General features: G+C 41.9%; 3 protein-coding genes across 4 annotated transcripts; all 3 read right to left on the bottom strand.

Annotated features, from left to right (window-relative positions):
* Window positions 1–2,523: 2,523 nt before the first annotated feature.
* On the bottom strand, window positions 2,524–6,234 carry LOC132892783 (H-2 class II histocompatibility antigen, A-U alpha chain-like). The gene is made up of 5 exons (XM_060931164.1): window positions 5,971–6,234; window positions 5,468–5,713; window positions 2,898–3,179; window positions 2,688–2,815; window positions 2,524–2,609 (listed from the first exon to the last, which is right to left on the bottom strand). The coding sequence occupies exons 1-4, from the start codon at window positions 6,026–6,028 to the stop codon at window positions 2,700–2,702; spliced, it is 702 nt and encodes a 233-aa protein (XP_060787147.1). The 5' UTR covers window positions 6,029–6,234; the 3' UTR covers window positions 2,524–2,609; window positions 2,688–2,699.
* Window positions 2,527–49,682, bottom strand: LOC132892777 (H-2 class II histocompatibility antigen, A-U alpha chain-like). Of its 2 annotated transcripts, none has more exons than XM_060931151.1 (5): window positions 49,438–49,680; window positions 48,946–49,191; window positions 47,247–47,528; window positions 47,045–47,174; window positions 2,527–2,609 (listed from the first exon to the last, which is right to left on the bottom strand). In XM_060931151.1, exons 1-4 carry the CDS (start codon window positions 49,493–49,495, stop codon window positions 47,053–47,055), a joined length of 708 nt encoding a protein of 235 aa, XP_060787134.1. In that variant the 5' UTR covers window positions 49,496–49,680; the 3' UTR covers window positions 2,527–2,609; window positions 47,045–47,052. The 2 variants fall into 2 exon arrangements, with proteins under 2 accessions (XP_060787134.1, XP_060787135.1); XM_060931152.1 differs by lacking the exon at window positions 2,527–2,609 and adding an exon at window positions 46,795–46,966 and having other exon boundaries at window positions 49,438–49,682.
* On the bottom strand, window positions 16,296–19,184 carry LOC132892770 (DLA class II histocompatibility antigen, DR-1 beta chain-like). The gene is made up of 3 exons (XM_060931143.1): window positions 19,047–19,184; window positions 18,454–18,726; window positions 16,296–16,628 (listed from the first exon to the last, which is right to left on the bottom strand). The coding sequence occupies exons 1-3, from the start codon at window positions 19,102–19,104 to the stop codon at window positions 16,318–16,320; spliced, it is 642 nt and encodes a 213-aa protein (XP_060787126.1). The 5' UTR covers window positions 19,105–19,184; the 3' UTR covers window positions 16,296–16,317.
* Window positions 49,683–60,948: the final 11,266 nt, after the last annotated feature.

Below are 60,948 nucleotides of genomic sequence, written 5' to 3'. Positions count from 1 at the left end.
GAACATACATTTAACACAGTGAGGTGCATATATTATTACTCAGACATATTCTGAATGAGATGAGATAATGATCTGAGAACTTCAGACTGTGGAAGTGTGACTGACTATATTTTCTACGTTTAACCCAAATGTTAGTATTAAATCAAGGGTGTGACCACCATTATGGGTCGGTCCTTTGATGTTCTGATTAATCCCTACTGAATCTAAAATGGACACAAATGCTGTTATCAGAAGGTCTTCTGGGTTATCGAAGTGAATGTTAAAATCTCCGACAACTAAAGCTTTGTCTAAGGAAATAACCAGAGCGGAGATAAAATCAGCAAATTCAGAAAGAAACAGAATATGACCCCGGGGACCTGTAAATAATAAGTAATAGAATTAACTGGATCGAGTTATTTTTTTTGTGGCTACTTATATTAGGTTCTTTTGAAGAATTTCAGATGTATTGAATTCATAACCAGGTTTGTGTGTTACACCTACGTAGATAATCATTATAAATAACCGCGACGCCTCCTCCTATGCCAGTTAGACGTGGCTGGTGTATATAACTGTATCCAGGAGGACTCGCTTCATTTAATGCTATATATTCATTTGGCTTAACCCCATGTTTCTGTTAAAGACAGTACATTAAACTCCTGATCAGTAATGAATTCATTAACAATTAGCGCTTTAGATGTAAGAGATCTAATATTTAATAGCCCCACCTTTAGATCAAATGTGCTGGCAGCGGCTGTACAGTCAGTATGATCTAATTTTATATTGATTAGATTAGAAACTCTCTGACCAGAGCCAGAAAAGTGAGCTCCTCTGACGCTACGGCCGCAGACGTGATCCCTGCTGTGTCTGTGCTGTAGAGATGTTTATCCAAAGAAACAGATGAAGACCATGGTATCAAAACCATGAAGGAAGCCTTAGCTGCAGCTGTCAAGAGGCATTTTTTTTTATGTGGAGAAAAACAAACTCTGCAACATTGCAACTCTCCCTTGATCCCAGTTGTTGTTGTGTTGTTGTTGTTTTTTTGTGTGTGTGTGTGTTTGTGTGTGAGAGAGAGAGAGAGAGAGACAGAGAGAGAGAAAGAAATTAAACATGATGTCATTCTGGCCTGGTAATTTTTTAGAAATTCACTTTAATATAATCCATATAATGGACAATTTGATCATTTTAGTTTCGTAAGTCGCAACATATTCAGGCAAACATGCCCGTGAGTTAAAATGTTCTTTTCTCCTGTTGTATGTATAAAATTTTGTTTTTTCCCTCCAACACCAATGCTGCTACAGAGGCCAAAGAGATGGTGATGCTTGAGCTGCTGAAGCTGCCTGGAGAAAAGGCAGACAAGCAGGGAAATCAGGATGAACCACCTGCCAGAAAACCATGCAGGGCCCAGGCCAGCAGCCGTCTAGACAGTGTGTTTGATGAAATAGCAGATGAGCAAGCATCAACACTGAACAGAGCTCCAGTAGGTACTGTCACAGTCAAACAGTGAGAGATATACCTCGGAGAGAGCACAAATTCTTGAGAAAGCAACCCACTGCAGTGCTGGGTGATTAACAAAGTGTGGTTCTCCATTCTGGCCCAGATATCAGGCAGAAACCGTAACTCTCCACACCATGCAGTAGTGTTGACCGCGAAAGGCTGTTCAGTTCAGTGTCACATATTGTGAATGAAAACAGAAATAGGCCCACAGCTGATCATACACAGATGATTCTGTTCATCAAAAAGAACCTGCCTCTCACTTTTCCATAAAATGTTTAGTTCTTATAGACAACACCATTTTATGCTGACTGAAATAGTTTGTGAAAAGTGGTATCGGTGCATCCCTAATATAAATATATTGTCTAATTCTTCAAATGTGTCTGCTAACACAAACAGCTTTGCTACACAGTTGAAAACAAACCAGTTGAAATGTGAGAATGTAGAATAATCTAATGGAGTCTTGCACGTAGCCTCCAATACAACTGGCCCTGTAATCATATTTACAGTAAAATAACTGGACTGGTTTCAGCATGCAGTGATGATACATTTGAACACGTGCTCATACTTTTTTTTAACCTTTTTCACATGTACAATTTCAGGGCATAACAAGGTTAAATGTACCTTTTTATATGCTTTTCACATCTGATTGCACATTATTCTCATGATCCCATCTGTAATATATTACATGTGATGTGTGTGTGATTTTTCTGTCACAACTGTGGCAATATATTTTCAAACTAGACGAATACAGAGATTATGTTCTACTGGTGCAACGAGTTACTGAAAGATACAACTGTCTGAAAACAGAAGTCACATGATCGTTCACGTTCATGGAAATAAAGTTTATTTCTTTAATTATTTGGAGGCACACATTCCTTTACATTTGTATTTTCTCTTCTAATATTAGACATTACATAGATTGGAAAAGAATGACGTATTCACAGATTTCTGCACAGAGTTAAGAAATAAAACAACAAGTGTACAATGGAACAAGCAACAACTTTATGTTAATAATAAAACCTTACATAGTTTAACGGATGAATTAAACTCTAGTGGATGAACAGTTTCCTCAGTGAAAAATCAAAATGAGAATTCATGGTCAGAATCTAAACCTTCTCTGAACACTTTACTTCTGGCTGAAAACAGAAACAGGTGTATCAGGGAGAAACAGTGTATTAAATATTATAAATATAATGTTTTATTCGAGTTGTTACCTGAAGTGTCAGTTACATGTTTCCTTTGACGAGGAAGAAAGTTCCAGTAGCGACTCCGAGCAGTCCGACAGCCAGACCCACTCCACAGAACACAGAGGGACCCACACTGGGAAGCTCAACATTCACCTCTACACACACACACACACACACACACACGGTTATTTCTACTCTAAGGAAAGACTGAATCAGTAGTTAAACTCTCCGTCTCACCCCATGTCTTGGTGTCGGGCGTCTCCAGGGCCTCGTGCTCCACCGTGCAGGTGTAAACGTCTCCTTCCTGTGGAGTGAAGGGCAGGTGGGAGAACTGGTTGTAGGTTTTGTCCTCATTCGGGTAATAGCGGCTGAGTGTGGATTGTTCCGTCACATCCACACTGTTTTTGGTCCAGCGTACAGTAACAGGTGGAGGGAAAAATTGTGCGGAATGACAGATGAGCATGTTCTCTGAACCCAGCTGCATCTTTTCTTTGGGATAGATGGAGCTTTGTGGGGCATCTGAAGAAAAATATAAAGCACATGTGCACCATTGTTATGACTCTGAGACTGTGATGCATTCATTATTTCTTCTGGCTGTCGATATATAGAGGATGTTACACGGTGGTGTGAAGATATGAAGTTTATCTTTGAGTAGTGAATGGATACATCATGAGGGAGCGAAGTGAACGAGTGAAATATTTTTCAACATGAGAAAATAAACTTCATATCTTCAAGCCAATGTGTAATATAATTTGTATTATATGAACACATCCTAGAAAAACCAAAAACCACAAGTTAATCAAAAGTATTTTAATTTTAAAATGGTTCACCATTTTGACAACACACATCTAGTCAGCAGGAAAACACTGGGAGTGACATCATCAGAGTGAAATATCAGGAATTATGTCACTCAGATCCACGATGTATTTCATATGAAAAATGCGAGTTTTTATTGTGTGATTTTTTTTTTATTCTATCGACACATTCACAAACAGAAAGTCCCCGAATTTATCAAAACAATTCATCAAATTCCTCACGAGTGAAGATATTGGAGACATAGAGGTCTGCGCGGGACAAAATTTTCAGTCCCGCTCCCGCCCGCTCCCGCATTGTGCAGTCCCGCTCCCGCCCACTCCCGCAAAGAATTATGATTTTCAGTCCCGCTCCCGCCCATGCCTGCCATATTTTGTCCCGCTCCCGCCTGCAAATCCCGCATGATGCAGACGTTTGCGTTATTTCTCATGAAAGTTCTTGTCGTTGGCTTGGGGAATTAAACATGCTGAGCTTAGCTGAGCTCTCCACTGATCGATCCTTCACCTAGCGCACGTAGCGAGGGTGCGTGTTGCCAGGCGGCATGCGCAGCTGAGGCTTTACAGGGATACCCAACACACCTACAGTACCAAAATCGACAGTGGATATTAAGAATATTGTACATTGCACATAGCTTATATGTCACTCCTCACATTTACATTCTAGGAAATACAAGTAGGCCTATAAGAAATTAATATAATTTAAAGACACAGCATGATGGTGCCCCGCCCCCTACTTTGAGTGGATTTGAGCATAAATATCTACAGCTCACGTTCAGGGGTGCGTTTCCCAAACAACCAACCAAGTTAGCATTAAACCAATATGGTATGATGCAAGTTTGAACTAACTAAACAAGGAAGATCGGAAAGGAATCAGAAACGTACGCGAGATTAGACCACATCCGCAAATTTAGGCATCTTAAAATGTTTTTATTAATGCCAAATAAAATATCCAGCACAAATTATATATGATAGACATAAATTAATAATTTATAAATTTTATTTTAAACACATTATTAGTTAGCTGGACTGCAGCTTATCACCTCTCCCGCCCGCTCCCGCATTGTGCACTCCCCCTCCCGCCTGCAATGAGCTTTCAAAATTTGTCCCGCGCCGCACTGCTTTGCGTCGGGTCCCGCGGGACTCCCGCGGGAGTGCAGGGCTCTACTGTGTTACTCAGGTCCCGGATGTAGCTCCTATGAAAAATAAGAGTGATGTATTTCCCAGTAAAACACTCGTGTCCATATAATAATAACCAACAGGAATCTGGAATCTATAAGTTGTGATTTTACATGTGAATTGTGAGGACAGTAGCTTAATTATAAGTTTAGTAAACATAAAATGCAATGGATTGCACTTCATTCAGCATTTACAGATGATAAACAGATGCCAGAGAAAGAACATGGAACATGACTATTTACAAATAAACCCTCTGCTTGTGTTCACGACTGAGTAATGTGCCATCCTACTGCCTCAGATCATCTTCACATTTTCTCGCAAGTCAATTATAAAATCTATCTTTAGCTCCGTAATCCATAATTGGTGTGTGTGTGTGTGTGTGTGTGTGTGTGTGTGTGTGTGTGTGTAGATTTATTTAGCTTTACAAACCCCACACTTCAACAGTTACTCTGTTCAGAGAGAACTTCTTCATTTCTATAAATTTAACTGATAAATAGTTTGTGTTCAGGGCGAAGCAAACAGCTGCTGTGATGATGTGGTGCATTCTGGGATGTTTTAGTCGAATAAAAAGCTTTTATGAAATGAAAATAGTGTGAGACAGCAGTGCTGTAGTGTCGGCTGTGAGATTAGAGTATTGTACAGTAAATGAGAGCTTTACAGGCTGGAGACTGTGATTGTTCCTGTAGTTTACTGACAGTGTAACGGTCAGTGATTTACAGTCAAATCTACAACAAATCTCACATCTTCATGCTGGAAAATCATTTTAGACTCAATATCATCAAGGTCAATTTGTGCTCCTATAAACACTGAGTTTCTCACCCTGTGGCACCGGCTGGTCTTTAAATTCCTCTGTCGACACCTTTAAGTTGTACTGGCAGATGGGCATGCTAGCCTCGGCCCACTCGTAGAATCTGGGGAACTCCGGTGGATCAGTGAAGGGAGGAACCATCATCACTAGTTTCTTCTTCTCAAAATCTGCATAAAACGCCTCATCTCCATCGGCCCCTGCCGTATACTCCTTATTCTTCTCTGAACATTCGACTGTTAGCAGTTCATGATGTTTAACTGGAGAAACACACACACACACACACACACACACACACGTTCAAAATGCAGCAGCCTGTTACTACAGTGAGATAAAAACATCATCACTGACAAAATCACATCATTTTTGTGATGATCTGAAACAATCTGTCTCATTTAAATCAAGCTCTACAGCTTAATAACCAAAACACCACCATTAACACTTTATATACACTCTTCTAATTACCACTGGGGAAAATATTACAGCAAATTTACACATAAATAAATATCTCACTTACACTGTGATTCAGTGTCCCTCACACACATTAGTGTGAAAAAGATGAGAAATAATTTCATCCTGAAGTTTGTCAGTAAACCAGCAGCTCAGATGAATTCACTTGTCACTGACTTCCACACACTGAATAGAGACAGAAATACAGCCGAGTGCAGAGTCAGTGATAAATAAATCATCCAATCAGATCAGTTCTCTCCTCACAGTCAGCTGGGTTCAGGCAGACACTCAAGTGAGTTTCACAATTCCTGATCCTTTACTCTTTCCATACTGAGGTGCGCTGATCATTACAAACACAAAGAATTAAAACACTGGGAGCACAAAAAGGAAGAAATTAAATTCCTGAATAGTCTTTAGGTTTCAAAAGTCAAACAAACAAGAAAACAATAATAATAATAATAATAATAATAATAATAATTCCTGAATTGCCCTGTGATGACCTGGCGACTTGTCCAGGGTGTACCCCGCCTTTCGCCTGTAGTCAGCTGGGATAGGCTCCAGCTTGCCTGCGACCCTGTAGAACAGGATAAAGCGGCTACAGATTATGAGATGAGATTAGAGATTCCTGAATTTTTGAGGTTTTGTGCCTGAAATAGTAAAAAAAAAAAAAAAAGGATCTGAAATAATAATACAAAATAAAAGTTTAGGTTTCAAAGGTTAAACAAACAAACAAACAAACAACAATGACATTAATTTTTACAGCTCCTGAAATTTTGAGCTTTTGTTCTTGACATAGAAAAAGGGGTTTAGAATTAAAAAAGAAAGAAAGAAATGAAAAGCTGTGTATCCTGTTCTATTTTATGTTTGGCATCGTACACATTTTATAACAATAAAAACAAAATAAACAAAGTGTCTGTGCTAGAAGTGATATCTGTACCGTAAGTAGTTTTGTCAGTAAACACGTACTGGCGTCTCTTTTCTTGTGAATAAATCTGCTGTGGTGTTCTGTACAGTTCACTACAGACGGTCTTAAATAGCATTGTGTAAACACTGTATACACTCTGTAGTGCACATTATATGTGTGGCGGCCTGCGTAGTCAAATTCCCACATCTTTTACTTTAGTATTTCTAAAAAACCCACAAGGGTTCCTGAACTGAACCATGTTTGACTTTTTGCACAGACACATCTCAACCAGTCGTCCAGTAGAAAACCACAATTAAATGTTTAATTCCAAGTGCACTGAAGGACTGGTGCGTTCCAGTCGGAAGACGGCATCCTGTGTAGGCAGCATTCTTGGGGCAGCATCTGTGCGCTCCTGAGAAAAGGACTGTCCCAGTCAGAAGACAATCCCATAATTCAGTGTGCCAGACTGGAGTTCTGGAAATTTTGGCAAACGTGGCAGAACCAGTTGTCACTCCAACAGATATAATATGGAAATTGGTCTGTTGCGAAGGTAACCTCCATTTATGTAGCTAACTTTTGCTGCTAATTAACAGCTCATGAGCTAGCAGATATTTACTGAACAGTGGATGGATTTTATTTTAATTGTACCGAGGTATAGTGTTAAGCTTCAATGGTTTTCAGACAGATCGTACACTTATCACTGACTTCTGACTCGGGCTCAATCAGATAATTTAACATGATTTTTATCAAGAAATATGAAAGTTATCATGATACTGAGTAGTGAATAATCAAATCTATGATCTAATAAGTCTGAAAAAATAAATAATCAAGAACAGTAAGATTCATTTGTTTGTTCATGACACCTCATCTGGCCGTGTCTCTTTCTGATGATTGTCCTGAGGAGGAGATGAGCAAAGAAGAAAGAAGACCGAAAGCTGCAGAATCAAGAGTCCTCTGATTTTTAGGAGAAAAAAAACTGCCTTTGTTTTTATGGCTCCTGAAATCATACTTTTCTGAATTTAATGAAATTTGTTGCTTTAGTTTGAGTCTATAAAAGCATCTAACATGGACATAGTTTTGAATCAGTTTGGTTTTTTATTTATAATGCCAGGAAAATAGTGGCCACTCGTTTGAGATCCATTCAAGCGGGCGATAATGAAGCATTAACGAACTCACAGGAGCGTGGTGATACTAAATATCCACATGGCTGTGATTCAGCTGTAGACACAAAACTGCAGGCCGAGTGCTGTAGCTAATGCCAACTGCCAAATTTCCTTTTTACAACAAGACTGTAAAGAAGAAATTAATATCGTATCTGACAAAGTAACTGTATAGTGTCGTAGTAACTCACACTTCAGACACAATGTGAACAAATGTTCTGTTCAGTTTTGCTCCTGTAGTGGAAATCACTCCTGAAGAAGCTTCACTCATTTTATAGCGTGTTGGCTAACTGGCTAGCGCACTCACTTTGATTTGTATATTTCTGCTGCTTCTGGTAAAATTGTCTTATCTTTTTCCTTTTCATCCTCAATAGTGATTGAGGTTTTATTAGGTCAAACAGGCTAATCATCATCACCACAACATAAAATATAATAACATGGATAATTGTGGGTTGTGATTTACCCCATTGCAATAACATGAAAAAAAGATAAAAGAAATCCTGGGGGAATCTCTGGAACTCAGGGAGAACATGCAAAATTCCACACAAACAATAAACCAAGCTTAGGTTCAAACCAGAGGTCTGATAGTCTGAGTGTATATTATACCATCAAATAATTTTAATAAAATGCTGAGGGCCTTTACTGATTTAATGCAATGCTTCTCAAAATGTTATCTGAGGACACCCTGGGGGTCTGTGATGCATAATCAATAATAATTAAACTATCCATCCATTATGTATATTGTTTATCTATCAGGGTTGAGGGGGTTCCTGAAGCCAATCCCAGATGATTTCAGGTGAGAGTCGGAGTTCACCTTGGGCAGCTCACCAGACTATTGCAGGACTAACACAGAGATGAACAGCCATCACACTCACATTCACACCAATGGGAAATTTAGAGGAGCCAGTTGCCCTAATCTGCATGTCTTTGGACTGTGGGAGGAAATCAGAAAACCTGGAGGAAACGCCACACAGAAAGACCCCAGCTGGCCACAAGGTCGAACCCAGAACCTTCTTGCTGTGAGGCAACAATGCTAACCACTGCACAACCAGGGTTTATGATACTGAAAAAAATAAATATCCAAAATAATATTGTTCACATTCCAATAATGATATGTTTGGTGGGGATCTGTGAAGTTTATTCTACAGTTAAAGTTGTTCCTGACTGCAAAAAGTTTGGGAGTGCTTGGTTCAGTGATATGTAGCTCTTTATTTACGAACTTTGTCAGATAAGGAAGAGATATTTTATGCAATAATTTCCTGTATATAAAGACTGTCGAACCTGGTATGTGTGCAGGTGGATGGGAAGGAGGACTCAGGAGATCAGCAGATTTTGACTTAGCTTTGGGTCTTGCTTTATTTCTCCAACAGGCACTTTACAGAATGCTCACAACAACTCAACCGGTAAAACAAAATAATACACAATATTTCAGGACTTTCCCCACAATCAAATCCACCAACACTTTCAAAGGTCACACTTTGTCAGCTCTGTTCCTTTCTCTTATGTTCACGGCCTCTCTAAAAGATAAATAAAGAACATATCTGTAACCTTGAATTGGACTGAAAGGCTGTTTTTCAAACTGTATGAACTCTGTACTGTACTATTATGTATTTGAAATGAACACTGATGCCTCAGTATCTCCACTAGACGTCACTGTGTTTGTGCTGTATGTGTTCATATGTATGCATGAGGTCAGATGAAGAAAGAGGGAATCACAAAACATGGTGGAACTGAACCTCTGACTCATTTAGCTCATGTAAAGGTTGCATTAAGTTGATAGATGGCTGATTGGTTTGCTATTTTCTCCATAAATATTAAGGAGAGAGGAATCACATAGTACAATATTTATTGTACCCCTTAACATAATCCTATTCAGACTATTGAAATATTAGACTTGTCATTTAAATGTGTACAATGACACTGTGGCTATTTGTTGGTGTATGTAGGTTGTTGTTTTTTTTTTATTAATATTTAAAATGTCCAGCAATTGTACACATTAAATCCAATTCAACATTATTTATATGCACTGAAAGGTGCAAATGTTGGCTTTTACAGCTTTAAAGATAATTCCAGTCTAATTATGTACCTTCCATTAAAGTATGCTATTTCTCCATTTCCATTTGAAAGATACATAATAAAGGTACAAAAGGTACCCCTCCAGCAATAAAGAATGGTACAGTTAAGTCCTCTTTTTTTTCTGAGAGAGACAGCAAACTTTATGCTAAAAAAAAAAAAAAAAAAGCCCCACAGTCACTAAACACGCATCTTGGAGAAGTTCACTGAAACCATTTCCAAATGTGAGCCAATCACAGGGCAGGGATATTATTACATCATCAGTTTCTCAGAAAAAAATATGTTGAAAAGCCTGCCATGAAAGTCTAAAGAATAAAGAAACACTTATTCTTTAAATGTATTATAGTGATGTTCTGTTGAATAAGAGGCGTAATATAATGTTGGTTTGAAGAAGATGGAACAGGGCAGGAAACTCTGATTAAATCCCAGTGGAGCATGAAAATGATGATGCTGTAAAATGATGCGCTTTAGACAGCTGAAAAGCTGAACTCAGTCCCATTGGTTTTAAATGAGCTGTCCATCATTTTAGCATGATGTTAAGATATAATAACATGATGATCTGACTAGGTGATCTTCTTCCATTGTCCCAAGGTTGATATTTGCATGCCCATTGTAGGTGCTTTTGATGGTACAAAAGGTTTAGCATGGGCACTCTGACCAGTCTCCAGCTATGCAGCCCCATACACAAAAGGGTGTGATGTGCTGTGTTTTGTTACACATTCCTCCTGTAACCATCATTAATATCGTCTGTGCTTTTCTGTGCCACAGTAGCCCTCCTGTTGGTTTAGATCAGGCTTGTAGTACTCGAGTCCAGGACTCAGACCGGAGTCCGACTCATGTCCTGATTTTAAGGACTTGTTACTTGACTTGGATTTGAGCACTGATGACTCAGACAGGCATTAACTGCATTCGGACTCATAAATTGGAGACAAGGACTCTGATTTTTTCTTTATTTTTTGTCACATAGGATAATAATTTGGCATAAGATATTTATAGCTACATTAATTTTTGTACTAATTTCATGCAAGAGTGTCACACCTGCGTGCCTTGGCGCGTGCATCAGATAGACTCTCGGGCGCTCTGGACATCGCACGCGACAAGCGGACTCTCACACACGCCATAAACGACTTGCACCTGCACAGGATTAAGGTGCAATCAGCGTGCCTGCATTAAACTGATACATTACCGAGCCTAATTTCCTTGTTTGGTTTCCTGATCCCTGATTCCCTGTTTCTCGTCTTTGATCCTGCCGAGTCTACGATAGCCTGTTTGTGCCTCGCTCGACATATCACCTGTTTCACCGTTTTGCGATTTTGCCTGCCGTTCTGGATTGTTTACCATCTTCACTTGTATTAATAAACACACCTTCTGCACTTACATCCGTCTCCCAACCATCTCTGACAGAATACTTCACACTCCCTGATAAAGAGAAGCACATTCACCTGTTCATACGGCATGTTCAGGAACAAACTAATGTTAATGGCACTGAAACAGACACCGTCAAATTGTGCGGTTGGAGTCTTGTTCTCAGATTTGACTCAGACCAATTGTGGACTTGACTTGAAATTTTATTTAATGACTTGGACTTGACTCAGACTTGAACACTGGGGACTCGAGACTGGACTCGGACTTGAGGTTTAGTGACTCGACTACAACCCTGGTTTAGATCAGATGGGATGGGCTTCATTGCTCTCTCTGTCAATCAGCCTCAGGCACACAACCCCCCGGTGCTGGTTCATGGTTTGTTCCTCCGCAGACCACATTCAGTCAGAACTCACAAATGCTGAGTGGGAGCAGCCCATAAGCCTTACCAGCGATGCTCCAAACCCAGTCATCTGGCAATAAGGTTCTGGCTCTTATAAAAGTCACTCAGGATTTCACGCCTGCCCATTTCTCCCACAGCCAATATATTGACGATCAGAACTGAGTGTTTGCTTACTGTATAACAATGTGTATATATAAATATGCAATCCTGGATGTATAAATGACATTTTGATGAGCAAAAATTTAAACTACACTTACTGGAAGTGAGCTGTAACTGTATCAGATGAGTGCTTGATCAGCTTTAACAATGGGAATGTTTTCCATAATGTGGAGCATAAAATAATCCAGAACACTGAATACACACAGTATTTTATTACATCAGTGTATTATATCATGGCCACATCACACGTGATGTTTGTCAGGTGCACAGTGTGGTATGCTGGCAACAAAAATATAATTAAAAAATGTGGACAATAATTGTGGGTAAACACATACTGTATTGTTAAATTAAGAAAAAAAAACCTCAATGATTGAAAATCGATAAGATCTTTTACATATGACTATTCAGCCTTAATATAATGGATAAAATTATAAAACAATATTTAAAATGGTTCTTTTATGCTTATGCATTTCCATTTGTACATCAAATTGGGTTAAATTTATTTTTTTATGTCTTGCTTTTATGCTATGTATTGCAATCACAAATGAAATCTCATTATTTGGGAGTTCATTATACACTGCAATATCTTTGGCTATTCCAAAGAGCAATATAGCTTTTTTATGCTAAAATTTCCATGGACATAACATATTAGGTCCAAGATTACATTTATTTATAGATTATTTCTTCATGAGTTATTGAGGCATGGCATAATGTCTGACTCTACCTCATTTTTACATTACAGCCTGGAATAACTGATTTCATTCATACAGTATTCCCAATATCAGTCAGGGAATGGGAGGCAGATGCAAGTGGGAATGCAAGCAGTCTTTTTAAAAGCAATACAATGGTTATAGATCTACACAAATGTATAAAATGTGAATAACGGTGAACCAGCGACACCTTTATAGACCTGACACCTTTCTGTTTTAGCCAGCATTAACTTTTTCAGCATTTTGTGCTACAGTAGGTCTTCTGTTCTTCTGGATGGTACCATATGTGCTATGTGAATCTATGAGCCTTCGGCACCCATGACCCTGTCACCAGTTCACCGGTTGTCTTTCCTTGGACCACTTTTGTTCAGTACTAACCACTGCATACCGGGAACACCCCGCAAGATGTATCATATTGGAGATGCTCAGACCCAGTCATCTCACCATCACAGTTTTGGCAAAGTTGCTCAGATTCATACACTTAGCCATTTTTCCTGCTTCCAACACATCAACTTCAAGAACTGACTGTTCTCTTTCTTGCTGCCTAATATATCCCACCGCTTGATTGGTGCCACTGTAATGAGATGATCAATAATATTCACTTCACTGATCAGTAGTTTTAATGTTATGGCTGATCAGTGTAAATATTTCCTCAAACACATCCCGCTGGTTTCAGATTTCCTTATGTTTTACATCTTCATGTTAGCCAAATGCTAACATACAGCATAATCACCTACACATAAGCAGTGAGAGCAAGAGACTGAAAGATGATGATTTCTGACTCGTGGGTTTATTACACTGCAGCCAAAATCACTTTTAATATCAGTGAGTGTGATGCTATTATTGTGAAACTTCCATCCATCCATTATCCGTAATTGCTTATCCTGTGCACAGTCGCAGGCAAGCTGGATCCTATCCCAACTGACTATGGGTGAGAGGCGGGGTTCACCCTGGACAAGTCACCACGTCATCACAGGTCTGACACAGAGAGACACACAACCATTCACACTCACACCTACGGTCAATTTAGAGCCACCAATTATCCTAACCTGCTTGTCTTTGGATTGTGGGGGAAACCGGAGCACCCGGAGGAAACCCACACAGACACGGGGAGAACATGCACACTCCACACAGAAAGGCCCCCATCAGCCGCTGGGCTTGAACCCAGAACCTTCTTGCTGTGAGGCGACAGTGCTAACCACTACACCACTGTGCCACCTATTGTGAAACTTGTTTCTTTTATTTCACTCAAGCAAGTCAGGCTATTACTGTAATAAGAAATTGAAATCGTCCACAACCTGTACATCCATACATCCTGAACCCTAACCTGCTCGAACCCTCACCTGTTCAATTATAACCTATCTGAATTGTAAGCCACTTTGAATGAAATAGGACATTGGATCTATACCAGGGTGGAATCCTGTTCCAGATTTGATAGCTGTAATACGGTTTATACCTTTCACTCACAGCTGAAACTCCACATGTTAAAGTATTTCTCAATCTCAGTCTGCAAGATTTGATCTTACTGATCCAAAGGTTGTGAGGTCAAATCCCATGACTGAAAGGAAGTCACAGTTAGGCCTGTAAATATTACACTTAACTCTCAGCTGGTCACCTCTGTGCTTTATTTATGTTGGGAAGCCATGGCCTAATGGTTAGAGAAGCAGCTTTGGGAACAAAAGGTTGCTGGTTCCGTTCCCTGGACCAATAAACCTAATCTCCAACTGCTCCCCAGGCTGCTCATGGTACATTGTATGCTGCTCTGGTTAAGAGTGTCTGAAAAATGCCTGTAATGTAACATTATGCTTCGCTTACATGATTAAAATTTTCTGACAGAATAATAAATGTACTGTTATAGAAAGTAGACAGTAAATCAAATCATTGTGTATATTTTCTGGTGTTGCAAATTAAAAATAATGACCAGATTTCAGCTGAGTGTTTTCCAAGCTAAAGAACACATTTTAGAATCAGCTCAATGACTCTTCTGATTAAAAGCATCATCTTATAAACTCAGAATGATCCATCACACTGAAAACAATTTCATTTTTAAATTCATTTCATTATTATTATTAGTATTATTTATGCATTGTTTTTTTCCCCCAGAGGAAGTGAAGCTCCCGACCCCAAACAGGACCTGATTCTCCACTTCAGCTTGAATTAAGTTCAGAATGCATAATCCAGTCGTAATGACGCCACAGAAATACAGCAGGATTAAAAGTTTACTCATAAGAACTGTGTTAATTTCATCAGCTATATAATGCAACATATATAAATCTGTCAAATGATATTTATGAATAGAATTTGTCATTTACTGTTTTAAAGAAAATTTTACAGCAATTTCTTTTACAACCAAAAGTTTATTAAGAGTCAGCATCCATACAGAATCAAAAATCAATCCAGTTCTTACCATTAAAATGAAATTTAAGTGACTGATGATACAAAACCAGAAATTTACAGATAACTGTTAGTATTGAATCGTAATAAACAGCATCACTAAAACTAAGGAAGTGAGCCAGGTTAAAATAGACTGTAGGGGGCGCTAATGATTTAATAATGAAAATTTTACAAGGCTACATTTACTTCTGTAATAGTAATTAATTACTTCATAACTTTCAGATGCATTATAAGGAATTAATTTATACATTTTTAAGCTGAATGTAGTATCTAAGCTCAGTTTGTCAAATTTCTACTCAAGAACTCTTATAAAGCCTATAATCAAGATATTTAACATCAGTTTCAGCAAAATCTGACAGAAAGCTGGTCTTACATTAAGGAAAGTGATAATACAGATGCAGATGTACATATTATGAAATGCTCATTTCTCAGCAGGTACTAATTGTTCGGAATAAAGCAGATGTTTAACAGATAAAGCGATTTCAGCAAACACTCCAGTGTTTCTCTGCTCACAGACCTGTAAAAATTAACATCACATGTGTGAGCTTAAAAATCATCACATTTCAGCTTAACTGTAGCTAAACAGTGAGCATTATGGGTAAATTAACTCCATCCAGTATGGGGAATGAAGCTGAAACCAACATGTCAACTTCAAATGATGCCTGTGTTTATGTCGGCACCAGGATCCGTCCTGTGAACACAAATCAGAAATAAAGCAGAAGGATGAATATCAGGTAGCAAGGTTAAATATTAATTATTAATAGCACTTCAATTTTAATAACAAATACACAGATGTCCTAATACATGTTTCTGTTTGTAGATTTCCTGCAATCTTCCACTGACCTGAGCATTTCTTCCTGTAGTAGATGAATCCAGCAGCTGAAAGCACGATCCCCAACACCAGCCCTGAAGCCCCGATAGCAATCTTACTCTTATCAGGTTCAGACATCGAGGGATCTGAGACAGAAAGGGGTTTATATAGATAGATTACAAAAATAATTCATATAATAGCAGTTAATAGCAGCACTAGGCGCTATGGAATAGCATTTTTATACAACAGTGTTAAGAACTACTTTTACTTTCAGCTATGAAAAAAACCCGAATAAATTTTATTTGACGATTGTCTATTTTTTTCACTCATTGTTTATTGTTGTTGACTGAACACCAGGTTTTGAAAGATGAGTTATGATGTGAGTGAAACAGGATCTCTGTTTTTTTAAGCTCAGTTCATGACAGTGGACTCAGATATTTAGATCTGACTGTGATGATCAGACTCACCCCACTTATAGACCATGGGCTTTTGGAAGCTGGCGTGTTGCACCACGCAGGAGATCTCCTCTCCAGATTCAGGCATGTACTCCAGATGTGAGTGGATCTGATAGTACCAGTCTCCATCAGCCATCTCCTCAGTGGACGTCACATCACCCTCAATCTTTTGACCGTTTCTCAGCCAGGTCACCTCAATGTCTGGTGGGTAAAAGCTGTAAGCGCTGCACATCAGCCTGGCTGGGTGAGTGCCATCTGACTTCTTTACCAAAGTGACCTCAACCTGAGGCTCAACTGCACAATTAAACCACAACAACATCAGCTTACAGCTGAGAGTCATTCATTATAAACTAATAATAATAATAATAATAATAATAATAATAATAATAATATGTAGGTATCTAAAAGGTAATCAGTTTAATTAGGTAACTAGTAAGCACGGGCGCAGATAGAGGGGGGGACGGGGGGGATTCGTCCCACCCAGATTTAAATTCACCTCGTTCGGTCCCCCCCACTTATAGGGAGGAAAAAACGTCTATGCTGTCTTTCTTTGCATAAGGCAAACCTCACGGAAAAATCAAAAGACTAATTACCATTCGGTTTATTGAGGTGCACAGCAGTGTATACATAGTTGCAACTGCGCAGACTGCACAGGTTGTGAGCTCGAGCTTGGTTGCTATGGTTACCCACAAGTTTGACAGGTATATCGGGGACAGCGCCTCCTAGTTCAGGACCCCAACACGGCATGATGAAGGGTGCCAAAAGGCAGAAAACGATTGCATCGTTTTTTCAAAAAAAAAAAAAAAAAAAAAGACTGTAAGTAAACTGTGCCTTACTTTATCATATCACCTTGCAATTTTTTGATAGTCTGTTCAAAGTAATGTCGTAGTGAAAGTAAAATCGTACGGAGTAGAGATGCCTTTCTGGTAGCCTCCTTCTTTCGGTGGTAGCCTGTAGATACAGTGCTCAGAAGGCAGTTTTAATGTTTAATCTGGCGTTCCCTGCCATAATTTCAGCGAGCATATTGTTTCATAAGGAAACTTTGCGAAGAGTTGTTGACTGACTGCCGCTCACGCAACACACAGGCATAGTTAGAAAGTCAGGATGCACTGGTTTACACTTTACACACACACACGTAGCCCAGCCTCTCGCTATGTTTAACAGTTGGAACTTAGCGGTTTTAAAACTAGTTTTGCAGTTTTGCAGTTTCTGTGCGTGATGATAATGTGTAAACTTTGGATTTCCATAGGCTATGTTAAAATGTTATCATTGTCCTGGCCTGCAGGTAGTTCCTGGTGATGGCAGTGACGGAGGTGAAATAATATGTATACACACGTAGTACTACCGTTCAAAAGTTTGGGGTCACCCAGACAATTTTGTGTTTTCCATGAAAAGTCACACTTTTATTTCCCACCATAAGTTGTAAAATGAATAGAAAATATAGTCAAGACATTTTTCTGGCCATTTTGAGCATTTAATCGACCCCACAAATGTGATGCTCCAGAAACTCAATCTGCTCAAAGGAAGGTCAGTTTTATCTTCTCTAAAGAGCTCAACTGTTTTCAGCTGTGCTAACATGATTGTACAAGGGTTTTCTAATCATCCATTAGCCTTCTGAGGCAATGAGCAAACACATTGTACCATTAGAACACTGGAGTGAGAGTTGCTGGAAATGGGCCTCTATACACCTATGGAGATATTGCACCAAAAACCAGACATTTGCAGCTAGAATAGTCATTTACCACATTAGCAATGTATAGAGTGGATTTCTGATTAGTTTAAAGTGATCTTCATTGAAAAGAACAGTGCTTTTCTTTCAAAAATAAGGACATTTCAAAGTGACCCAAAACTTTTGAACGGTAGTGTGTGTATATATATATATATACACAAAATGGAATCATTTGCTGACAGCTCAGTCCCCCCCAGTTCAAAAATCCTATCTGCGCCCCTGCTAGTAAGCTACAGAAGAGCAGCTCGGTGTGTATTTTACATGCATTTAAATGCAACTAAAATATTAAACTGAACTAAAAATAATGTAAAATCTGTTACAGGCATACATCATGAGGAAATACTGGGAATATTACTGAATTAAAGTTTTGAGGTTCGCAAATAATCTCACCTGCTTTACTGAGGACGGCGCTGTAGTAAAGCTGAGCATTGTTCTTACAGAAACTTTCCACAGCGGCTTTCCGTGCTTGCAGCTCTGCAGTGTTATTGTTCCAAATCTCTGCGTTATAGATGCCTATTTCAGTGTATCCCACATACTTCCCCAGAGTGCTGTTATACTCCATGTAGTTGATCTTATTGAAGGTGTAAGACCTTATGTACTCCATGTCACTGAGACCATCAGAGCTCCAGAAGCACCAAGATTCCGTTGCCAGTGAATGCCCATCTGAGAGAAAAATAACACCAAAGCTTTATTTCACTGCTAAAACTGAGAGTAATACAGCGTCTATTTTGAATCGATTTTAATGTTTATTTTAAAAACTAATTCTGTGCTTAAACCTGCCTTTAAACACTAAATAAATAAATAAATAAATCTGCAGTTCTGTAATATTCCTCTGATAAATTTAATGAACAAACTGCATCCTTCTAAACACGAGCTTTTGTCATTGTTATTGTTGTTGTATATGTTTGTTTTCTTTAAAACACAACACAGCATTAAAAAAAAAATCCCCACAGCCTAACCTCAGCAGCTGATCTAATACTCACTTGCTGTGTGCAGGATGGCAGGCAGTAAGAGGAGCAGTATTCTCAGCAGCTCCGACATTGTTCCTCTCTGAGTGTGTTCTCTTACTGAGGAAAGTGTGGGTGAAGCAGCTCTACTCTACACACACACACACACACACACACACACACACACACACACACACACACACACCAATCCTGCACCACACACACACCAATCCTGCACCACACACACACCAATCCTGCACCACACACACACACACACACACACACACCAATCCTGCACCACACACACACACACACAGTCACATGTTTCCAGGCAGAATTCAAACCAATACTGTTCACCTGTTAAAGCTGTCAGGTTTAAATCCATCAGTTCACTATTTAAAACTTCTGAATTCATCAGTTAAGACAAGTTTAGGATTATTTCTCTCTCAAACTGCAAAGATAATAATAATAATAATAATAATAATAATAATAAAATTCTCATTTTCAGTTCACAAAATATAGAAGAATGTGGGCTGTTTTTCTTGAACCTTCATGTCCTTAATAATTAAACTTTAGTTTCAATAAAAAATAGTTACATGTAGTATCAGACATCTTGGGATTTTTTTTTTATTGTTTTCCTAAATTATATTATTTTCTGCATAACAGTCAAACATTATGCTATCATAGCAATTATTGTCCACTCAGCCATCTGCTTACACACACACACACACACACACACACACACACACACACACACACACACTATAGAAACAAAACTGATCAAAACAAACCAAATACACCAAATAATTGTGATAATAATACAATCCCAAATCAGGAAAAGTTGGGATGGTGTGGAAAATGCAAATAAAACAATAATAATAATAAAGTAGGATTTTTAAGTGTACTTTGACTTGTATTTCATTGCAGACAGAATGAACCCAAGATATTTCATGTTTTGTTGGTCAACTTCATTTCATTTGTTAATATACATCCATTCCTGTGTTTCAGACACAGGACCATTTTTTGGAATGTAACACAGTCCAAAAAAAATTGGGACAAGGCAAGTTAGGGTGAGTAATGAGGTACAACAATTAAATCATGATGTGATGTGAAACAGGTGAAAACAACAGGTGACTGTAATCATGATTTGGGACAAAATCAGTATCCAGGAAAGGCCGAGTCTTTGAGGGGTAAAGACGGGCCGAGGATCTCCAGTTTATCAACAAATGAGTGAGAAAATTATTGAAATGTTTTAAAACAATGTTCCTCAAAGAAAGAGAGGAAGGGATTTGGAAATTTCACCATCTACGGTGCATAATATCATTAAACCATTCAATGAAATCTGGAGGAATTTCAGTGCATAAAGAGCAAAGGGCCCAAGTACGCTGGCCGGAAAGTGCAAAACAAAATTACAAACCATGAAACACTTTTATATTTTATAAACACTTACATTTTATAAAACTAAATTACATTAGCAAAACACTTTTTTTGTGTTTCGCTTCTTGTCAATTTTTTTCTAAGATGTAAATTTGTTTTGTCCTTGGTAAAAGTGTTTTGCTCATGTAATTTTGTTTTTATAAAATATAAAATTGTTTCACAGTTTGTAATTTTGTTTTGCACTTCCCAGCCACTGTACCCAAGCCTAATCTGAACCCCCAAGATCTCCGATCCCTCAGATGGCACTGCATCAAGAACCGTCATTCATCTACAGCTGATAGAACCACATGGGCTCGGGATTACTCTGGAAAACCTTTAACAAGCTGCAATGCAGAGTTACATCTTTACATTCATAAACAACAGTTAAAACTTTACTGTGCAAAAAGGAAGCCTTATATTAACTGTGTCCAGAAGCGCCATCGGCTTCTCTGGGCTCGTAGGAGTCTGGGATGGACCATCACACAGTGGGAACGGGTATTGTGGTCAGATAATTCAGTATTCCAGGTCTTTTTTGGAAGAAATTGACACGATGTGCTCAGGACCAAAGATGAAAAGGAACATGCAGACTGTTAGCAGGAACAAGTCCAAAAGCCAGGGTGTGTCATGGTATGGGGTTGGGTCAATGCCCTCGGCGAAGGTAACGTACACTTCTGTGATGGAGCATTAATGCAGAAAAGTACACTGAGATTTTGGAGCAACATCTGCTGCCTTCAAGGCGACGTCTTTTCCAGGGAGATTTCAACAAGACAATGCAAAACCACATTCTGCACACATTACAAAGGCATGGCTGTGGAAGAAGAGGGCGTGTCCCCTCTGTCCCCAATAGAGAATGTGTGGAGAATTAAGAAAGAAAGAAAAAAAGAAAGAAAGAAAGAAAGAAAGAAAGAAAGAAAGAAAGAAAGAAAGAACAACTTTATTCATCACACCCTTGTGAAATTCCTCTCTGCATTTAACCCATCTGAAGCAGTGAACACACACATGCACACACACGTGAGCAACGAGCACACACACACACACACACACACACACACAGAGCAGAAATGAAAAAAAAAAATGACAGTGACGACCCAATTCTGTTACACACCTTAAGACCTGTTTACAGGAAGAACAGAACAAAAAATAACACCTGAAACACTTCATCACTTGGAGTCTTCAGTACATAAACAGCATACGTGTTGGGAGAAGGAACAGCAACATTATAAACATTATAAAGTGGGAAATGCTTTACTATCCCAACTGTTTTGAAATGTGTCGAGGCCGTGCAGCGTCGGAAAGGTAGGAGGCTGCGTAGAAGATTGTGTTCCGGGGCCAAATTATGTGTGGCACATGGATTCATACGACAAGCTCACCCCCTTTGGCATCGGGGTGAACGGGTGCATCGATGGATTTTCAAGGCATATCATTTGGATGGAAGCAAACTGCACCAACAGCAACCCGTGCGTGATTGCAGCCTATTTTGCTCAAACTGTCACTAAACTCGGAGGCTGCCCAAAAATCCTGAGATCAGATCATGGAACAGAGAATGTCCATGCCAACAGACTACAGACTTTTTTCAGGGAAGATGACACTGGAGAGGTCCATGGTCCTCCTTGTGTTATTCAAGGAAGGAGCACGGCAAACCAGAGAATCGAATGTTGGTGGGGGACGTATAGGAGACAGAATGTGGACTACTGGCGAGATGTCTTCAGAGAGTTCTAAGCTACGGGTGATTTCAGTGGTGATTTTATCGACAAGGGTCTTATTCAATTCTGTTTCCTAAAGATTATACAGGTAATCAATCAACACATGATAGGCTATTTAGTTTGAGAGTAAAAACGGTTGGAATAAAGTGGTGGGTGTGTGCGTAATTGTGTGCATAACAGTTTGGCCAGTGCGCATGCAGCCAGGCCAATTTGCAATCTATTAAACCCATGCGTATATTGAATCATACTTGTATATCATGCTTCTCACTCTCAGTGCCTGCCTTACAGGACGAGCTGGACACAGTGGTGCAAATGTGGGACAACCATCGCATTCGTCCAGGGAGGAATGGGCTTGATCTCTACCATGGCAAGCCAGTGATGATGTACAACGTACCTGAGCTGTATCATGCACAGAATTATCTGCATCCAGTTGAAATGGACAAAGTTAACGCAATCCTAGGTGAAGACATCTGCCAGTGGAAAATAGATATTCCATGTGACATTGACCTACATGACTTATGCTTACTGGTGATGGAACAACACAACTTGACTCACTGCCCTGACACTGAAGGAGCCATTAAACTCTACAAAGACCTGAGGCCATTGATAAAGGCACTCCTGGAAGAAGCTGATGACTGATCTAACAGCTGATGACCGATCTAACAGTCATTGTTTCTGTTGTATATGTTCTTGCTAAGGTCATGATTTCAGTAAACTTACACTTGACATGTCAGCTGATTGTCTTTTTTGCTAATGTATATATCTTTTATTTTGCATGTATATTGTGGATTTGAAAGACAGTATTTCCTCAGCACACTGTAGTGAGATTAAACTCAAATGACAATAAGTGACTAACTTATGCAGACAATCAAATGATTCCAAGGGGTTCAAAAAACTTTCAACTTTGAATGTATTTAAGAAGTGCAAGGAAGGGAAGCATACAGTATCATCAAAACTGAAGTCAGCAATATTACACAATCCACAGTAATGTGTGTAACAGTGAGTTCAGAAAATACTGCAGCAGGAAGATTTTAAGATGACATACAATAGTCACACGGTCACTGCCGGTCAGACATTTAAAATGTTATGTCAGCAACAAAAGGCAGAACAAGTAATAATTCAGAAAAATACTGCATCAGGAAGAACATTTGAGTTCTTATAAGTTGAGTGTGAGGGAAGCATATCATTCAACAACTATCATGACTATTGCAAAACTGAAGTCAGCAATATCACACAATCCACAGTAATGTGTGTAACGACGAGTTCAGAAAATACTGCAGCAGAAATATCATATTACAGTAATTTTAGGATGAAATTCAATAGTCAATGTCATTGCAGGTTTTACAACACATTAAAACATTTAAAACGTTATGTCAGCAATAAAAGGCAGAACAAGTTGTAATTCCATCAGGAAGAACATTTGCGTTCTTATAAGTTGAGTAATGCAACATTCAGAAAATACTGAATCAGGAAGAACATTCAGGAGTTATTACATAATGATTTAAAATCATAGCATCCTGTCAAACAATCCTGTAAACAAGTACACTGTCATTGCAATTCAAACATTTTAAAAATAATGACAGCAACATGACAAAAGGCAGAAAAAAAGAATCATGAATGAAAAGTGGAATATTTCTCATAGATATTTTGATCACTGTATCTCTGTCGGTAGAGACGAAGCCGGGCCAGTCTTCTGCGGAGGTGCCGCGGACTAATTTTGAAATTATCCCTTATTAAAAGACTTAATGCAATCTCTCCCTGTGTCAACTCCTGATCAAAATATTGCCTTATTAGGTGATCGATTATTCCAGACATTCTAATGACCAAAGTTGCGTCTATACAGAATGAGAAATAGCCCCAAAGTCAGCATATCACAAGTCTCTTGGCGCACCTGAATGAACCATTTCTCAGCTGTTTACTCGAGATCACGGAATAATTGTTTTGTTTTCTCGAGATCTCGAAATAACGGTTTTGTTTTCTCGAGATCTCGAATTAGTTGTGTTGTTTTCTCGAGATCCTGAATTAATTATGTCGTTATCTCGGGATAACGGTTTTGTTTTCTCGAGATGTCAAATTAGTTGTGTTGTTTTCTCGAGATCCTGAATTAATTATGCTGTTATCTCGGGATAACAAGGTGAATAAAAAAAGATTATATGAAGGGCCTCTCGCGGCTTCCGTAAGCCGGAGTAAATGTGTACAGTATTTTTCATAAACAACCTTTCTATTTATATTTTATGGTATATGTGTAGCCTGTGGGCCATGCTTAGGGTTTGGTAGTGACTCCCACTGTATTTCTCTTTCTCTCTCTTGCCTCCTCTTCCTCTGGTTTGGGTCACTAACAGAGGGTTTAGGATAGGCATTGATCAGGCCACCTAAGGGGACCATAAAAGCACTTGGGGTCCTCACGTTAGTATAGGACCTGGCTAGCACACTCGGTGGTGTTTGTTTGAGGAGCTTGCTTTTGCTTCAGGTATGCTTTCACTATTTCCATTTTTGGTTTATTTTCACTGACAAGCAGTGGGTTAAGCATGTGTTTGTCTGTGTGGTTTAGTGTATGGGGAAGCGGGCGTGGCTGACTCATAAACTCCTCTGAATCAGTGTGGACATGGATAGCTGCCTCAGTGTTGAAACTGATGTATCTTCAGGTCTAACTTCTGGCATATGTGGCAGATCACAGAATCCAGGGACACATGTCGGCCCGGGGGCATTTTGAGTTATTGACAGATTCAGAAAGTACAGTTTCTAAGCTTTCCAATGATGCCTTCCATGTGGAGATCTGACAATATTTGAAGAATGTGTGGCCTTTTGAAAGTGTATATTTCTTAAAACAGAAAAGGGAGAAAATCGCCCTCAAAGTTTTCCATCTCAGCTACTCTGGGTGTAGGGCGGGCACATAATGGTGCTTATTTGCATGACATTAAGGAAAGCCCTACCCCTTACGAGCTAGCACGATACTACTTTTGTGTAAACAAAGATCACCACGTCAATTTTCCTTCCATGCAAAGTATGCCCAACACAATTATGAAGTACAAAAATAAGTCCTAAAGTATACTTTAACGTTTTGTGGTTGAAAAATTACTCACACCGTAAGAAAGAAAGATAGCACAATGATGACACAACTAACACAACACTAGTTTCATGTAAAGCCTCGGTCACAACCGGCCGTACAGTACGCTCTCCTACAGCCGGTCTACATGCAAAAAACGCAAGAAACGCACGAGAGCGCGCGCATGAAACGCACGAGAGCGCGCGCATGAAACGCACGAGAGCGCGCGCATGAAACGCACGAGAGCGCGCGTGTGATGTGCTGATTTTCGAGCCGCAGACCGGCCGCAGAGGTTCTTTGTCATGTCAAACAAACTCTACGGGCGCTTACGTTTTTTTCAGGTTGCAAGACAAACTTACAGCCAACGCGCGTCTTTCTCCGTGAACAAAAAAAAAAACGCAGCGATTTGGGAAACGCCAAAAATCACATGGCCCAAAAATCGTACGTCCGGTTGTGACCTAGGCTTAACCAAACCACAACACTCTCCGTTACATGCAAAAATAACCACACAGCCTTAGATTAATAAACTTACCCCATCAGAAAGAGAAATGGCGCCTTGCACACACCAATGCCTCCGATGGAATGTAATCCTAGAACGGTCCGTGTATCATCCAATCATTCAAGTATTCCATTCAATCTGGAAAACGAGGTTGCGGTTTTTTTTGCTAGAAATGGTGATCTCCGATGTAAATACCGTGTGTCTGTTTGCTTCGCGGGGCTCCTCTGCGCTCTGTTTAGTAACTCATTCCATAGTGAAATCACACGCCTGTATGCAATTAAGTAGCCATGCGCTCAACTCGGATCATACAGCTGATTCGCGGAAAAAAAACAAAACAAATGACTTAAATCATCATGTGAATGGCCCATATGGTAATTTACCCACACCCCCCAGCAGGCTACAGTCCTGACAAAAATGAGACAATTTGCAACAAAAAATGTATGCTTTTCCAACAAAACAATCTATTATCTGAAATACTGATTGCATTCTTCAAGATCTCAACTTGCACATGATGGAAAAAACAAATCACAAATTTCGAAAAAAAAAAGCTTCTTTTGCGATTATCTCGGATTCGTTTCGGCCGACATGTGTCCCTGGATTCGGTGAGGGGTCACATATGCTGTTAAGACTAGGCCAGGTATGTGATATTAGTCCTGAAAATGTTTCTATTGTTATGACTGTGCCTGTGTGGATGTGTACACACATGAAGTTGGTTTGTTTTAGAATATTTGTAGTCATTTGTGTGTTTTGATTTTATAGGTCTATGCAGCTATGGCACATTGCTAGCTGCTGTTCTTTTTAGCATGTGAATGTATGTGTGAATGTGGTGCTGCTCGTGGGTCGTGGACTCTTTTTTTTAATTTTTTTTGTTTGTTTTTCCTCTAGCCTGCGAGCTGGTTTCAGTGTAGTGTAGTGCTGTTAAGCTTTGAGTATCGTATGCTGCAGGCTAGAGTGGTTTTGTATTTTTCTTTCTGTTATCTGTCTTGTCCTCTCCCTTTACCTGTTACCATCTGTCGCTGGTGCATAGGGTTGCCTAACGTGAGAAGCTCCATTGACGGGTTGGGGTTTCCTATCTTGATGTGCACCGTGTGATGATGATTGAAGGGTTTGCAGTGTCATTGTGTGAAGCTCTCTGTCCTTAGCACTTAATGTGTAAAGGTTCACCAAGTGCATAACCAAGTTTGTAGTATTAAGTGTGAACCCAAGTGTGTAACAAACAAGTGTCACCAAGTGTGAGTTCAAGTGTGTAACAAACTAGGTCTAGCATTAAGTGTGTGGTAAAGCAAGTGTGTAGCATTAACTGTGAATTCTAGTGTGTGACAAACAAGTGTCATTTAAAGGTGAATTCAAGTGTGTAACAGACCAGTGTGTAGCACTAAGTGTGACTTGAAATATGTTCGCACCATAATTGTGGTATTAGGACCCTGGCGTCTTACTGGTGCTTCTTCTCCTTATGCTCAGCGGCCTTCCAGGTCTGGGGGTCCCTTTTTTTTTCTCTCCTTTTGTTGATGTATCATTTTTTTTTCTTTTTGCCCATTTAATATACAGACTATGTTTAACTGCACTTAGTGGACTTTTAAATCTATTTATTAATAAAGATTGTATGTTGATACTTTTTTTCTAAACTTGAGTCTGTGTATTTTATTAGGAACTTGGTCCCCTTGTTTTGGTATCTTCAGCCGGTGTTGAGATAACAAGGGGTGGCGTGGTCAGCTACATTCTTGAGGCTTAACAATTTGGCGTAGCCAGCAGGACAAACCAAGTTTTTTCTCCCTTGTGTTTTTATTCCCAAATAACTTTTGTGGGTTGGTTACGTTAAGCAGCACCGTGTGTGTGGAAGAGAACAGCGGCTGGCAGCACAATGAACGCGGAGGACGGCGCGGTGGAACCTACTGTGGAAATGCAATGGCTACAGGAACGTGTGGCTCAGCTTGAAGCCGAGAATGAAAGACTCTCAAATGGACAGAGGCCTGCCACTGGGGAAGGTAGTTCCCAACCAGCAAGAAGGGAGCAGGCATTGTACCTACCCCGGGAGAGGCGGTGCCCTAAGTTCTCGGGCTCCATTACAGCAGGGTCCCTCTCTGTCGAAGAGTGGCTGGAAGAAGCAGAAAGTTGTATACGGTTGAGGTACATGTCTGATTTAGACAAAGCATTGTTTTTGTATGACCATCTAGAGGGCGAGGCCCGTAATGAGATCAAATATCGACCTCTTACTGTCAGAGAAAGCCATGTGCAAATTATGACTGTGTTAAGAGAGGTATATGGATGTTCTAAGTCCTATGTATACTGGCAGCAACGTTTCTTTGACTGTAAACAGAGAGTGAGTCCTTATTTGAGTTTTCTCATGCCCTTATGGAACTGATGGATAAAATAAAGCAATCCAAAGAAGGTTCTATTGCAAATGTTGCTATTGTACTGAGGGACCAATTCTGTGAAAATGTACAAGATGTTGCGTAGAGAGCTTAAACATTTGGTCAGGGCAGATGAGACTCTGACCTTGCTTGATGTAAGGAGGGAGGTTACAAGGTGGGTGGAGGAGGGGCAACCTAGCCGTGATGGAGGCTCTCGTGCTCCAGGGCGCACAAACGAGGCCTCTTGTATATCTCAGTGTGAGTCTACTTTTGCTCAGACACCAGAAATGGCAGAGTTAAAGGAGATGGTTTTAAAACAGCAAGCCCAACTAGATATACTGGTTAAACACCTGGGGCAGTCTGCTAATAAACCACAGTCTTCCCAACCATATAGGACAAGGTGTTTTAAACGTACATCCGATGGCCAGCCCGTATGTATTAAGTGTGATCAACCAGGCCATATAGCACGGTATTGTAAGTCTGTTCCTGCACCTAGAAATAGTAGGCCTGCCCTTCATTTGCTAATGGAGGATTCCAACAGTTGTTTAGTTCCCTCTACCAGTAGCTCCACTAGTCAGTTGGGAAACTAGAGCCCCCTAGTGTGCAGAGCCACACACTGGGAGGGGAGCACACTGGCTCTGTATGCTCATCCTCATTGGGTCGGTTAGTGGGAAAATGTCCAGTTTTGAGTGGGATGATGGGTGATGTTGAAGTCTTGTGTTTAATTGATACTGGATCAATGGTAACAATTGTAACAGAGTTTTTTTTTAAGAAGCACTTTAGTCACATGCAGAAGAAAGACTGTAGGTGGCTTGGACTTAAGGCAGCCAATGGACTTGACATCCCGTACACAGGGTACATGGAGGTAGATGTAGTCATTCTGGGGCAATGTATCTCTGGGAGGGGGGTATTGGTCGTCAAAGACCCAGTTAACATGACCCTTCAGAATCGTAAAGCATCTATGCCTGGCATACTGGGTATGAATGTTCTTGGTGAATGCTACAGGGTTCTTTTTGAACAGCATGGCTCATGGCTCTTCCAGTCCCCTTCAGTTGAATTGGCAGGTCCGGCGGCTCAACGAGCTCTTCGGCATTGTGAGAGGATTCAAGCTGTCCTTCATTCTTCCAAGCCCTTTAAGGTGAAGGTTCAGGGGAAGTCCCCAGTCTGTCTTGGGCCTGGTACACTCACTATGGTTCCAGTTACCTGCCCTCAGTTGGAAGCTGCTGAATTTCTTCTTGAACCACTGTGCATCAAGGATGGAGAACTGCCAGAGGGTGTCCTGGTGTCTCCAACCCTTGTGGCAGCGAAGAAGGGTCTCCTGTATGCCCCAGTGGTCAATGTGGGCTGCTCTGAAGTGTGGCTTTCCCCGCACCGTGCCATTGGTACTGTGCAAGTCGTTGAAGCCACCTCTTTGGGGTCCAAGTCCTTTGTTCTTAAGCCAGAATGGGAGGAGTGTTGTGCAGTCATCTCTGCTCAAGAGGTCACTTCGGACCGTGACCCCCTCCACCTTTGCTCCCTGCCTTTGAAGGATTAACCCCACAGCAAGTGTCCCAGGCCAAGGCCCTCTTTGCCAAGTATGACTGCATCTTTTCTAAGGGTGATGGGGATTTAGGTTGTACCTCATTGATGGCTCACGAGGTCCCCTTGGTCGACGATGTCCCAGTCCGTCAGCCCTATCGAAGAATTCCCCCTTCCCAGTATGAGACTGTTAGGGATAATATCCAACAGTTACTGGACAGTCAAATCATAAGGGAAAGCTGCAGTCCATACTCTACTCTTCACCCATCGCCCTCGTAACAAAGAAGGACGGATGTCTTCACCTGTGTGTGGACTATCGTCAGTTGAACTCAAACTCGTCGTGATGCCTATCCCCTTCCAAGGATAGAGGAGTCTCTAGATGCACTTTCTGGGGTGAGGTGGTTTTCCACCCTCGATCTTGCCAGCGGCTATAACCAAGTCCCCGTTGTGGAAGCTGACAAGTCAAAGACTGCCTTTTGTACCCCATTTGGCCTTTTTGAGTTTAACCGAATGCCGTTTGGGTTATGCAATGCACCTGGCACGTTCCAGCGCCTTATGGAGTGCATTTTCAGGGACCAGCACTACCAGTCCGTCCTTCTGTACCTGGACGATGTAATTGTCTTTTCGGCAACTGTCGAGGAACATCTGAAACGACTGGAGGGAGTGTTTGCCCAACTGCAGAAGCAGAACTTGAAGGTCAAATTGTCCAAGTGTCAATTCTTTCAGCCTCAAGTCCATTACCTTGGACACGTAGTTTCTGCTGAGGGGGTTTCTACCGACCCGACGAAGATAGAGGTAGTGAAGGAGTGGAGGCGCCCAGGCCACCTGGCAGAGTTGAGGTCGTTCCTTGGCTTTGCCAGTTATTACCAAAGATTTGTAGAAGGCTTCTCCAAGATCTCAACCCTTCTGCATTGCCTTGTGGGCAGACTCAGTGGGCCATGGCAGAAAGGAAAGACCCCCCCCATCCCCCTTTTGACTGCTTGGGACGAGGCATGTGAAAATGCTTTTCAGGTCTTGAAAAAGAAGTTGACTTCAGCACCAGTGTTGGCTTATGCTGATTTTTAAAAAGCCTTTTATCCTTGAAATTGTTGCGAGCCATGGAGGCCTTGGAGCAGTCCTCTCTCAAGAGCATGAAGGAAAGGTGCAGCCAATTGCATTTGCCAGCAGAGGGCTAAAACCCACCGAAAGAAATATGGAGAACTACAGTTCAATGAAGCTTGAACTTCTTGCTTTGAAGTGGGCAGTCACTGAAAAATTCAGAGAGTACTTACTTGGAAGTCATTTTACCATCTTGACCGATAATCCTCTTAGTCATCTCCAGACTGCCAAGCTCGGAGCGATTGAACAGCGGTGGGCTGCCCAACTGGCCTCTTTCAGCTTCTCGATCAAGTACCGCCCAGGAAGAAGCAATGGCAATGCAGATGCATTATCTCGGCAGTACCTGGAGCAGTTCACAGGTGGGACAGAAGTCCCATTGCTGGGGGCATTGGTGGACACCTCCCTACCATCTATTTCTGATGCTCAGTGTGAGGAAGTGGTAGCACTACCAGGTCGCACAATGCAAGATCTGAGCCAGCTGCAGGAGGTGGACCCTGTGATCGGCCCAGTTCGTAAATTCTTTAAGGAAGGGAGACATCCACGGGCTAAGGAACGGGAGTTGCTGTCAGGCCCCAGTAAGACACTGCTGCGCCAATGGGACCGCCTAACTCAGCAGGAAGAAGTCCTGTATCAACTGGTCTATGCCTGGGGGGGGGGGGGGAGCAGAAACTCTTCAACTGCTACTCCCCCAGTGTTTGCAAGAGGAAGTGCTGTGTAGCATCCATGACAACCAAGGGCATCAGGGCACAGAAAGGACTGTCCAACTCCTCTGTGGTCGATGCTTTTTGGCCAAACATGGTGAGAGATGCTGAGAGGTGGTGTCAGCAGTGTGTCCTGGGCAAGGCTGTCCAGCCAAAGGTTCGGGCCTACTGGGGAATGTTACAAGCAACCCGGCCTAACGAGATCCTTGCTATTGACTTTACCCTGTTGGAACCTGCTAGTGATGGCCGGGAGAATGTGTTGATTTTAACAGATGTCTTCACTAAGTATACCCAGGCAATCCCCACCCGGGACCAAAGGGCCTCTACTGTTGCCCGGATGTTGGTTCAGGAGTGGTTTCATCACTTCGGTCCCCCAGCCCGCATCCATTCAGACCAGGGACGAAGCTTTGAAAGTATGCTGATCCAACAGCTGTGCCAGCTCTACGGCATCCAGAAAAGCAGGACCCCGCCTTACCATCCACAGGGCAACGGGCAGTGTGAAAGATTCAACCGCACCTTACATGACCTCTTGCAGACCCTTCCTCCAGCTGAGAAACAACACTGGCCCCAACATTTGCCACAGTTGACCTTTGCATATAACACCACACCACATCAGACCATTGGTCATACCCCGTATTACCTGATGTTTGGGCATCATCCAAGGTTGCCTGTGGATTTCCTGCTCGGGACGGGGGGTGATGTGGATGGCGTTGGCACTGTGGAAGAGTGGGTACAACATGAACGGAGTGTGAGAGTGACCCAAAAACATGTCCGTCAAAGATCAGCAGAGCTGACCAACCACTGCAATCAGAAGCATAACGACACTGTGAATGATCCTGGTCTGGATGCTGGTCAGTTGGTGTACTTGCGTAATCATACACTGGGGCACAACAAGATCCAGGACCACTGGAACCCTGCTGTGTTCCAGGTAGTGCAGAGGCCTGTGGACAATGGAGCAGTATATATCGTGGTCCCTGTAAACAGAGATGGGCCAGCTCGTCAGATGCATCGTTCTGAGCTACGGGCAGTAGCTCACAACCGGGGGCAGTGGCGGGTCCTCCCCCCATGAGGCAAACAGATGGGTCTACCAACCCTGTCGCCCCAGAGGAGGATGATGCCATCGGAGTGGTCGGCCTGTATCCGGATCAGTCCCAGGACATCTTTGACCCGTCTCTGCCCCAGACCCCGGTTGATGATGCCCCACCAGAGGAGGCAAGCCAGGCTTTGCGACGGTCATCTAGGACAACAGCAGGCCAGCACTCTTACCATCTTCCCAGAATGGTCGCCATCCAGGTTGAAGAGCAGGGAAGCCAAGATGTCGAAGGGTAATTGAGTCCTGTCCAGCTGCCATCATCGGGCCGCCGATTCATTTGGGGGGGGGGGGGGTGGATTGTAGCCTGTGGGCCATGCTTAGGGTTTGGTAGTGACTACCACTGTATTTCTTTCTCTCTCTTGCCTCCTCTTCCTCTGGTGTGGGTCACTAACAGAGGGTTTAGGATGGGCATTGATCAGGCCACCTAAGGGGACCATAAAAGCACTTGGGGTCCTCACGTTAGCATAGGACCTGGCTAGCACACTCGGTGTTTGTTTGAGGAGGTTGCTTTTGCTTCAGGTATGCTTTCACTATTTCCATTTTTGGTTTATTTTCACTGACAAGCAGTGGGTTAAGCATGTGTTTGTCTGTGTGGTTTAGTGTATGGGGAAGCGGGCGTGGCTGGCTCAAACTCCTCTGAATCTTTGTGGACATGGATAGCTGCCTCAGTGTTGAAACTGATGTATCTTCAGGTCTAACTTCTGGCATATGCTGTTAAGACTAGGCCAGGTATGTGATATTAGTCCTGAAAATGTTTCTATTGTTATGACTCTGCCTGTGTAGATGTGTACACACATGAAGTTGGTTTGTTTTAGAATATTTGTAGTCATTTGTGTGTTTTGATTTTATAGGTCTATGCAGCTATGGCACATTGCTAGCTGCTGTTCTTTTTAGCGTGTGAATGTATGTGTGAATGTGGTGCTGCTCATGGGTCGTGGATTCTTTATTTTTTTTGTTTGTTTTTCCTCTAGCCTGCGAGCTGGTTTCAGTGTAGTGTAGTGCTGTTAAGCTTTGAGTATCGTATGCTGCAGGCTAGAGTGGTTTTGTATTTTTCTTTCTGTTATCTGTCTTGTCCTCTCCCTTTACCTGTTACCATCTGTCGCTGGTGCATAGGGTTGCCTAACGTGAGAAGCTCCATTGACGGATTGGGGTTTCCTATCTTGATGTGCACCGTGTGATGATGATTGAAGGGTTTGCAGTGTCATTGTGTGAAGCTCTCTGTCCTTAGCACTTAATGTGTAAAGGTTCACCAAGTGCATAACCAAGTTTGTAGTATTAAGTGTGAACCCAAGTGTGTCACCAAGTGTGAGTTCAAGTGTGTAACAAACTAGGTCTAGCATTAAGTGTGTGGTAAAGCAAGTGTGTAGCACTAACTGTGAATTCTAGTGTGGGACAAACAAGTGTCATTTAAAGGTGAATTCAAGTGTGTAACAGACCAGTGTGTAGCACTAAGTGTGACTTGAAATATGTTCACACCATAATTGTGGTATTAGGACCCTGGCATCTCACTGGTGCTTCTTCTCCTTATGCTCAGCGGCCTTCCAGGTCTGGGGGTCCCTTTTTTTTTCTCTCCTTTTGTTGATGTATCGTTTTTTGTTTTTTCTTTTTGCCCATTTAATATACAGATTATGTTTAACTGCACTTAGTGGACTTTTAAATCTATTTATTAATAAAGATTGTATGTTGATACTTTTTTCTAAACTTGAGTCCGTGTATTTTATTAGGAACTTGGTCCCCTTGTTTTGGTATCTTCAGCCGGTGTTGAGATAATAAAGGGTGGCGTAGTCGGCTACATTCTTGAGGCTTAACATATGTTATATACTTTATTTTACTACATGCGAATGTGAACAGCAGCAATGCTAATAATGTTTATGTTGCTTTTTTTCTCTCCACTTCCGGTGTTAAAGCATGGCGAAGTGTTTAATACAGTTATAATGAATAATTTTACCTCACCCCGGGACGGAGTTCACTGGGGGAGAGGGATTCTTTTTGGTGGGGTTTCTTTCTTTGCTTTCTTTCTGGGTCATTCCACGACAATTCAACCAGGGCCCGCACACTTGGGTCTCAAAAAATTCTGAAAAAATCACCAGATGTACCCATGTTACCTAGGAGAAACACTGTAAACTTATTTGAATGTAAGATGTATACTTTCCATGTTACAGCCAGTTTTACTGGGGGAGGAGGGTGTCAATTTTGTTCAGACTTTTTTTTTTTTTCTTTTGTCTCAAAGTTCACAAGCCCATAGCTCAAGAACTAAACCATGTAGGAGGCTCAAATTTTGCACGCTGGTACATAAATAGGAATAGTATGTAGCAAAACTGTCATTTTGGGTCTGGATGATCCTGCATGGTCATAGCACTCCCTCAAAGATGATCAAAATTTTATTGGAGTTTTTGGCTGTGCTCTGTTTAGGCCTTCAGAAGACACATTTTTACCCAACATAGGCTCTTGATTTTTTTTCCCCTTATTGAGATGTAGAAACACACTCAAAAAAAGCAATAAACAGAAAGGAAACTCTATCAGTGTTTGAACAGAAGACCTCACAAGTCTGACAAATCATTTTGGATGTCATTTTCAGAGCACCATAACACCTTGTGGGAATGTGCGCAGATTTTTTAATTTTTTTTTCTTTATTCTCCATGATCCCTTCTTTTGAAACACCAATTTGGCTTGTCTTACTCGAATCTTTCGTTTTTATTTTCCACCCTGAACATGGGCAAAATGCACCATTTGAGAGCAATATGTTTTCTATAACATTAATGTAAAGAGTAAATAACCAAAGGACAATTTTGCCCTGACATGATCACCTGAGCGTGCCTGTGCAGGGGTGGAGGGATCCTTTTCAATTTCAATGATTCTGATATTGAGAGTAACCACAGGTGCCCCTAAAATCACTGAATCATTGAAAAGGATCCCTCCACCCCTGCACAGGCACTCTCAGGTGATCATGTCAGGGCAAAATTGGCCTTTGGTTATTTACTCTTTACATTAATGTTATAGAAAACGTATTGCTCTCAATGGTGCATTTTGCCCATGTTCAGGGTGGAAAATAAAGAGAGATTTGAGTAAGACAAGCCAAATTGGTGTTTTTCAAAAGAAGGGATCATGGAGAATAAAGAAGAAAATATTTAAAAAATCTGCACACATTCCCACAAGGTGTTACGGTGCTCTGAAAATGACATCCAAAATGATTTGTCAGACTTGAGGTCTTCTGTTCAAACACTACTAGAGTTTCCTTTCTGTTTATTGCTTTTTTTTTGAGAGTGTTTCTACTTATCTCAATAAGGGGAAAAAAATCAAGAGCCTATGTTGGGTAAAAATGTGTCTTCTGAAGGCCTAAACAGAGCACAGCCAAAAACTCCAATTAAATATTGATCATCTTTGAGGGAGTGCTATGACCATGCAGGATCATCCAGACCCAAAATGACAGGTTTGCTACATACTATTCCTATTTATGTACCAGCATACAAAATTTGAGCCTCCTACATGGTTTAGTTCTTGAGCTATGGGCTTGTGAACTTTGACAAAAAAAAAAAAAAAAAGAGTCTGAACAAAATTGACACCCCCCCTCCCCCAGTAAAACTGGCTGTAACATGGAAAGTATACATCTTACATTCAAATACATTTAGTGTTTCTCCTAGGTAACATGGGTACATCTGGTGATTTGATTTTTTTTTTTTTTCAGAATTTTTTGAGACCTCAGTGCGCGGGCCCCGGTTGAATTGACGTGGAATGACCCTTCTCTCTTTGATGTTACAGGAAAACAGCTGGACCAGTCTTCATGAAACTTTCAGGATAGATGGACATTGGTTTCAAATAGAACCTCCAACATTTTGGGGGTCATCCGGTCAAGGTTTTTGTGGCCACTGCTTCATATAGAGGCGGTAGGTTATGTCATCATGCTGAAAGAATGTAAGAGTGTAACAATTGCGCAGCACGGTGTGTCCTGATTGGCTGAGAGCAGCGCAGTGTGTCCTGATTGGCTGAGAGCAGCAGAGAATCAGTCAGAACCATGTTTATTGGCCAAGTATGTCCACACACAAGGTCACCAAAAAGGCCAAAATAATTTTTTCGTGATATCTTCCGTTATATTCATCGTAAGTGCTACTGGGCGAGGTTTGTTTTGCCTGGAAACACTTTTTTTTTTTTCTTTGCTTCTCAAGGCGTGTTCATTTATCATTTTGATAATGTGTTTTTTGTACAAATGCGAGCAGTGATTTACAGGCAGGGCACGGGCTTTGTGCTTCCGGGTTAGAGCTCTATGACAGGAAGTGTTCAAGCGGGAGAGCAACTTCATAATTATCCAGCTATACATTTAAACATGTGACTGATATTTTACTGACTAATAACAAACACGGGCAAATACAGTGGTGCTTGAAAGTTTCTGAACCCTTTAGAATTTTCTAGATTTCTGCATAAATCTGACCTAAAACATCAGATTTTCACACAAGTACTAAAGGTAGATAAAGAGAACCCAGTTAAACAAATGAGACAAAAATATTATACTTGGCCATTTATTTATTGAGGAAAATGATCCAATACAACATATCTGTGAGTGGCAAAAGTATGTGAACCTTTGCTTTCAGTATCTGGTGTGACCACCTTGTGCAGGAATAACTGCAACTAAACGTTTGCGGTAACTGTTGATCAGTCCTGCACACCGGCTTGGAGGAATTTTAGCCCATTCCTCCGTACAGAACAGCTTCAACTCTGGGATGTTGGTGGGTTTCCTCACATGAACTGCTCGCTTCAGGTCCTTCCACAACATTTTGATCGGATTAAGGTCAGGACTTTGACTTGGCCATTCCAAAACATTAACTTTATTCTTCTTTAACCATTCTTTGGTAGAATGACTTGTGTGCTTAGGGTTGTTGTCTTGCTGCATGACCCACCTTCTCTTGAGGTTCAGTTCATGGACGGATGTCCTGACATTTTCCTTTAGAATTCGCTGGTATACAACCCCGATTCCAAAAAAGTTGGGACAAAGTACAAATTGTAAATAAAAACAGAATGCAATGATGTGGACGTTTCAAAAAATCCATATCTTATTCAGAATAGAACATAGATGACATATCAAATGTTTAAACTGAGAAACTGTATCATTTAAAGAGAAAAATTAGGTGATTTTAAATTTCAGGACAACAACACATCTCAAAGTTGGGACAAGGCCATGTTTACCACTGTGAGACATCCCCTTTTCTCTTTACAACAGTCTGTAAATGTCTGGGGACTGAGGAGACAAGTTGCTCAAGTTTAGGGATAGGAATGTTAACCCATTCTTGTCTAATGTAGGATTCTAGTTGCTCAACTGTCTTAGGTCTTTTTTGTCGTATCTTCTGTTTTATGATGCACCAAATGTTTTCTATGGGTGAAAGATCTGGACTGCAGGCTGGCCAGTTCAGTACCCGAACCCTTCTTCTACGCAGCCATGATGCTGTAATTGATGCAGTATGTGGTTTGGCATTGTCATGTTGGAAAATGCAAGGTCTTCCCTGAAAGAGACGTCGTCTGGATGGGAGCATATGTTGCTCTAGAACCTGGATATACCTTTCAGCATTGATGGTGTCTTTCCAGATGTGTAAGCTGCCCATGCCACATGCACTAATGCAACCCCATGCCATCAGAGATGCAGGCTTCTGAACTGAGTGCTGATAACAACTTGGGTCGTCCTTCTCCTTTTTAGTCCGAATGACACGATGTCCCTGATTTCCATAAAGAACATCAAATTTTGATTCGTCTGACCACAGAACGGTTTTCTACTTTGCCACAGTCCATTTTAAATGAGCCTTGGCTCAGAGAAGACGTCTGTGCTTCTGGATCATGTTTAGATATGGCTTCTTCTTTGAACTATAGAGTTTTAGCTGGCAACGGCGGATGGCACGGTGAATTGTGTTCACAGATAATGTTCTCTGGAAATATTCCTGAGCCCATTTTGTGATTTCCAATACAGAAGCATGCCTGTATGTGATGCAGTGCCGTCTAAGGGCCCAAAGATCACGGGCACCCAGTATGGTTTTCCGGCCTTGACCCTTACGCACAGAGATTCTTCCAGATTCTCTGAATCTTTTGATATTATGCACTGTAGATGATGGTATGTTCAAACTCTTTGCAATTTTACACTGTCAAACTCCTTTCTGATATTGCTCCATTATTTGGCGCAGAATTAGGGGGATTGATGATCCTCTTCCCATCTTTACTTCTGAGAGCCGCTGCCACTCCAAGATGCTCTTTTTATACCCAGTCATGTTAATGACCTATTGCCAATTGACCTAATGAGTTGCAATTTGGTCCTCCAGCTGTTCCTTTTTTTGTACCTTTTAACTTTTCCAGCCTCTTATTGCCCCTGTCCCAACTTTTTTGAGATGTGTTGCTGTCATGAAATTTCAAATGAGCCAATATTTGGCATGAAATTTCAAAATGTCTCACTTTCGACATTTGATATGTTGTCTGTTCTATTGTGAATACAATATCAGTTTTTGAGATTTGTAAATTATTGCATTCTGTTTTTTATTTACAATTTGTACTTTGTCCCAACTTTTTTGGAATCGGGGTTGTAATTCAGAATTGATTGTTCCATCAATGATGGCAAGCCGTCCTGACCCAGATGCAGCAAAACCCAAACCATGATACTACCAACACCATGTTTCACAGATGGGATAAGGTTCTTATGGTAGAATGCAGTGTTTTCCTTTCTCCAAACATCCGTCCACAAAACATTTTTCCAATAGACTTCTGGCTTGTCCACGTGATCTTTAGTAAACTGCAGATGAGCAGCAATGTTCTTTTTGGAGAGCAGTGGCTTTCTCCTTGCAACCCTGCCATGCACACCATTGTTGTTCAGTGTTCTCCTGATGGTGGACTCATGAACATTCACATTAGCCAATGTGAGAGAGGCCTTCAGTTGCTTAGAAGTTACCCTGGGGTCCTTTGTGACTTCGCTGACTATTACACGCCTTGCTCTTGGAGTGACCTTTGTTGGTCGACCACTCCTGGGGAGGGTAACACTGCTCTTGAATTTCCTCCATTTGTACACAATCTGTCTGACTGTGGATTGATGGAGTCCAAACTCTTTAGAGATGGTTTTGTAACCTTTTCCAGCCTGGTGAGCATCAACACTTTTTCTGAGGTCCTCAGAAATCTCCTTTGTTTGTGCCATGATACACTTCCACAAACACGTGTTGTGAAGATCAGACTTTGATAGATCCCTGTTCTTTAAATAAAACAGGGTGCCCACTCACACCTGATTTGCCATGTCATTGATTGAAAACACCTGACTCTAATTTCACCTTCAAATTAACTGCTAATCCTAGAAGTTCACATACTTTTGCCACTCACAGATATGTAATATTGGATCATTTTCCTCAATAAATAAATGACCAAGTATAATATTTTAGTCTCATTTGTTGAACTGGGTTCTCTTTATCTACTTTTAGGACTTGTGTGAAAATCTGATGTTTTAGGTCATATTTATACAGAAATCTAGAAAATTCTAAAGGGTTCACAAACTTTCAAGCACCACTGTACATTTCCAACCAACAGCCCCGAACACCTTCATTTAAAGTGTCCCTGCCTCCTGAAAATTGTATTTTTTTTTTTTTTTTAGATAATTTCAAATATTTCTGCTAATGCAGTAAAAATGTTGGGAATAAATATTGTGCACTGATTTATTAAAATGTGAAGTTTAATTTGTCTTTACTGGTAATATGTCAGGACACCAAGATAGATCATCCAATCATGGTCGAATAGAAGAATCCTCATCAGTTGCTGGGGAGTAAAACCTCTGTGTGACATTTTACGGCTACATTTATCTCTTTATTTTCAAAGGACTGTATAAATCAGCATTTGAATTTTCACCTCATATGCCTACCAATGTTAAGTGTAACTACTGTATCCTTGACTTGCGAGTGACATCAAAGCAAAATAGAAACCCGGATGTCAGCCATGTTGGTGGAGACACAAATGCGGGGTCGAGCAACATTCCATACAAAACAGTCACATGCGCAAGTCTCTTTGTTGTTCTTTTAGCTCTGCCATATCTTTGTGCTGTATATGGTCGTGGTCACAACAGTACTCGTGATCCTGGCACGTTCTGATTTTTTAGAATTTCGTCCATGATTCAGAAAGAGGGCGAGGAAACTCTGAGGCTCAGTATGGAGAGGAGACGAGCGCGGCTGAACAACATCGGCAGGGCTGATCTAACAGAGACTAAAACCAAAACAGCTCGTGTTTGCAGTAATCATTTTATCTCGGGTGAGATTCAAAAGCTTTCTCGATAATATCATGGAAGATTTTTTTTGTGTTGCTAGAATTTTGCTATAAATTGAGCGTACTCGTCGTGGTTCACTCAGTCGTTGTTATAATTTTAACATGTGTATTACCATTTCACTTCTAGGAGCGCCAGCAAAATTATACGATAGAAACAATCCAGACTGGGCGCCCACTCAGAACATGGGCTATGTTTCATCCAAGGTCGGACTCGATTCTTCAGCAGCCAAACCAGATAGAACTAGTGGTGTGTCGTTCACGAACGAACCGTTCTTTTTGAACGAGTCTTCGAAGTGAACGACTAGAACTAGTTTGCGCTGCCTCTCGGTCGTTGGCGAATCAGCAGGATCTGTTCAGTAGCAGAAGGGCGTCCAACTTGCATTTTGATCTGTGCAGAGCAGCGCCACTTTACTTCTTTAAGGGCTATCTGAGCCCTATTATCAGAGCGTTGACACATGCCAGGTCTTTAGTTTATAATTTAGAGCTCTCACTCAGCAATACATTTCAGTTCACAGCGAACGAGCTCAGCAGTTCGCGAACAAACGAACAGCCAGCAGCCAGCCTGCCTGCTGCCATACTGGGCTGGGCGCATAGCAACAGTTTCCATGACTGTGATAAACAATGAAGAACGTAGCTCTGGAGATCGCGGCATACTGTGTTCGTTTTTTTAATGTTAATGCAATTTGTAATAAAGTGGTTTGTTCTTTGTAATGAGCGTTGCTGTTGAATATGAGCAAAATGGGTGTTACTTAATGGGTTTGAACAACTGCATGAAACAGTCTGCAATTGTCTCTTCTCAACTTTGTCGGCATCCCCCTCCCTCGTCCACGTCAAGGAGAGAAAAGGAGGTCTCTTGCTCGAACAGCTGGAAAAGGTCTCGCTAGACGTGACGTCAATCGAATGTTCGTGCATAACAACCGTTTCCATGTCCATGACCAGGCCAAACAATGAATGATCATGAATGCAGCAGAGAGACATCGCAGGCTACTGTTCGCTGAATACGATGACTTGTAAAGTTGTTTATTCTCTGAAATGAGTGTTGCTGTTAAATAAGCAATTTTTTTTTTTGCTTAATGGGTTTGAGAGAACAACTGCATAACCGGCAGACCATGGCTCTACTAAAATAAATATAATAAATATAAAAACAGCTTTATTCTCATCTACATTTAATTAACTTTCAGAGCTTTGTTTATGTAGTCTTTTTCAGATAATGCTAGGATAATGTTTTTCTTCCATCTTTTTCTCAAGCACATTGCAATGTATGAAAATCTATTGTGGATGGCACCTCTGCCGCCTCTCGTTCACTCAAGATGAACTAAACTTCGGATGACAGCCATTGTTGTGCCGCTTTGGTGTGACGTCATCAAAATGAACGAGTGAACGAACTGAACGAACGAATTTCTTTGCCTAACTGACCGACATGAACGAACTGGCGGAAATGAATCGCCATGTCCCACCAATAGATAGAACGCGATATCTGGGCACTCGATGGTTAGTAGAAGCGTCTTATCTTCAGAAAAGTCTGACTTTTTTTGAATAATATGGGTCAAACCCACACACATCTACACTACCGTTCAAAAGTTTGGGGTCACCCAGACAATTGTGTCTTCCATGAAAAGTCACACTTTTATTTACCACCATAAGTTGTAAAATGAATATAGTCAAGACATTTTTCTGGCCATTTTGAGCATTTAATCGACCCCACAAATGTGATGCTCCAGAAACTCAATCTGCTCAAAGGAAGGTCAGTTTTATAGCTTCTCTAAAGAGCTCAACTGTTTTCAGCTGTGCTAACATGACTGTACAAGGGTTTTCTAATCATCCATTAGCCTTCTGAGGCAATGAGCAAACACATTGTACCATTAGAACACTGGAGTGAGAGTTGCTGGAAATGGGCCTCTATAGAGATCTTGCAGTCACGTGACCGGAAAGTACACAGCCGCCATCTTGTCGGTAAAAAACACCGCTGAATACTGCTGCACTAGTGTACAGAATGGATCAATTTCAACCGACAGACTACACGGCTCATTTTTCTAATGAACAGATAACTAGATATATGTCTAAAATAAACGATCTACAGATTAGTGACTCTTATCGCTTACCGGACGTAGTTTTCACGACCGTGTCAGTGGATATTGAACTGCCAGAGGTGGAATACCCAGATGTGTATAATTACCTCATTAACTTTCCCTCGCTGTTCAGTGGTGAAGCACTGCGTGCTTATAAATCTCTGGACAGTTATCTTTACAGAAATTCAGGATTTGTCAGCGACTCAGATGTGGCATCTTGTAAACAAGAAAATAACTATCCTCATTGGACGGGTAAGTCACTTAAGTATTGAGTACTAACACTATTTATATCAGTATCTAGTATAGCACTGACCAGCTGATTATAGAATAAGGTAATTCCAGCTGTAATTCCAAATTGTCCGTTTTGTTTACCATGGATCTGGCGTTGGAGAGGTAGAGGCTTAGCAGTGGAGATTTGAGTGGCTGTTTTCTGAGCTTAGTCAACAGGCCGGCTCTGCAGCCTCGCTTTTGCTTCCTCTCCCGGCGCCGCCTCCTTCGCTTTGCTTCTGATAACAATCCACGGAGACCCTGCTGGTCTCGCTATCTCATCCGGAATGTTGTGCATGCGATGGAAATCGCTACAAACCGTCATTTTCTGCTGGAAACCAATGTCCAGTAAGTCCATACGGTTGTAGTGGATATTGAAGTCCGGTACAGACGAACAACACGCAAAAATACACACAAAAAACATAAACGTGCACAGGTAGGGAGAGCTTGTAGCCACAGCCGTTGTAGTAGAATTGTATATAGTAGGGTTTTCCAGAAGAAAAGGTAGAAGTAGAGCCAGAAGTAGAAGGCGGAAATATGGCGTTTGGCCGACAAGATGGCGTCTGTCACAATCTGGATCGGCTGTGATGTCACATGCAAGTGCTCCAAACACCTATGTAGATATTGCACCCAAAACCAGACATTTGCAGCTAGAAGTGTCATTTACCACATTAGCAATGAACCGAGGGGCGTTCAATAAGTAATGCCCCTGACCCACTTCCCATAGCAGTAGAGCAACGAAACTTGGCACAGTTATTAGTCTTTCTCTACATAGGAACCACCCAGAGTTATGCATTTCTCCCATCGTTTGATGCAGCTCTGGAGACCGTTTTTGTAGAACTTTGTATATCCACCATCATATCAGACGCTCATGACGTAGCACATTTTGATCACATGGTTGTAGGTCATCTATAATGTCCTCTAAACACATCTATTTCTCATGTTGCCCATCATGGTTACTGTACTGGTAACAGTAAACTGTTTCATTGTGTATTCATAAGAAATCCCAGATAAATATATCGTCTCATTCTCTAAATGTGTATGCGATCACAAGCATCTTTGTGATACACCTTGAAATTAACCAGTTCAAATGTGAGCATGTAGAAGAATCCCAGATAGCAAAAATCAGTTGAATCAGCATTGAAATAGCGTTTGGCAGAAAACATTGAAATAATGTTGAAATGATATTGAAAGTGTCCCCTTGAATTTGGGTTGAATCAACGTTGAATTTTCAACCCTATCAGCATTGAATCAATAGTGATTCAACCATCATCTAAAGAAATTTAGATGATGGTTGAATCACTATTGATTCAATGCTGATAGGGTTGAAAATTCAACGTTGATTCAACCCAAATTCAAGGGGACACTTTCAATATCATTTCAACATTATTTCAATGTTTTCTGCCAAACGCTATTTCAATGCTGATTCAACTGATTTTTGCTATCTGGGAATTGCTCAAGGGCACCTCAGCCCAAGGCCACCCCACATCAACCTAACTGCACATCTTTGGACTGTGGAGGAAACCCACACAGACACGGGGAGAACATGCAAACTCCACACAGAAAGGCCCTCGCCGGCCGCTGGGTTCGAACCTGGAACCTTCTTGCTGTCAGGCGACCGTGCTAACCACTGCACCACCGTGAGAAATTGGGTTGATGTTGATGTTTCACCGTACACAATGATGGAAAGGCCTGTCTGTGGATATGAACCAGAAAGGATTATACAGTCTTTACCTGGACAATAAAATATTGCCTAAATACAGTACTAGCAGTTAAACTTACTGTACAATTCAAATAACTGCCTGACTAACAAAATATTTGAATATTTGCTCCGGTTTCCCCCACAGTCCAAAGACATGCAGGTTAGGTTAACTGGTGACTCTAAATTGACCGTAGGTGTGAATGTGAGTGTGAATGGTTGTCTGTGTCAGCCCTGTGATGACCTGGCGACTTGTCCAGGGTGTAGATACGCCGCCTTTCGCCCATAGTTAGCTGGGATAGGCTCCAACTTGCCTGCAACCCTGTAGAAGGATAAAGTGGCTAGAGATAATGAGATGAGAATACATAACATGTCATAATAAGTCTGTATATTAATCCTCAGTCACTGTTTTATCCTACTCAGTATGGTGGTGAATCTGGAGCTTATGCCAGGAACACTGGGCGTGAGGTGGGATGGGGTTCTTGTCCATCAGAGTACCATGTGTACAAGCACATGTTCACTTAACCACTATTTTTAACCACACTACCACAAAGAGGAGAACTGGCCAGTGTTGTTGAAGCAAATTTCTTCAGTCGCAAGCACGGACAGTCTATGGTCGCAAGTCTCGTCGTCAATGGAGCTCTTCTGAAAGTTCTTCTGAGAGACGGTTATTTGGACCATTCCAAATAGCGGCCGGTACGGTAGAATTTTCTGTTCGTTTTTTCCTTACATGTTGCACACACAAGATTTGCACATAACCATAAATAATAATCTATTCTTCATAGTTCCTTGTGCTCTATTAAAATTCTAAATTAAATAAATGAAATTCAATGAAATATAGGAAACCCCCCTCCCACAAAATGGTCTCACCCAGAGTGCACCCCAGGCTCCCGTCCAGTGGTGCAGTGTATGATGACAACAAAATCAACATATATTCAACATTGATCAAATGTTTCCTTCAACCATTACATTGAGTCGAACACATTTTTTCAACTTTTTATCAGTGGTTGATTAATGGTTGATCCACCATCAGTGTTCAACTATAACTGTAAATCAACCATCTTAACCAAATATCAACATTGAAATAACATCATTTGCTATCTGGGATGTAATATGGAGTCCTTCATACATGTAGCCTCTGGCTCTGCAATCATATTTACAGTAAAGTAACTGGACTGGTTTTAGTTCCAATGCAGCTGTTCACAGTTTAACACTGTAGGAAGTTTCATGCTAAATTTATATTTAAACTTTAAACTATCAGAACGCTCCCAAGAACCTGAGACGGGAATAAAAATAAGTTTACGTTGAAGGCACTGCAGTGAGCAGGTTGTCTAAACTTGATTGCCTGTGTGACCCTGTGCTCTCTTCCTCCAGGGTTTGCTCTACTAAAGGTGATTTGCTCTTTAAGAGAAAAAATGCTGGAGCAAGATTGATGATTGGTCAGTTTGTGGAGGAGTTGAAGGCATTTACCTGATTTAACTTTAGGACATTTACAAAAATTCAGACTGGCAACAATCATCATTTCAGTCATAAGAAAACGAAGTCATGAGTCGGTTTGTTGTCACTTCACTGTGTGAAGAGTCACATGAACATTTTACAGGTTTTTAAACACTTTATGATTCACACTTTTTTTTTATGAGTGGTTTTCATTTTCAGATATGATTTTCTCACACTTATAAAATCTCAAATGTGATCGTACATTGTTTTCACTTTTTCACACATGCAATTTAAGGGCATAACAAAGTGGAACGCATTTACATATATATATTTCTATATTACATCTGCAATATGTTACATGTGGTGTGTGTGTGTGTGAGATTTTTCTGTAATGATTGTGACAGTATATTTCCAAACTAGACAAATACAGAGATTGTTTTACTGGTGGAACGAAGTATCATTGATGTGGAAACAGAAATCACATGATCGTTCACATTCATGGAATAAAGTTTATTTCTTTAATTATTTGCAGGCACTCATTCCTTTTCATTTCCATCATCTAATATTAATTAGACTTTACATAAATTGGAAAAGAAAGACTTAACAGATTTCTGCACAGAGATAAGAAATTCAAAACAGGTGTACAGTGGAACAAGTAACAACTTCATATTAAAAAACCTTACATGGTTTAACAGATGAATTAAACTCTAGTGGATGAACAGTTTCCTCGGTGAAAAATTAAAATGAGAATTCATGGTCAGACTCTAAACCTTCTCCGAATGCTTTACTTCTGACTGAAAACACAAACAGGTGTATCAGGGAGAAACAGTGTATTAAATATTATAAATATAATGTTTTATTAGAGTTGTTACCTGAAGTGTCAGTTACATCTGTTTCCTTTGACAAGGAAGAAAGTTCCAGTAGTGACTCCGAGCAGTCCGACAGCCAGACCCACTCCACAGAACACAGAGGGACCCACACTGGGAAGCTCAACATCCACCTCTACACACACACACACACGGTTATTTCTACTCTAAGGAAAGACTGAATCAGTAGTTAAACTCTCCGTCTCACCCCATGTCTTGGTGTCGGGCGTCTCCAGGGCCTCGTGCTCCACCGTGCAGGTGTAAACATCTCCTTCCTGTGGAGTGAAGGGCAGGTGGGAGAACTGGTTGTAGGTTTTGTCCTTATTCGGGTAATAGCAGCTTAGTGTGGATTGTTCCGTCACATCTACACTGTTTTTGGTCCAGCGTACAGTAACAGGTGGAGGGAAAAATCGTGTGAAGTGGCAGATGAGCATGTTCTCTGAACCCAGCTGCATCTTTTGTTTGGGATAGATGGAGCTTTGTGGGGCATCTGGAGAAAAATATAAAGCACATGTGCACCATTGTTATGACTCTGAGACTGTGATGCATTCATTATTTCATCTGGCTGTCGATATATAGAGGATGTTACACGGTGGTGTGAAGATATGAAGTTTATCTTTGAGTGGTGAATGGATACATCATGAGGGAGCGAAGAGAACGAGTGAAATATTTTTCAACATGAGAAAATAAACTTGATATCTTCAAGCCTATGTGCAATATTATTTGTATTATATGAACATATCCAAAAAAACCCACCACAAGTTAATCAAAAGTATTTAAATTTTGAAACGGTTCACCATTTTGACAACACACGTCTAGTCAGTGGGAAAACACTGGGAGTGACATCATCAGAGTGAAATATTGGGAATTATGTCACTCAGACCCACGATGTATTTTGTATGAAAAATGCGAGTTTTTATTGAGTGATTTTCTTTTTATTCTATCGACACATTCACAAACAAAAAGTCCCCAAATTTATCAAAACAATTCATCAATTTCCTCATGAGTGAAGATATTGGAGACTGTGTTACTCAGGTCCCGGATGTAGCTCCTATGAAAAATATGAGTGGTGTATTTCCCAGCAAAACACTCGTGTCCATATAATAATAACCAACAGGAATCTGGAATCTAAGCTGTGATTTTAAACGTGAATTCTGAGGACAGCAGCTTAATTACAGGTTTATTAAACATAAAATGTAATGGATTACACTTCATTCAGCATTTATAGATGATAAACAGATGCCAGAGAAAGAACATGGAACATGACTATTTACAAATAAACCCTCTGCTTGTGTTCACGACTGAGTAATGTGCCATCCTACTGCCTCAGATCATCTTCACATTTTCTAGCAAGTCAATTATAAAATCTACCTTTAGCTCCATAATCCATAATTGATGTGTGTGTGTGTGTGTGTGTGTGTGTGTGTGTGTGTGTGTGTGTGTGTGTGTGTGTGTTGGGGATAGAAATAAAAGATTTAAAATAAAAAAAATAAAAAAAGAAATTTAAAAAAAGATTTATTTAGATTTACAAACCCCACACTTCAACAGTTAGTCTGTTCAGAGAGAACTTTCTTCATTTCTATAGTTTGTGTTCGGGGCGAAGCAAACAGCTGCTGTGATGATGTGGTGCATTCTGGGATGTTTTAGTCGAATAAAAAGCCTTTATGAAATGAAAATAGTGTGAGACAGCAGTGCTGTAGTGTCGGCTGTGAGATTAGAGTATTGTACAGTAAATGAGAGCTTTACAGGCTGGAGACTGTGATTGTTCCTGTAGTTTACTGACAGTGTAATGGTCAGTGATTTACAGTCAAATCTACAACAAATCTCACATCTTCATGCTGGAAAATCATTTTAGACTCAATATCATCAAGGTCAATTTGTGCTCCTATAAACACTGAGTTTCTCACCCTGTGGCACCGGCCGGTCTTTAAAGTCCTCTGTGAGCACCTGTAAGTTTTGTTGGCAGGCGGCCATTTCACCCTCGGCAAGCTCGTACACTCCAGGGTACTCAATCGGATCAGTGAAGGGAGGCAGCATTATGACTCCATTCTTCTTCTCAAAATCTGCATAAAACTCCTCATCTCCATCGGACCCTAACATATACTCCTTATTCTTCTCTGAACATTCGGTTATTTGCAGGTGTTGATGTTTAACTGGAGAAACACACACACACACACGCGTTCAAACTGCAGCAGCCTGTTACTACAGTGAGATAAAAACATCATCACTGACAAAATCACATCATTTTTGTGATGATCTGAAACGATCTGTCTCATTTAAATCAAGCTCTACAGCTTAATAACCAAAACACCACCATTAACACTTTATATACACTCTTCTAATTACCACTGGGGAAAAATATTACAGCAAATTTACACATAAATAAATATCTCACTTACACTGTGATTCAGTGTCCCTCACACACATTAGTGTGAAAAAGATGAGAAATAATTTCATCCTGAAGTTTGTCAGTAAACCAGCAGCTCAGATGAATTCACTTGTCACTGACTTCCACACACTGAATAGAGACAGAAATACAGCCGAGTGCAGAGTCAGTGATAAATAAATCATCCAATCAGATCAGTTCTCTCCTCACAGTCAGCTGGGTTCAGGCAGACACTCAAGTGAGTTTCACAATTCCTGATCCTTTACTCTTTCCATACTGAGGTGCGCTGATCATTACAAACACAAAGAATTAAAACACTGGGAGCACAAAAAGGAAGAAATGAAAAGCAAGCAGGAGAGAAAGCGAGAAATCAGAGCAATATTAAAATCCTGAATAGTCTTTAGGTTTCAAAGGTCAAACAAACAAGCAAACAACAAAAAACAACAATAATAATAATAATAATAATAATTCCTGAATTTTTGAGCTTTTGTGCCTGAAATAATAATACAAAATAAAAGTTTAGGTTTCAAAGTTTAAACAAACAACAATGACATTAATTTTTACAGCTCCTGAAATTTTGAGCTTTTGTTCTTGACATAGAAAAAGGGGTTTGGAAAAAAAAAATAAAAATAAAAATAAAAGAAAGAAAGAAAGAAAGAAAGAAAGAAATGAAAAGCTGTGTATCCTGTTCTATTTTATGTTTGGTATCGTACACATTTTATAACAATAAAAACACAATAAACAAAGTGTCTGTGCTAGAAGTGATATCTGTACCGTAAGTAGTTTTGTCAGTAAACACATACTGGCGTCTCTCATCTCATCTCATTATCTGTAGCCGCTTTATCCTTCTACAGGGTCGCAGGCAAGCTGGAGCCTATCCCAGCTGACTACGGGCGAAAGGCGGGGTACACCCTGGACAAGTCGCCAGGTCATCACAGGGCTGACACATAGACACAGACAACCATTCACACTCACATTCACACCTACGCTCAATTTAGAGTCACCAGTTAACCTAACCTGCATGTCTTTGGACTGTGGGGGAAACCGGAGCACCCGGAGGAAACCCACACGGACAGAACATGCAAACTCCACACAGAAAGGCCCTCGCCGGCCACGGGGCTCGAACCCAAACCTTCTTGCTGTGAGGCGACAGCGCTAACCACTACACCACCGTGCCGCCCTACTGGCGTCTCTTTTCTTGTGAATAAATCTGCTGTGGTGTTCTGTACAGTTCACTACAGACGGTCTTAAATAGCATTGTGTAAACACTGTATACACTCTGTAGTGCACATTATATGTGTGGTGGCCTGCGTAGTCAAATTCCCACATCTTTCACTTTAGTATTTCTAAAAAAAACACAAGGGTTCCTGAACTGAACTATGTTTCACTTTTTGCACAGACACATCTCAACCAGTAGTCCAGTAGAAAACCACAATTAAATGTTTAATTCCAAGTGCACTGAAGGACTGGTGCGTTCCAGTCGGAAGACGGCATCCTGTGTAGGCAGCGTTCTTGGGGCAGCATCTGTGTGCTCCTGAGAAAAGGACTGTCCCAGTCAGAAGATAATCCCATAATTCAGTGCGCCAGACTGGAGTTCTGGAAATTTTGGCAAACGTGGCAGAACCAGTTGTCACTCCAACAGATATAATATGGAAATTGGTCTGTTGCGAAGGTAACCTCCATTTATGTAGCTAGCTTTTGCTGCTAATTAACAGCTCATGAGCTAGCAGATATTTACTGAACAGTGGATGGATTTTATTTTAATTGTACCGAGGTATAGTGTTTAGTTTCAGTGGTTTTCAGACAGATCGTACACTTATCACTGACTTCTGACTCGGGCTCAGTCAGATAATTTAACATTTTTATCAAGAAATATGAAAGTTATCATGATACTGAGGAGTGAATAATCAAATCTATGATCTAATAAGTCTGAAAAAATAAATAATCAAGAACAGTAAGATTCATTTGTTTGTTCATGACACCTCATCTGGCCGTGTCTCTTTCTGATGATTGTCCTGAGGAGGAGATGAGCGAAGAAGAAAGAAGACCGAAAGCTGCAGAATCAAGAGTCCTCTGATTTCTAGGAGAAAAAAAAAACTGTCTTTGTTTTTATGGCTCCTGAAATCATACTTTTCTGAATTTAATGAAATTTGTTGCTTTAGTTTGAGTCTATAAAAACATCTAACATGGACATAGTTTTGAATCAGTTTGTTTTTTTATTTATAATGCCAGGAAAATAGCGGCCACTCGTTTGGGATCCATTCAAACAGGCGATAATGAAGCAATAACGAACTCACAGGTGTTAGGGTTTTGCTGGGATTCGAACCTGGTTCATTGGTGTGATGATCCAGCAAACCCCCACTAGGCCACCAGGGGAATGACTCAAATGCAGAGGCGTGAGGCGGAAGTAGAAAAAGTAACAAAAGGTTTATTTATACTATGTACACTATATACAATCCAGGGCAAAACAAAAAAAAACAAAAACAAAGAGTATAATTCAAAAAGAAAAAGGCAAAAATGCAAAAGCTCAGAAGATCCACAAAACACAGTACAAAGGAAACTGGAGATAAACATAACAGCACAAAGACTCCGTGACAAGAGGACTGAACTCAGGGGTATAAATACACAAACTAATTAAGGACACAGGTGAAGATAATTAGGACTAACAGGCAATTAACAAAAACACAAAACACAGGAACAGTGGCGGCCTCTAGAGGCCAAAATAAACAAGACACGAAAAGGAAATAACAGCGGCCTCTAGAGGCCAAAACAGTCCAAGTCCTAACAGGACCCCCCCCCTCTAGGAGCGTCTCCTGACGTTCCCAGGGCGATCCGGATGGGCCGAATGGAAGTCCCGACACAGTTCTTTATCTAGGACATCCCGAGCAGGAACCCAGCAGCGCTCCTCAGGACCATAGCCCTCCCAGTCCACCAGATATTGCAACCCGCCGCGGACCCGGCGGGAGTCAAGCAGGCGATGCACAGTGAACACAGTCTGCCCCTGGAAGATGCGGGGGGGTGGGGGGTTCCTAGGGGCAGGGGCATACGTAGATGTCAGTACAGGCCGCAACAGGGAAACATGGAAAGTGGGGTTGATCCTCAGAGTCCGGGACAACTGGAGCCGGTAGGAGACAGGGTTCACCCTGCGCACCACCTTGAAGGGGCCAATGTAGCGAGGAGCAAGCTTGCGGTTCTCCACCCGCAGAGGAAGGTCCTTAGTGGACAGCCAAACCCGCTGCCCAGGGCGGAAAGTGTGTGCAGGTCTTCTGTGGCAGTTGGCCTGAGTCTGGTTGGTTCTGGAGGTCTGTATGAGGGTCTTCCTGACCTTGCTCCAGGTCTTGCGACACCGTCTCACATATTGGTTGACCGAGGGCACCCCCGCGTCCTCCTCCTGGTCCGGGAACAGAGGTGGCTGGAACCCGAATTGGCACTGGAATGGCGACAGCTTGGTGGCCGATGACTGCAGGGTGTTGTGGGCATACTCTGCCCATGGCAGCCAGGTGCTCCATGATGTTGGGTTATCCATAGCCAGGCCTCGCAGGGTGGTTTCCAGGTCCTGGTTGAGCCTCTCCGTCTGACCATTGGACTGTGGGTGAAACCCAGAGGAGAGGCTGGCAGTGGCTCCGATGACCTTGCAGAACCCGTGCCACACTCGGGAGGAGAACTGGGGCCCTCGGTCTGAGACGATGTCCTGTGGAAGACCAAAGACTCGGAAGACATGATTAAATATAAGTTTCGCTGTTTCAAGAGCAGAGGGGAGTTTGCACAGAGGTATGAAGCGGCAGGCCTTGGAGAATCTGTCAACAATGACCAAAATGACCATGTTACCTTGTGACTCAGGGAGACCCGTGATGAAGTCGACTGCCACGTGGGACCAGGGACGCCGGGGAATGGTCAGAGGATGCAGGAGACCCTGGGGACGCTGTCGTGGGTTCTTGGTTCTGGTGCAAACCTCACAGGACAGGACAAATGACCTTACTTCCTGCTCCATGTTAGGCCACCAGAAGCGTCTTTTCAGGAAGTCCAGGGTCCTCCGAGCTCCCGGGTGGGCGGTGAGAGGGGAAGAGTGACCCCACTGGAGAACCTTGGCCCGGGCTTGATGTGGGACGTACAAGAGGCCCGGTGGCCCCGTCCCAGGACCGGGGTCCTGGCGTTGGGCTCGTCGAACAGCCTCCTCAATACCCCAGCGGACAGGGGCCACAATCCGGGACACCGGGATAATAGGCCCGACTTCATTCTCCCTGTTAGTGGCAGAGAACAGCCTGGACAGTGCGTCAGGTTTGGTGTTCTTGGAGCCGGGACGGTACGAGAGGGTGAAGTCAAACCGACTGAAAAACAGGGCCCACCTAGCCTGTCGAGGGTTCAGTCTCTTGGCTTGTTGGAGGTACTCCAGGTTCTTGTGGTCAGTCCAAACCAGGAATGGATGTTGCGCTCCCTCCAGCCAGTGCCTCCACTCCTCAAGGGCCAGTTTGACCGCTAACAGTTCTCGATCTCCCACATCGTACCGGGACTCCGCAGGACTCAGGCGGTGGGAGAAGTAAGCGCAGGGGTGCAGCTTTCCTTCCGAACGTTGAGAGAGTACCGCGCCGACACCACTGTCCGAGGCGTCCACCTCCACGATGAATGGTTGGGAGGTGTCCGGGAGGACCAGAATGGGTGCCGTGCAGAAGCGGGCCTTGAGGTCTTTGAACGCCTTTTCTGCCTGAGGAGACCAGCCATAAGATCCACCTGTCCCTTTGGTGAGGTCTGACATGGGTGCTGCCACAGAACTGAAGTTCCTGATGAACTTGCGGTAGAAGTTAGCGAATCCTAAGAACCGCTGAACCTCCTTAACGGACTTGGGAGTAGGCCAGTCCCGGACGGCCAGGGTCTTGGCAGGGTCCATTTGGAGTTGGCCTGTCCGTACAATAAATCCCAGAAAGGAGACCTCGGGAACATGAAATTCGCATTTCTGGGCCTTGGCGAACAGATTGTTCTGTAGCAGCCTCTGGAGAACCTGGCGGACATGGTGGCGGTGCTCCTGCATGGTCTTGGAAAAGATAAGGATGTCATAGAGGTAGACAAAGACGTACAGGTTAATCATGTCCCTTAAGACGTCGTTGATTAGGGCCTGAAAAACAGCTGGTGCGTTGGTGAGTCCGAAGGGCATCACCTGGTATTCGTAGTGCCCAGACGGGGTGTTAAAGGCAGTCTTCCACTCGTCTCCCTGTCGGATACGGATGAGGTGGTATGCGTTCCGTAGGTCCAACTTGGTGAAGACGGTGGCGCCTTGGAGCAGGTCGAAAGCAGTGGACATCAGCGGAAGGGGATATCGGTTGCGCACAGTGATCTTGTTCAGGCCCCTGTAGTCAATACATGGTCGAAGCCCCCCATCCTTCTTGCCGACAAAGAAGAAGCCGGCACCAGCAGGTGAGGTGGAGGGTCGAATGAACCCAGAGACCAGGGCGTCTTTGAGGTATTCCTCCATAGCCTTGCGTTCTGGCTGAGAGAGGGAAAACAGTCTGCCATGAGGAGGGGTAGTCCCAGGGAGCAAGTCGATGGCACAGTCGTAGGCCCGGTGCGGAGGAAGAACGGTGGCCCTGCTCTTGCTGAATACTTCCTTGAGATCCCAGTACTCTGTGGGAACTTGAGATAACTCGGTGAGATCAGGGGGCTCGGCAGGAGACACAGGAGAGCTAGAGAGCAGACAAGAGGCATGGCATGCAGGGCCCCATTCCACAACCTGGCTTGTTACCCAGTCTATGCGAGGGTTGTGGCGAATAAGCCAAGGAAGGCCTAGAATAACTGGGAACTCAGGTGAAGGAATCAGGTGCAGGGATATTTCTTCCTTGTGACCTTGAGACTGGAGGAAGACTGGAGAAGTAACTTGAGTGACTCTTCCATCACCTAACGCTTGGCCATCGAGGGCAGACACAGACAGAGGGACTTCAAGAGGTGCAGTAGGTATATTGATGCTTTGGGCGAAGTGAATATCCATAAAGTTCCCAGCCGCCCCTGAGTCTATCAAAGCTTGACAAGAGTGGACAGACTCACCCCAGGAGATGGAGACCGGGATGTAGATTCCTTGACCAGGGAGTCCGGGAGAGAGGGTAGGCCCCGTCACAACCCTCCCTCGGCTGGACGGGGCGGTCCTTTTCCCAAGAGTTCGGGACATGATGCTCAGAAGTGACCAGGCTTGCCACAGTAGATGCAGCACTTGTCCCTCCTTCTGCGCTCCCTCTCAGATGCGGAGAGGCGAGTACGACCCACTTGCATGGGTTCTGGACAGTCACTGAAGGAGGTAGACGGGCTCCAGGTAGAGGTAGGGAGGCTGGGGGGGCTCAAGGCTTGGTGGCGTTCTCTCATCCTGTTGTCCAGACGAATAGCATGTGAGATGAGGGTTTCGAGGTCACTTGGGCATCCAATAGAGGCCAGACCGTCCTTGATGGGGTCAGACAGACCATGGTGGAAGGCTGACACCAGGGCAGTCTCGTTCCATCCACTTACTGCTGCGAGTGTTCGGAACGAGATGGCGTAATCTGCGACGCTTCCTCCTTGCCGGATGGACATGAGCTTTCGGGCTGCGTCGGTACTGATGTCTGCCTGATCGAAGACCCGAAGCATCTCTTCAGAAAACAGCTGGAAATCAAAGCACTCAGGTCCCTGTCTTTGCCAGATAGCAGTAGCCCAGGCTCGCGCCTTACCAGCTAATAAGGTGATCACAAAGGCGATCTTGCGGCGATCCGTAGTGTAGGTGGTAGGCTGAAGCTCAAAGATGAGTTGACACTGGGTAAGGAACTCTCGGCACTCACTGTGCTTGCCGTCATACCTCTGTGGTGCAGGAAGGCTGGGTTCGCGAGGTGAAGAAGGCAGCATGGCAGGAGGCACTGGAGCAGGAGTGGGAGCTGGATCAGGAACTGGATCAGGAGATGCAGGCAGAGATGTCAGCTGTGCCAGGGTTTTCCCAATTTGCTGAAGCAGTTCCTCGTGGCGAGCAAGGGCCTCACATTGGCTGGTGAGCGTACGTCCATGAGCGTCCATGGTCGCTCCGAAGCGTGTCAAAGCTGCCATAATTCCCTGAAGGTTGGCCGGGTAGACAGTTGAAGCAGCCTCTGCTGAGTCGGTCATGACGGAGTCTTTCTGTTAGGGTTTTGCTGGGATTCGAACCTGGTTCGTTGGTGTGATGATCCAGCAAACCCCCACTAGGCCACCAGGGGAATGACTCAAATGCAGAGGCGTGAGGCAGAAGTAGAAAAAGTAACAAAAGGTTTATTTATACTATGTACACTATATACAATCCAGGGCAAAACAAAAAAAAAACAAAAACAAAGAGTATAATTCAAAAAGAAAAAGGCAAAAATGCAAAAGCTCAGAAGATCCACAAAACACAATACAAAGGAAACTGGAGATAAACATAACAGCACAAAGACTCCGTGACAAGAGGACTGAACTCAGGGGTATAAATACACAAACTAATTAAGGACACAGGTGAAGATAATTAGGACTAACAGGCAATTAACAAAAACACAAAACACAGGAACAGTGGCGGCCTCTAGAGGCCAAAATAAACAAGACACGAAAAGGAAATAACAGCGGCATCTAGAGGCCAAAACAGTCCAAGTCCTAACAACAGGAGCGTGGTGATACTAAATATCCACATGGCTGTGATTCAGCTGTAGGCACAAAACTGCAGGCCGAGTGCTGTAGCTAATCCCAACCGCCAAATTTCCTTTTTACAACAAGACTGTAAAGAAGAAATTAATATCGTATCTGACAAAGTAACTGTATAGTGTCGTAGTAACTCACATTTCAGACACAATGTGAACAAATGTGCTGTTCAGTTTTGCTCCTCTAGTGGAAATCGCTCCTGAAGAAGCTTCACTCATTTTATAGCACGTCAGCTAACTGGCTAGCTCACTCACATTGATTTGTACATTTCTGTTAAAGGTGCTTCTGGTAAAATTGTCTTCTCTTTTTCCTTTTCATCTTCATCTGACGAGATTTATATTTTAAGTCAAAAGTTATATTCCTGAAAATTATCTTTTGCTATGTCTAGTTTATTTGTACAATGCTTTTAACAACAGACATTGTCGCAAAGTAGCTTTACAGCACATTTAAATTAATGACAGACTTTAAACATGAGCTAATTTTTTCCCTATTTTATCCCCAATGAGCAAACCTGTGGCAACAATGGCAAGGAAAATCTCCCTGATGATGTCACTAACTCTATTGTAGTAACCGTTTTGAACTACGGAGTGAAATTTTACATAATGAACACACACGAATGGAGTAATACACACAGTGAAACATCCCAGTGCCATTATACCAAATATCAGCGCTCTTGATACGCCGCTCTACCAATCAGTGGTGGGTTTCCCAAAAGCCTCTTAAAGCAGATACGCAGAGCCATGGCCTCGCTTTCGTTTATAAATGCCTTGAGACCTCAAGATTGGCACAGGAATAGTTTTAAGCGCTAACAATAAATCTAATATAGTAATTTTTACGATTAAAGTGATTCATATAGGTAGCGGTCTGAGTGAATGACCTTAAGATCCGTAACGTCACAGCAGGAAGTCTATCAGTCTCCTCGCCATTTCCGCTATACTAAAACACAGATCTAACTGCAACTCCGATCCTCCATTTTGAGCTAATTTATCACCATGCCATGTAGATGTGTTTTTGGCCGGTGCAGCAACATGACAGAAGGTGGATTTATGTTGTGTTCGTGGCCCAAGAATGTTCAAACTGCAAAGATTGGGACGCATTTTGGGAGAAGTTCACGGGCACATTGGGCGCCGACGAAGTGGTCTTTCCTCTGCTCTGCACATTTTACTGAAGACTCGTATGAGACCTCTGATCTGTTGAGGAGCGTTGGCTATAAGTCCGTATTGAAAGAGGGTGCAGTATCAACAATTAAATAAAAAGAAAATACTTTCCTTTTCCTGTAGTTTATTTTATTTTTTATTTTTTTAAAGGAAAGTGAGTTCAGTTGCACCAGTCCTCCCGGAGTGAGCCGAGGCTTGTTGCTAAAACCCAGGATGGAACGGGACGTGACATATCGCTCGGGCAGTGATCTCCCCGCTGTTGTTGCTAAAACTGGTGACATCCCGTTCCATCCCGGGTTTTAGTAATTGCCTGAGCTGAGCAGTAATGGCGGAATACACAATATGAAGAAAAGTGAATGAGTGGAGCAGCCGTCTGATTTCTAAACTGGATATTGCTGCCATCTCGTCCTTACGTGGAAGAAGTGAAGGAACGGAGAACTGAACAAACAACTGAAAGTCAGATTGTTTCAAAAACAATCGGCCACAAGATCAGCCTTCAAGAAGTGAGAACACAGACGGGTAAGCACCGACTCTCATTTGGATTAAAAAACAACGCATTGTTTACCTGCATTTAGATTAATCCATGTAACTTGTATTGTGTGTTTAAGTTACCAGTATAAGATTATTTAATTTGCTTCAGAATGTGATTGTCTCAGTTCATCTGATTATTTAATGAGCCTTTTACGTTTTATTAGTGAAAATGCATGCATGTATATGTATGTTGCATAAGTTATAACACCCATCCTGTTTTAACGAGAGTCAAACCACAATCAATGAAGTCAAATCAGTCTTAGTTGAGCAAGTCGGTAACGCTATTTCTTACTTTCACCATACATTTTTATTTATATGACTTTGGTCTATAGCTGTAAAAGGCCTCGGCCTTAAAACCGGTTACCGCAGTGACGTCACGCACTCAGGGCTGGCTGGCTCAGCGGGGCGACTCCAATGCCAAATTTGTGGTCGATTTTAACTCTCAAAAATATATATATTTTTTATTTCCATTTATGCAGCATACAAGAGTCAAGGATGGAGATACTATCCACTCAGAAATGTATTTAAAAATAAAGGTTCTGTGTATCTCCTTCGACACTAAGAGCATCTTAACTAGGAGAGAGAGAGTGTTCATTGTTCTGCTGGCTTTACCATTTAACGATGATCTTTGCGCTATGATGCTTTTGGGAAACTCAGGCCCGATTAGTGGACCAGAATGAACTCTTGTATAAATAAAGAAACAAGCATCATGTGGACAGTACTTTTTTCTCAAAAAATGTACATGTACAATGTGAAACGAGTTCTTCATCATCCATATCAGTCTTTGTCTCTCACAGCATTTAAACTCAAGCCTCATTGTTGTTTCTTCACTCTACTGATCTTTGTTCACACCAACATCAGCGAACAAATAATTGCTGATTCATTTATTCATGTCTGTTGGATCAAAGTAAGAATTTCTTGTCATTAAAGAGGCCGGCTCACCCTTCCCAGAAGCCTCTGCATCAGGTTGCGAGTTGCCATTTTCACATCCATGGATATTCCACTGTTTGAAAAACAATCCGCAACAATCCAGCAACATCCTAATCCATAGATCATAAACTGTAACATGAAATTGAAGATATTTTGTTCAGTAGTTTTATTTTAAATTCTTTTGACTGATCCATTCCATTTTCGTATGGTTATTTTTTTGTAATGGACCAGAACCCGGCCTCAGCCATCTCGCCATGAAGGAAAGAAAATATCAGGCATAATTAGGGTGACCAGACGTCCTGGTTTTACCGGGACAGTCCCGATTTGGGGTTGTGTGTCCCGAGTCCCGACAAAAGTCTGTCGGGACACGGATATGTCCTGGTTTTCGCCACTCGCGACGTTTGCAACTGAGCAGCGTGGGAATCATTAACGGAGAAATGTCTGCATTTACTTTTTTGATGAATTGACAGGAATTGCAAACTTTCCTGGTTACTGCCCCCTGGCCCTGTGGCATGGGTGTTTACTTAGCCACATTACTCCAGACAACAGAACGTGTTGCCATGCAACAATAAAATAAACATTAACTGGCGCGAATGTTCTTTGTCTAGCAGCAGTAATGCCGCAGCAATTATGCTGAAAAGAAAATGTACCTTTTCCAGAGATTTACAGGGCACCTACCCCTTCCTCCAAGAGGTGCAGAATAATGTGCACGGAGCCTACTACACACACTGTAAGTGTTCCTTCTCCGTAGCCCATGGTGGTAACGCCGATATACAGGATCACATTAAATTTTAATACGTAAATATACGTAGGCTAATGCATTTTGTTTAGGGTGGGTGGATTGACAGTCGCCTTAGCTTTGTTCCTGTGCTTTGTTCTTGTACTGAGTTGGGTAGCCTATGTTGCAAATGCTGTGCTCTCCTGTGGGGGCTTTCCTCAGGCTGTCGCCCCTCTCCTCCTTTACTGCTGTTTTGTTTGAGTGTATATTCTCAAATCACTTGTCTCTTTTTTGTTTCTGTTTAACATACCATTCTGACAGTTTGGCCATATTGCTGTGTTGAACAGCTTGTTGCACCTTCCATTAAAGTGTTCACTTTTGTCCACATCTTCTTGCTTTATTCATTCAGTTGTGGGGAACGGTTAGTAAGGTTGATTCTGACCTAGGCTATGTTGAGGTCACATATCTACTTTTTAAGTTCATGCTATAGTGCATACAATTTTAGAGATATAGCCTACATGTGCATATGCATTCTTCTTGG

The sequence above is a fragment of the Neoarius graeffei genome, chromosome 10 (genome assembly GCF_027579695.1).
Source record: "Neoarius graeffei isolate fNeoGra1 chromosome 10, fNeoGra1.pri, whole genome shotgun sequence".
In the NCBI taxonomy this organism is placed as follows: Eukaryota; Metazoa; Chordata; class Actinopteri; order Siluriformes; family Ariidae; genus Neoarius; species Neoarius graeffei.
The sequence above is the reverse complement of the archived record's forward strand: the minus strand, read 5'-3'. Positions and strand labels throughout refer to the sequence as shown.

What these genes read in the sequence shown, in the direction of transcription:
- LOC132892783 (XM_060931164.1), bottom strand. Translation starts at nt 6,028, where the DNA reads ATGAAATTATTTCTCATCTTTTTCACACTAATGTGTGTGAGGGACACT. An exon ending in GAGGGACACTGAATCACAGT is followed by an intron (nt 5,714 to 5,970) that starts GTAAGTGAGATA and finishes GTGTTTCTCCAG; the next exon opens with TTAAACATCATGAACTGCTA. An exon ending in AGACCAGCCGGTGCCACAGG is followed by an intron (nt 3,180 to 5,467) that starts GTGAGAAACTCA and finishes ATTTTTCTTCAG; the next exon opens with ATGCCCCACAAAGCTCCATC.
- LOC132892770 (XM_060931143.1), bottom strand. Translation starts at nt 19,104, where the DNA reads ATGTCGGAGCTGCTGAGAATACTGCTCCTCTTACTGCCTGCCATCCTG. An exon ending in TGCCATCCTGCACACAGCAA is followed by an intron (nt 18,727 to 19,046) that starts GTGAGTATTAGA and finishes TTTTTCTCTCAG; the next exon opens with ATGGGCATTCACTGGCAACG. An exon ending in CGCCGTCCTCAGTAAAGCAG is followed by an intron (nt 16,629 to 18,453) that starts GTGAGATTATTT and finishes TTAATTGTGCAG; the next exon opens with TTGAGCCTCAGGTTGAGGTC.
- LOC132892777 (XM_060931152.1), bottom strand. Translation starts at nt 49,495, where the DNA reads ATGAAATTATTTCTCATCTTTTTCACACTAATGTGTGTGAGGGACACT. An exon ending in AGACCGGCCGGTGCCACAGG is followed by an intron (nt 47,529 to 48,945) that starts GTGAGAAACTCA and finishes ATTTTTCTCCAG; the next exon opens with ATGCCCCACAAAGCTCCATC. An exon ending in GCCCGACACCAAGACATGGG is followed by an intron (nt 47,175 to 47,246) that starts GTGAGACGGAGA and finishes GTGTGTGTGTAG; the next exon opens with AGGTGGATGTTGAGCTTCCC.